This window comes from Haliotis asinina, chromosome 10 (assembly GCF_037392515.1).
Source record: "Haliotis asinina isolate JCU_RB_2024 chromosome 10, JCU_Hal_asi_v2, whole genome shotgun sequence".
Taxonomy (NCBI): Eukaryota; Metazoa; Mollusca; class Gastropoda; order Lepetellida; family Haliotidae; genus Haliotis; species Haliotis asinina.
The window spans coordinates 55,010,343-55,082,431 of record NC_090289.1 but is presented as its reverse complement, the minus strand read 5'-3'; the positions used below and the strand labels follow the sequence as shown (position 1 = coordinate 55,082,431).

Sequence of the window (72,089 nt, the reverse complement as noted above, 5' to 3'; positions counted from 1 at the left end):
TTCTTTAAAAGCAAAAACACATATTCATTCCATACTGGTAGATTGTGATTTATTATCACCCTTAATAAGTAAGTAGTCATTTCTGAGCTTTCAGTTAGATATTACTCATCTACATCTTGACATAATCTTTATATGAATAAATAATACTGGCGAAAATTCTTGAAACATCAATTCATAATAAAATCAGACAACATTAGGGGAATATCTTTGAAAGTATTTAAATGTCCACGAAAGAAAGATTTGAAAATACATATAATTTATCGTATTAATAAGATACGACTAACAGTTTCACGTTAAATACATCTGCGTGAAAAGGCCTTCGGTTTTCGTGCAAAATTACAATCGCCGACTTAGAGCACATGATACTGACATTAAACTGTTTAAACTTTCGTACTTAATATACTTTTTACCTTCAGTGTTTGTTTTACACGATATCAGACATCCTTAAAACGAGATCGGATTGACCCAGTAAAGAGACTTTGCTTTACCGCCGCGTGTGCGTTGACTGGGCTCCGTCTAGACGTGTTTGCAACGTCATACCTCCCTCCGCGGCGTTACACATACCACAGACCCGTTTATCGATGCAGCCACTTAATGGCGGCCACAGAATATAGGCTTGGTAAGTAACATAAACGACGTCCATATGACAAATGTGCACATTCAGGTTACTTTTACAAAGAACGTCTCCGGTCACACAGAAATTTAGGTCATGGAAGTTGCAAGTACAAGAACAAGGAGAAGAATGACGTTACATACTGGCGCTTAGTGGAATATCTGCCCTTCAGAGTAGAGATGATGTCATGCACACTTTCGGACCAAATCAGTGGTAGGAGGAGGTGTTGGACCAGGTCCTGAATTATACCCATCGGACGAACAATAATCTAGAAGGTTGGCATAATCGTCTGAACAACGTGATTCAAGGGTCTATGAGCAGTGTACACTGCATATAGTAACACAGTGGCCACAATAAAGGGTACAGAAGAGCTTGAGAGAAGGCTTCAGCTTTCAAGAGCTAGATTCAGAGACAAGAGATTTCAATGATGAACTGTGCTCATCAGACTGGTACCTTCCTCAAAGTGGCCACAATAAAGAATGTAACGTATTTTCTTTTCCTTGATGTTTTCCTCGAACGCTATAGTGCTAACGTCTACTAGTAATTACCCCCTTACGTGATATCCGAAACATACAAATTTATAAAATGTCTATTATGGATAGTCCGGGTGGACAGCCTGTCTAAAAGCCAGAAAAAGGAAAAACCTGCATCTCGAAGAGCGGCGGCTTTCTGCTCATCCAGTATGGTAATGCTGTCTCCTACTTAGTGGGTTAATATTTGTATAGTGTTTGTATTTGATTAAAATGACATTGCATGGTTATAAGTTATATATGCATAATATATTTATCAGTAACTTATATCCTGGCTGACCCTTGCATTGCCAGAATCATAAATAAATATGCACTTTGGTTGCCAGGTTACATCTTCAACAGACCCGTGAAGGTCCGGGGTAGAATAGGCCTTCAGCAACCCATGCTTGCCATAAAAGGCGACTATGCTTGCAAGTAAGAGGCGACTAACGGGATCGAGTGGTCAGGCACGCTGACTTGGTTGACACATGTCATCGGTTCCCAATTGCGCAGAACGATGCTCATGTTGTTGATCACTGGATTGTCTGGTCCAGACTCGATTATTTACAGACCGCCGCCATAAAGCTGGCAGACTGTGAGTGCGGCGTAAAACTAAACTCACGCACACACTCCTTTTCAAATGACGCTAAAAATCCAGCAATATTATGTACAATAGTTACCAATGATTATTTCAGTTAACATAAATTCTAACACATTGCTAGTTTACTCACTCACACACATGTTCAACATCATCTAATGATTTCAGCATGTTGTGACAGCGTTTTAGGTGTCTGGGTGTAAGTACAATAAATGACACAAATATTGTTTTTCGTTTTAAGAGCTGTAGAAAAATGTTATTGAACATTGTTTGAAATCTCTCTGGTATTACTGAGAGGAAATGAATTGTTAGTGAGGAGAATAATGAAGTACATGAAATCTGGAAGAATGGACACAAACATTGATGTTTTGTTGTACCATAAACAAGACAGAGCGACAGTGTCCAGATCGAGAGGTCAAAACCTCATGTCGGTCGGCATTGTGCTTTGACAATAGAGAACATCGAGGGCTTTGTAAAGTGAAGACCAAGTTGCCAGAAGTTTGGGATATCTTTCAGTCTTCTCTAGGTAACTACTACATGTCAGGATCAAACCGTACGACATCTATCCAGTATGTGCCAATGAAACCGGATAAATGTGGATTGAAATTGTTTGGGCTGGTGAACGCCTTCTACCTACTGAATTGCATTCCATATCTTGGTAAAGAAGGGAACTGAAGATATTATAATGCTGTTCTGCGTTCAGCAGCCACAATGTATAGAGTTATTGGTTAGTTGAACAATACGTTAAGGTTTAAGGCTTTGAAAACTGAAAAAAAAAACTGTAAGACGTTTGTTACATGTAACGGTTGCTAGTAGGGCTTACTCTTGCACTGCTGGCATCTCTTTGTTGGGGCTCTCCATTGTTATCTTGGAGTAGTGTAAGATGAAGCCCCTGACTAATAATAGCAAAGGACATTTAATTTGATGTGTTCATAATATGTCTGGGTAGCACACTCGTGCCACCGTGGGTTTGCCAGCACGATAACACGACGTGTACATACAGTTTCGGACAACTTCAAGATAAACAAGTGCAGTTCTTAGAGCAGCAACGTTTTCCGCAAAACTGAAATTGAAAAACATTATGATTGCTTTCGTTCTTTTTGTTTTTGTTTTTGTATTAAAATGTCGTAAGCAATGTAACTTGATTTACTGTTATGACATTGTTTTGTTAATGATTTAATGGTGAAATGTTGGTACTTTACGCCATTTTCAAGACTATTTCCCTTTGTTACGATAGTACTAATTTACTGCAGGAGGAAGTCGCAGCTAACCTGGCAAACTCATGGTGGATGTTGGCTATACAGCAATCTAAGCATTTTGTATTCTCCCAGCGGAAATGTACCCTGTGGTCCTGTACCTTTACAGTGCCACTATGATTCCCCTAAACCAAAGTTAGTAACCACAAGTTGTCCATATTATGCTCTGCAGACTTGAGTTCCACGATGCGGAAGAACATGCAGGAGTCCTGCTCGAGCAATGCAACTGCAAATGACCTTTCTATATGCATTTTAAGTATATTCACTTCTCAAAAAGGCTTGAGAGCTACATGAGAATCATTATTAGGTTCAAATATATTAGTTATTTTGGAATTTAAGAAAATTTTGGTTTTTTTCACTTACAATGGTATTGTTTTCACAAAATGACAAATTATCCTACAGAAACCCTGTAAGAAATAACTTACCCTTCTGCTCTTATGCTTGTTGGAGTCTCAAGTCGGTTTCTTCAACCAGTGTAATTACATGTATATGTATTGTTGTCCTTGACTCTGGTCTAAATCTGTCCAAAACCAAATATAAGGAAGAATGGACCGGGCCCACACACAGTAATAAACGCTGTGAAATATGTTGGTGGGTTGATGGTTAAATAGTGTCAAGGGCTTTCGAAAGATCAATTAAAAGACAATAGCCTTCTTTTTACATGAATATTTCTGAATTAAAGCCTGGAGGGGATATATATGATCAGTTGTAGAACAATTAGTTGTAAACCCTGCTTAATTGGGACTCACAGATAATTTCATTAAATCACAATTCTTAAGGTGTTTATTCAAGATAGAAGTAAACATTTCACAAATAGGGTCAACGAGGGTTATAACCCCATAAATACTGGAGTTATCTTTACAGCCAGATTTAGATAAAGGGTATATATACTTTAACTGCACAAAGGGTACAATATAATTGCTTCAAGCTTTAAGGAATTCTCTAGCTACACCATCAGGTACAGGCGACTTATTAGTAGAAATATTCATAACATGAAACAAAACTTCTTGATGAGTAATATGAGTAATTGCTAAATTAAGTAATACTGTAATGATAATGAATGTCTTCTTGAACAAATTACAGAGTTGTCTAATTTAACAGATCTTGATTCTTATCTCGGTGAGCTCTAACTGCAGAATATTTATCAAGTTTTAATTGATCCGGTTAATTTATCACTAGAACTCATGTCTGTTGTCATACACAGTCCTGGTATGGACTGCTGCCTCGTGGAATACACTGGTAAATACATTTACTGCTTCACTGATGTCTGCGTATGCACGTTCGTTCAGTTGATGAAGAGTATCCATGAATAACAGAGTGCAATTATTCAAACATTGATCGTTGCACTCCTTAGAAAACACATATTTAACCGAGTTAACGTCGTCCCTATTCCGTTGAGTATCACTCTGTTGTGCAGAAATGATAGCCAGAGTGTGGAGCGGAGTAGAGGGAATATGGGGTACAGAGGGACATGGCAGGAAAGGTCTTGAGTTCCGATCCCAAAGTCAGTGACAAGAGGAAATAGTGATGATCTAGCTACCTAAACGACACATTATATGCAACACATGTAAATTCACCAGCCTTATGATGATGCCTTCGTTACACCACGTGCATGCAGATCAGCCTTAATTGAACTATAACCCTCCGGACCAGGACTGCTGAATAAAATAGATCTATTATCCGACCATACTCTTGACAGGAATCTCATGGACAATGCTGTGCAATATCGTCATTTTCTGAACGCTTTCACAGAAGCATATTCTTCAAAAGTGTCTTGAAAAACATGAAGCTGTGTTTAATTTAAAGATGAAAATATACACATTAATCAGTAAGTACAGTCTAAGTAAACTTAGTCTCTGTACTTTTCGATACACTCCGCTACTGAGTCTAACAAAAGCTAGTAGGAGGTCGGTAGCGATCGTATGGATAACAGCATTCGGAATCGTTTGGGTACAAACCTTTCCGAGGTAAAAGTTCAAAATGTATGTGCGAATATCCACTTTCGCGATTTGGTAAGCTGTGTTCTGATTGGTCAGTCTCAAAGGTTACCTGACGCGACCTCCCATAAGGTTTTGTTAGACTCAGTGGTGGAGTGTAACGAAAAGTACTGAGGATAAGTTTACTTAGACTGCAAGTAAGTACAGAAAATGCATGGATAGTTCCTTTCAATGTCTTCAAGGGCGGAAGACATGTATTATATTAAATTTTTCATAAGTGTATTATTTTCCTACGCATCAGCATTGTTTATGCTGGTAAATATTTCCATCTATAGGAAGGGATATCTGACGGAGATATGAAACCAAAATCGGATAACTGACTTTCAGAAATAGCACATTAATTACCACTGATATACGCTGAAATTCAAACCAGATACAACACAGGAATGTGATGTGTCAATACGAAACGTCAAGTTTCTCTGCAGCCTGGCGCAATGACTGACGCAAAGTCATGCATAACGATACAACGGTAATGATAAGCGTTTCTGGCTTTTTCTCTTTCTTACAATGAAAACGATAAAACATGTAACAATACACAGACAGTCAAAATCACTCGGACAGCTGTCTTCTCACATTTATATACAAACTGTCCATGAATAAATGGAAGTGCCCTCGTCAGTCTATGTATAAACTTACTCTCATTACTATTCGTTACACTTTAATATTGTAGTGGAGTGTAGCGAATAGCACAGAGTAGGTTTACTTAGATTCGTGCCGTCGTAAGACCTATAGTCGCCGTTCTTAAGAAATCGGTTAACGGTAGTGATGTCATACGTCAACACTATTGTACATATTTGGCAATTTCTCCGAGGTGAAGGTATGTGGAATAAGAGTATATAAACAATCACTATATCCCGCCGATTACACCTTCAGTATCATAAAACCTATCACAGAAGGAATCACGCTGCAAGGACGTATTTTTATATCACTGAAAAGATTTCGAGGAGACACACCCAAAACGTCCATGTGCAAGTGTGCTCATGGGTTAATAAGCTCACAAATTGACTCTGGGAATGTATTTCTGCAGACATTTCGTGCAGAATTTTTGGTAATCAAGACCAGAATAAAATCAGAGACTATCTTTGGATAGCTCATTACGGACTTTCTTTAAAAGATGCTTTCTTTCTCCTGAAACCATCTTTATGTTGGAGGGGAAATGAAATGAGTGAAAACTTCCAAATGTTTCACAGAACAAATGAATGTAAGTTTGTTTTCAGTCATACTACGGAAGCGTATCAAGGCCACAGTGAAATATTTTTTAGTCTCATTATCTTGATATCTCCTACGTAGGAGTTAGTATCTCCTACGTAGGACTTACTATCACCTACGTAAGAGATACTAAGTCCTGCGTAGGTGACAATAGTTCCTATTACTATTATCACCTACGTAGGGCTTAGTATCTCATACGTAGGACTTGGTATCTCATACGTAGGGTTTATTATCACCTACGTAGGACTTAGTATCCCTTACGTAGGTGATAGTAATTGAGAAATGTTTGTTTATGCAGGACGTTAGATAGTAGAAATGCACGTCAATGCATATTTATGACACTAACGCAGTGTTAATACACAGTGTTATTGTGCGTGTGCGTGTGCGTGTGCGTGTGCGTGTGTGTGTTACGTTTGGGTGACGTGGACCTTGATCTAATTGCACTTATGGGTTTTTTCTCTCTCACTCTCTCTCAGACACAGATACACACACGCACACACACAGACAGAGGAGGGGGAAGAAGTTTCTGATATGGAATTCTCGTTCTGACACGTCCTCCGAAAGTTTTGCTTGTTAATCAATTGTTGAACGCATGGCAATAATCTTGTCAACGTTACGAAGTTGTTTTCGTATACATCAGTTCATGTGTAAACAGTACCTTTAAACAGTATGGATTATTTTGCAAAATCTACTTAGCACAGTTGCCTGAAGTATGCGGCTACATTTACACTAGTGAGTCTCAGCTTTTGATGTGTAGTATAGTTGAACACACGAGTCTAATGGTGAAGGAGACAGTAGACTCTCACAGTAAATGAAACCCATGATAGTAGACTCTAATGGTAAATATAAAACATAACTGTAGACTCTAAACGTACATGAAACACAAGGCTGTAATCTCTATAACAGTGACTGAACAGGAAATGGTTTCCGTATCTGGGGGAAACTAAGTTCACCATTTCAGATTAATGTATAATAACATATATCGATCATCTCCTACAGGAGATACTAAGCCCGGATAACCCAAGCTGCCTGTTAGGCGCTAGAAGGTTATAGTTACATGACTTATCCCACTGGCTACCCGTTTTCTACTGGGTGAACAGAGGCAGTTTGGAACAAACTCACCTGCCTAAGGTAATTTGAATTGACCGCTAATATTGAGTCAGGAGGATGGAGTCATGGGTCTTCGTTTTCCTGTCAATGGACTCGGGGTATACATTTGGTCGCTACAATCGTTTATTGTTCACAGATATAACTACACAAAACATTTGGGTTGTTCCTTGTGTACCAAATAGCGAGAGAATGGCAGGGTATTTTAAAGTGCCTAGTGCCTTGTCTGTTGGTTTAGTCCCCTATATGGTGATCTACCTTCAGTTGTTGGCGATCTATAGCCCGTGTTTTATAATGTATTGTCTTCTTTAATTACAATGCCAATAAAACGAATACATCAAAGAAAGGTTTTCTGTCAACATGTTTGGAAAAGTCCACCTTTGGTTGCCATTTTTTTCATGAGTGAGCCAAGTTTGTTCTTCCCGACAGGTTGGCGTTTAAACCACGTGTTCCCCGATTTGACACCAAGCTGTGTGTAGGTAGCAACATAGAAGGGGTGATCTGGCTTGCGGTAATCTGTGGGTCTCAAATCCCGATAGCGCTTGTACACAGCTACCGGACTCCAGTCATCCCCGGGTCGAGCCCACGCCTTCTGAGCCACATCACGACACTGGTCACTCAGCCGGGGGTTTCCACATCTTGTATTAACTCACTATTTTCTTAATCTTTCCTTAATATCCTTATATGCAACTTCAATTTCCCCGAAATCAGGTTTTACAGCAAACAGGCTGCAGAAATTCAAGGGCTGTAAAACCCGTATCTCTCTACCTATTAGGTCACCGTCACCTTTAACCTTGACCTTGATCGGGGCAAGCCTAATGGTGGCCATGTTTGATTACAAACAACGCAAACGATTGTTTTCTTTCTTTTCTTTTTTTTTTTTTTGAAAAGATTAAATTTATAACGCAATTTATTTGCGAAATAATAATCTCTAATAAAAAGTGTAATACTATTCATATTCCTGGAACTTTTTGTTTTCTTTTATTAAATTTCGGAGTGTGTAAGTACAGCACGTTCTAATTATCATTGAAACGGTAAAAGTTGTTAATCAACTTCGATCATAAAATGTAGTCCCGTCAACCAATCATATTTCTTAACTGCTTAGGTGACCAATCAGCGGGGAGAATCACCGAAGAGCACATGTGCGATTAGTACTAAAATAATCACCCGTATATCTCAACAAATTATATAAAAATTGTGCAGAACAAATCGTGCAGCGATTTATGAGAGACGGTACATCTTAATTAGGCCCAAAGTAACACGTAAATGAATTAGATATATATTTATACATACATATGTGATGTAGACTCACTGTCCCTGTCACTCATGTCTGTTTTGAGGAAAGCCAATGAATATATTTATCACACTGAACATTCTGTCCTTTGAAAGCAATGCGAATGGCAAGAAGACGAAAGTTGGTTTATTTCCGTGTCACATATTTTCCAGACATACAAATCATATACATTTTATCGACAAGCTGCGGAAAATATCCGGCCTATTATTATAGATAAACATAACGTGAAAATATATAGAAAGTGTAAAAAATAATTGGCATTATCACCAAGATGATACAAAATAACTGGACAGGACAATTACACCTTGTGGATGGGTAAACCATTTTATCAATGTAACATATGGTATATTTGGGATTAAAATTTCTTGGTAAAGTAGAAATTCTAGCACTTTTTGAGGTGAGTCCCATCCGGGATTCGAACCCACACCCTCAGAGTAAGGCCTCAGAGTCCTACCTAATCACCAGTACACAAAGTCAGCTGCGTAACCCGCTCAGCCACCGCAACTTCCACAAAAATGGGAAGTCGGACAACTGGTATTCTAGACTGTCGGCTTTGTGTACCCCTCTGATAAGTGTAATCATTTTATCAATGTTATTATTGTTTCGACCTTGATTGAATGCAATTACAAACGATGTTTTAGACGACGTTCATGCATAATGAACACCACTGCGGCTAGAGCGTCACAGTTAATATTATCTTTCATTATAGCAATGAAGAGGTCTGAGACAGGTAATGGTGACAGTGTATTATTGTAAAAATTCTTAACCATATCAGCACAGATATCTGTACATATGTCACATGTTATCAGTAAGTGAAGTAAATAAGTAAATAGCTATGCATTCGCGGACTTGCTTTTGAAATGTCTCGCTGGCATTCCAAGTACACTGTCACTATGTTCCCTCTTGTGCTCGCTGACCTTGAACGCAGATCAGGTGAGTACCCCAGTTTTTATACCGGGAGCAGAGCTCTTTTGACACCCGGGATAATGGGAAGGTTGAAGTTTGTATACACTCCGAAAGGTTCGACTAGGCAGGTTTTCTCCTTAGAGAAGTCCCATTTGTTGTCTCACCTGCGTGACCCGTGTAGGTCCCGGGGTAAAATACGCCTTCAGCAACCCATGCTTGCCATAAAAGGCGATTCTGCTTGTTGTAAGAGGCGACTATAGGGTCGGGTGGTCAGGCTCACTAACATGTTTGACACATGTCATCGGTTCCTAATAGACAGATCCAGTCCGGGCCGATAAGCCCCGCCCACTTCGTTTTTGGACGTTTAGGGGGACAACCTCTGACAATGGCGTCACCGCCAGCGAAACGTATGTACATTGAGAACGGTGTTGATGAATTGTGGTACTTTGCTATCCGTAGTTTATGAATGATATTTAAAGTGGAAAGTTTTGTGTATATTATTTAAAATATCTTCTTTGACAGACTAATGAGTGACATGCCCGATGAAAAATCGTCTCGGCCAGCGGCTGCATGTAGGAAGCGTATTTTCTTTCGAAATGATTAAGCTGTCTGATATTTGACGTCCGTCTAAGATACTAGCAGGGAAGTGAAACTGAAGTATGTTGGGGTTTTTTTATTCCTAGATTCCCATCGTAATTTTATTATAACCGTGAACACAACCACATGTTCAAGCTGCAGATCGTTTCGATATCTATAAATAGATTGTCAACGCTGCACGAGGAGCCTTCAGTTCGATCTTTTATCCGATGTTCAAATTTAGTTCAATCATTTATGTGAAATCATGAGTTTATACCTTTGACTAACAAAGCAGAAAACATATTTCCATGTATCTGAACATACCCAGAAGCAAACATTCAGCAGCTTATCTTCAGCAAATCTCAGTAACATTTCCCTCTTCAAATCTATACACCATCCTAAAATGACACGGAATATATGGAAATATATTTTTTAAATCATCCTCTTCAGTTTATTTTTCTGTGTGTACTTTGTTGTGAACTCCTGATTTATAAACTCTCACAATACTGGACTTCATGCACTGCCAGATTTTATGCTCAGGTATATAAAACCACTATAATACAAAGAAGATCCAAGATACACTCTGCACCTGTACACTGACCCATCTTCCAGAAACAATCTCTGGAAATCTCTGAACAGAGGATCCACAGTTACCAAATCAATTAACTAGGTTTCTTCATAGATAATTACTAATGGACATAAGGTGCAATGAATATCTCAAAAGTCCAAAGTTTTTGTCAATAAAATCACATCTGGACATTATTGCTTCTTAAACAATGATGATAGTAATCTTTGTTTTATTATATTAGAGACCATATCCCTAGAGGACATAACACGAAATCTGATCCATTTCCTTTTCTGGAGTACTTGCTAATGTCACCAAAACATATTAAAGTTGTTTCAAAATGTGGTAAAAGTCTTAACAAACTTTAGGAAAATGCCCAAAGCATTTACATCCTGCAAACCAGTGTGCTAATTTTCCAAATAACCATGTATCAAAATACCTTGAACAATTTGTCCATCTTAGTAAACAACACTTTGGCTCAGTCATGAAACACTGGTAACCTCCCCAAAAGATGGTGATTTCTAAGAAGCATTACATCAAATCCGGGTGAAATGCATGTTTCAATATTCATTCCAGTTACATGAACAAACAACTGTGAGCTTGTAAGTTAAGTTAGAAACTCGTGAAGCAGGATCCAAGAAAGTACGTTAGTGCTATGTTACTGCTCTGCCATGACATGTCGATAGTGTTGTCTAAGCATGCCTGGTTCTGCTTTCAAACCACATGAATCTAATATGTCAGTTAGGTATGGTTATTTATCATTGATTGTAGTATTATTTCTTTCATTAACCTTCTACGTTTACTAGAGGATGCAAGATTCTTAAAAGATCTCTTGCTATCATTTCCAGTGAAGGAACACAAATGACAGTTCTACCAATGTACTTCTCCTGCATGAAAAAATTATATTGTAACAAAAATTAAAAACAAATAATATTCTCTTAGTTAAGAAATACAATTGTATAGAATTTCCTCCAATATTCCAGAAAGTCACTGTTCTTCTTGCGTAGTTTTCGTCTCGACCCACATCTCTTTATAGAAATTCCAACATATTGTTGCAGACACTCATTTGAAATGCTTTTCATATGTTTGATATTGCGTGATGGGCATCTGCTTACAATGTCCCTTTGATTAAGATATATTACTCTTCAAATATTTTGCGCTATTAACATATAGTGTACTGCACAGTAGCCCTTCACATTGTGCTTTTGAAACATGACAACATCATAAAATTTGAGACAAATTTAAGAATATGTAAGATCGAACGCAACCATATCCATCACATTGTACTTTAATGTTACACGTTTTGCAATTTTGGTCGTCCCTAACCGAAATTAGATCGCGGTCAGATTTGTTTACATTGTGTCACGGCCTTCTCGCCTGTCTCGTTTCAGCTTTATGGTCTACCAAATCAATGGACAGTATTGACTAAACCGTTAAGCAAAAACAGTGTCGTAGTCACAAAAAACATCCGTGTTTATAATACTTGCGAAACCTCAAACTGTTAGTTGTTGTCCTCTAATTATTAATGGTTTTGCACATGTGCGAAAGTGTGGAAATTCATGCAAATTCTCAACTTTGAGCAGACGTAGGTTTCGAGAACGATGGTGGAGACAATTAACTGATGGTGAGGCCTATCGCATTGCTTGATCCACTTCAATGTTTTTGTCTTCACCAAAATGGTTCTGTTGAAGGTACTGATCAAATCGCAGCAATGTATACTAGATATAGCGAGTGTGAGTGTCATAATTCGAAGCACATCGCTTCGGAGGCTTCGTTTGATCCAGGAAATAAGCCTGACAAATCCACAGTGCGCGCCCGGGCTGCTGATTGACCGAAATCGCCGCATGCGCCAGCTTTGATTGACAGACTGGATCGGTCTATTGATAGATCGATGCTCATGTTGTTGATCACTGGATTGTCTGGTCCAGACTCGATTGTTTACAGACCGCCGCCATAGAGCTGGAATATTGCTGAGTGCGGTGTAAAACTAAACTCACTCACTCTTGCCTGCGTGAAGAGAGATTGCGTTTTCTGCTGATGAACCTTACCGGCCGCACTGCTACTGTGCCATTACTGTCCAAACTGTTTCTGCATTTATCTTAATCTGTAAATTGCAATAACAATATTATCAATTCTATGTCAAAACCACAAAGTGATCGATGCCGTATTGAACCTGAAATAAGGAAAAACGTTGAACTGAACTGCTATTCACAGGCATACACGAGACGATTTCTATCAGCAAGATTTGACAGATTGTATGTGCACTTTGTTCAACAGTTCGCCTGGGACAAGGACGTGTTTGTTCTACGGTCTGAGTTTAAACCAGAATTGTTCTTACGTAGCCTCGTTAAGTCCACACAATCTGACATGCAAAAAATTGAACTATAAACATCCTTGACATGAAAAGACTTAGCTGCACATCGTGTTGAAGCTATAGAACTTGGATTTCTGACACCTACTCATGTTCACGCTATTCTCAACTACGTTTAGACGTTTAAAAAGAGAAGCACTGCATCTAAATTACATTTTGAATATCACGTAAACTTTACACCCGCAGTAGTTTATGTTATTAGATCCTACCTTTACTAATGTGACACACATTTCAAGGTCAGAAAATACACATTTTGCTAAACTGGTGAACACAATTTAATTCATGAATATTTTACTAGTTTACATATTTAATTACAAGGAATGATAAAGTTCTGCAAAGCATGATTATCCTTCTTACACTTAATGTATATGTACATTTATTCTGTTATTGCTTCTCATTAGCCTTATGTCTGGACATCACTTTCAAATTTTGAGTCCATATTTCCAAACAAAACCCCAGCTTTTGCTAGGTATCCCTTATATATCATCTTCACTATGAGAAGAGATGCCCTTTGCTATTCACGCCCAGTCAGTCATGAACACAGATACAACTCAGATCACTATCCTGAAAATGATATGATTGAGTCAGTGGCCTTTCAAACACGAATTCACACATTTGAATTAAAATGAAGTGAACGCCACTTCATGGGTGTACTTCATGGGTATATGTAGTAATTCAGCATTTCATTCCAGACCCTCCTATCTATTTTTCTAAAATGAAGCATTATCCGATTAAAGATAACATGTATATCATGTGTGTAGCGTAGCTATCACGTACGAATTTGGCAGTACCTCCTTTTGTTGACGGAGGAAATATATTAGATTACACTTCGGAAGTTATGCCACCAGCACACAAACACACAATCATTGTAGTCACAGTCAACACTTTGTCGTCAAACACATAGGATGTCCTGGAGTGAAATGTTGAATTACTTTGTTTCCATGACAGATTCTTTTTAAGGGCACCAGTGCCTTTCTGAGACCTCTCTAAAGCAAGGGGTCCTCTCCAAAGGCGCTCGTGTCATTGCGAGGATTAAAGATGTATTTACATAAGAACATTTTGAGATGACCCCCGGATTGAAGCGCTCCACGAAGCTGTACGCCGGGGATCCATCGACTCGTACTCTTGACCTACTGACGACCTTTTCAGTTACACCCGTCTTGTATGAAGCATGGGGTCAGTCAGTGAGTTTAGTTATACGCCTCGCAATATTACAGGTATATGGCGGCGGTCTGCAAATAATATAGTCTAGACCAGATAATCCAATGATCAACTTGGGATGCGATGACATGTGTCAACCAAGTCAGCGAACTTGAAGGGATCGCCTATTATGACCCGCGTGGTACTGACACATCAAGCTCCGGTGTTATTGACACATCAAGCTCCGGTGTTACTGACACACTCAGCAATATTCCAGTTGTATAGCAAAGGTCTGTAAAAACGTGAGTCTGGATCAGACAATCCAGTGTTCAACAACATTAGCATCGACCTGCGCAAATGGGAAGCGATGATGTGTCAACCCAGTCAGTGAGTCGTGTTGTTGATCACTGGATTGTCTGGTCCAGACACGATTATTTACAGCCCGCCGCCATATAACTGGAATATTGCTGAATGCGGCGTAAAACTAAACTCACTTACCCACTCACTCACTCACGTATCTTACAACAAGCATCGTCGCCTTTATGGCAAGCAAGGTTTGCTGAAAACCTGTTCAACTCCCGATCTTCCTGAACGCAGAGCTTTACTTCCAGCCACATGTCTTCCAGACTTTGTTTCACTGCATTACGTAGCTAAAAGAAAAGGTGCCGGCATTTCGCGGAGTCGCCAGGTGCCATACATTACCTGTCGTGGTATTGAAAGCTCTCACCTACTGTTTCAGTAAAGGATTGTTTTACGGATAATATGTATTTACCGGGCGTTAAAGCCATCAGTAGCAATGCCATGGAATAAGTTACCACGGTATTAAGTGATATTTTATCATAGATAATTTCAGAATACAGAACACTGAAAAAGCATCTTTTTACCACCAAGGGCATAACTAGGGAAGCGTAGTAGGACCACGGTGAAAAATTCTTTTGGTGTCACTATCTCCTGCGTAGGGAATACTATCTTCTACGTAGGTCTTAATATTTCCTACGTAGGACTTAGTATCTCCAACGTAGGTCATACATACTCTCTGCTACGTAGTACCTAATATATCCTTTGAAAGGTTCGGTTTATGAAGTCTGGTTATTAACTTGGGAAATGTTTGGTTATGCTGGACGCTAGATAGTAGAAATGCATATTCTTGACACTAACACAGTGTTGCTATATAGTGTTATTTTGTGTGTTTGTTTGTTTGTGTGTGTGTGTGTTACGCTTGGGTGACGTGGACCTTGATCTAATTGCAGCTATGGGTATTCTCTCTCTCTCTCTCTCTCTCTCTCTCTCTCTCTCTTTCACACACACACACACACACATACACACACTGAGGAGAGGGAGCAATTTCTGATATAAAATTCTCGTTATGACACGCCCTCCGAAAGTTTTGCTTGTCTTCATATGAGGCTAGGTTGGATCAGATATAACGCTCGCTTGGGGTTTGTTTTTTGTGATTGTTTACAAGTTGACTTGAATCGAGTGGAAAGGTGTTGAGTGAGACGTGAAGCAACACAGGATTTAAAGAGGCAAACGATTGTGATTATAGTTCTTTGAATAGGTATAATGCCACCAGTAGTCTAAGACACGTCTGTGCACGCAGACTAATGTGCAGCGACCTCTGAAATATCCCACGCATAATAGAAACATGTAACAAAGTGGAACATGTAACAGTGAACTAAGTGCAACAACAGAGCAAACTGAACTCGAGCTGTAAAGTACAACAGTCGGTCAAACACATGAAAGTAATATGTAACAATTATACTGTGCACTTGGAACTCTTCCAATACAAACAAAACCAAAAACTATATTTCCGTTGTTAGTGGTTCACCAGTTTTGAACCCACACTCCATTGCTTTGGTTTAGCAGGCTGGTATCTGAAGGCGGTAGTTTTTGAGTTACTTCCCTTTACAAAGCACATGTTTTGAACACAAGAAAATTGTTTTCAATCTGACTCCATCCAAATTTATCACAATCATGTATGTAAATATTTTTCAAATCTCATCAGTTTTGTGCTATATTATATCATTTAAAGCCTGAATCATGTCAACTTTTACAATCTTTTTTCTAAAATCCATATTTTTCAGCACCTGAGTGCTAGCCATTTATGTTTCTTGCAGTAACTTACCCTCTAAGGGGGTTCTGTGGAATAACCAGGGCCATCAAAAGTCTAGACTCACTTAAAACACTCACTATATGTTATATATGTATACGTGGTTACAGCGAGGGTGAATTTCTCCACCAACTTTGACGAAACACCTGCAAATCTGTAAAGTTTAGATAAGAATTTGCCATTTTTCACTGAGTTTCATCATTTGTTGAACGCATGACAATCATTTTGTCAACGTTACGAATGTATTTCCTATACATCAGTACATGTTTCAACAGTGTCCTTACCTTTAAACAGTATGGCACATTTTGCAAAATCTACTTTAGAACAGTTGACTGAAGTATGCGGCTACATTTACACTAGTGAGTCTGAACTTTTGATGGGTAGTAAAGCCGACCACACGAGTCTAATGGTAAAGGAAACACATGATAGTAGTCTGTAATGGTAAATATGACACATAACTGTAGACTCTAAACGTAAATGAAACAAACACGTGGTGTTAGATTCCAACAGTGACTGAAACAGGGAAAAATGAAATAGTTTCCGTATCTGGGCGAATTACGTTGACCATTTCAGATTAATTTTTATTAACATATATCGATCATCTCCTACAGGAGACCAAGGGATAATAAGTCCTACATAGGAAATAGCCAATCCTACTTATCTTACCACTATACTAATAGTACCGTGTTTACTCGCACTGATTTGAACATGTGAGTAAATTTGCATACATTAAAAATGTACGCACTGGAGTAAATTTGCAAACCTGGGAGTATACTTGCTAAGCTTTCACGTGACAATTAAAGACACCCCAGATTTCTGCAGTTACCTTTATGATGTAAAGATGGACTGTCGTCATTTTAACGCGTCTTAGAGGAGGAAATATTTTACGCTTTCCCTGAGTGTTGGTCTTTGGTGTGGCTTACAAAAAGAAAGGACTTTTTGGCGGAAAGAGAGATATCCACTGACTGGTGGGACCGAGTTGTCATGACAACATTTTCCAATGACGATTGGAAAAACAATTTCAGAGTGTCCAAGACTACCTTTGACGTTGTCTGTTGCGAACTTAATGAAACCTACTGGAAATTGTGTTCATGAGCCAGTAAGCGTCGAGAAATAGGTTGCAACTGCAATATACTGGTGAGCGTCATGTGTCGAATACAGAACAGTTGCAAACCTATTCAGTGTCAGCAAATCAACTGTGTGAAAGTGTGTACACAATGTTTCTAACGGTATTACAGATAATTTAACCCACAAATACGTCCAAAAGGAAATGACTTGAAAGAGTTATGCTAGGATATCAAGACATCTGGGGCTTTCCCAACTACAGTGGTGCCATCGACGGTTGCCCTATTCGTATTGTTGCACCAGAGGAAACACACGGAGATTATTTGAACAGAAAAGGATTCTACTCGTAAACTTTACAAGCTGTATGTGATCACAGATATATAGTCTGGTTCATAATTATTGAGAATTTTTCTTCTTACTTTGAGCTATCCTAACACCTCAACTGATTCACTGATACTTAAAACTAAGTAATGGTATAAGGGAGGTAACTCATCTTGGCCTACTGAGTATAGTACAATTAGAGTTACCTCCCCTGAATTTGTAGCAGACGTCATTTTCCTCAGCACTGTCAACAATGTCTGCTGAAGATAAAAGAAGGTTGATTTTTGAGTTGTGTAATCAAGGAATTGATGATGTAAATACATTGGCAGAGAGAACAGGAACTCCTCTTTCTACTGTGTATAGGATTAGGAAGAATTGTAAAGAGGAAAAGGATTTTGGGCACCAGAAAGGAGCAGGGAGACCCAGAAAATTGGACTTCTCAGATCGCGTCCGGCTGGGAATTTTAGCGTCTAAAAAGCAAAGGGCAAGCATCTCCAACATCAGGTATGAAATGATAGAAAGGGGATCAACAGTTGTATCAAAATCTACAGTTAGAAGAAATTTGATTGATCTTGGATGGGAGAAAAAGACTGGAATTCCTTCTCCTCTCATGAAACAAGAACATAAAGACAGGCGTGTTGAGTGGTGTTTGGCACATGAAAACTTTGACTGGGAAAATGTGATTTTTACTGATGAAAACTCAATATGGGTATATCCCAATAATGTGAAAATATGGACAAAGTCTGCGTCAGCACCGTTGTATCGACGACCTAAATACAGCCCAAAGTTTCATGTATGGGGAGGGATATCCTTATTAGGAACGACCTCGCTGTGTGTGTTTGAGGGAAATCTGACAAGTCAACGCTACACTAACATATTAGATAATTTTCTCCTTCCAAGTGCACATGTGTTTTATGGAAATGACTGGAGTTTGCAGCAAGATAATGATCCTAAACACACCGCAAAACATGCCAAGCAGTGGTTTCAGGGGGAAAATGTGACTGCATTACCATTTCCTGCATATAGTCCTGACTTAAATCCCATTGAGAACATTTGGGGGATGATGAAGGAATGTGTGAATCAAAAGGGGTTGATAAAAATTGAAGACCTGAAGAGAGAAGTGGTCCGATACTGGGACAGCATAACTCATGAGACACTAACCTCTCTGATAGGAAGTATGCCTACCCGTCTTAGACTGTGCCGTGAAGCTCAAGGAGACTTGATAAAATATTAAATTGTTACCTGCACAACATGAAAAGGTCAGTTCACTTTCACAATACATTCAATTTTATCTGATTTGTTCTCGTTTAATAATATGAAATGCTTTAGCTATTCTCAATAATTTTGAACCATACTGTATCTTTCGAGACATTAACATTGGCTGGCCAGGCAGTGTGCATGACGCACGCGTGAAGTATATCACAAAGGTTTCCCAAATGGAATAAGGGAATTGTGGTACCAACTAAAGCAGCAGCAATACCGGTCATGTTAACGGCTGACCCTGCATATCCATTGAAAAGTTGGTCAATGAAGCCTTTTCCCAACCATGGTCAGCAAACATTCAACTATCGACTGTCACGTGCAAGGATGACCACTGAGAACCCATTCGGATGTCTTAAGGGACGATGTCTTGATGTGAAGGTGGACTTTGCATGCACCGTGGTTGCAGCTTGTGTTGTTTTGCAAAACATATGTGAAATACAGAATGAGGAGTATGACCAGGAACGAAATGAAGAGAGAGATGATGCTGATACGGATATATGATAGAAATGACGGTGATGGAGATGATGAAGCAACTATGATATGTGCAAGAACAATTCGAGAAGACATTGCCACTGCCCTGTTGTGCAACCTAATCTGAAGGTGAACACGTTCACGAACTAATCAGAGATTGATTTACTGGACGTTCTTTATAATCATGCTTCAGATACCATGACTTATAAATGATGACTTTCAGATGACTTACCCATTAATCTGTTCCAATTACTGCTTCCTATATTAAAATACTTTGATCATGATCGTGTTTTTAAATGTATGCGACATGACCAGAAAGAAAAATTTCAACAATAAAACAGTAAACAAAAATGTTATCAAAGCTTCAATTTTGCTTAAAATGTACAAAAGGTGTGAAGCAATTGTCTCCTTGCAAAATTTCAAACAAAATGTCGCCTTCGACAAAAAACAAACAAAACAAAACAAAAACATTTTACTCAATTACATCCCCGATCTCAAAATGAAATTTTCAAAGTTTCTCATTTCTTCCCTCCTGACTCGCTTTAAAAGCAGTATTCACTGAAGAAGACTTGTCTTTGTTCTTGGAACTGTAGTTAGCACCCTCTTGGCTGCATTGGCATCAACATAATCGGTCTCCTTATCTCCGGTTGTAGAGGCCGTATCTCCTAGATAGGACATGTTTCTACTGTCATTCTCATCATCATTGCAGTCTCCCGGATCGCCATCTTCACTGTACGAATAAGTAGCCGGTCTCTTTTTTTCCGAAACTCTCAATGACTTTGATAGGCGAAGATGATGTCCTCGACCCCAGAATTTCATCCATCATGTCGCAGTATTTGAATGTAACCCTTCCTGTTCCACTCTTTTTCCGTTTTCCTTTAGTGAGTCTGTCGGAAAGCCTAAGCGTATGCATTTTCACTGTGCACTGGTCCGATGTCTTCTCATAACCACCTATTATCATGTTTTCAGAAATATTCTTATAAATGCTACCATTGCTTATTGTAGGATCATCCACTTGACATTCAGTGTTATTTTCTTTTCATAAATTAAGCAAATACATTGTTTCCTCATCAGGCCACACTAAACCTTTTCGTCTGCCTGACATTTAGTGTGCAATGAAAGTACACTGTCTAGACTGTACCAGACGTCTTGGACTAAAAATGGATATTATGAAATGTTTTAGGTGTATACACAGACAAACGCCCATGAAATATTGGTCACCAGATAAAATTTACACGTGAGATTAAATTTGCTATGCGTTAATATTGCCAAATTTGCATGGTCAGTAAATATAAATATATGCAAAAATACTTCTGCAACTGCCCAAACCACGTATGACGTTACTGATAACCAATCAGTTCTCCCCTCATTGACGATAATGAAGGCTCCCATCAAGGGACGCAACTAGTGATGTGACGGCTCTGAAATTGAAAATCGATGCTGAAGTATCGTGTTCTTATTCGGCTGAGAATGTACGAAACATCAAGTGCAAATTTACACCATATGCAGAATTTACATGGGTGTGCAAATCGGTCCATGTAAACAGGGTATACTGTATACGGTATATAATGTATACACATTTGTTCATTGTAACTCCTACGTAGGAGATACTATGACCTACGTGGGAGATAGTATGTATGATGCTAAATCCTACGTGGGAGATACTAACTAGGAGTTAGAATAATGAGACAAAAATACTTTTCACCGTGGCCCTAATACGCTTCTGCAGATAACACTGGTGATTTTGTCAGAAATGCCGCTTCAGGAGAATCTGCCGTGTTTGTTGGGGATTGTTCTGGCTTTATTAAATATATAGTACATGAACACGTAAAATAGTTTGCTTTGATTGTGTAGTGATCATGACAATGTTAACATTGAAACCATTCTGATTTATCGAGTGAAATAAGTAGATTGTATAGTTTAGAGTTTGAATCTTGCCACTTTTGCCACTTTTGCACTCTACCTTTTTACCATATGTTGATGGTTTTTAGTATTTCATCTATACTGAGTCAAAAAAGAAACTTCACAAATTGTAATTGTTAAAAATAATCAATATTTTTCTCTGATCTTACACCTATGTATCCGAAACGGGATCCCAATCTTTCAAATAGCGTTTTGCACGTGCAGTCTATCACGTGATCTTCGCATCGAAGTTTTTTTCATTTGTACGTGTTTGCAGTGCCCTCAAGAATAAAAAAAAACTTTTAAAGAACAGTTCTAAAGGTACTTGAAATGCAACGATTGTGAAACATGCAACGCGAACGTGCCGTTGGCATGCTGCAAGCGGGACGATCAGTCATTGGCGTCCCAAGAGCAACGGGATGCAGCCGTCGTACTGTGCATGACTTGCGAGGTCGTCTACAACAAACTGGCACCGCTTCTGATCGACCAATTTCGGGTCGTGTGTGTCAAATCGTCCTACGTCACCTACGTGACAGATTTCTGCCGGCTACACGAACCAAGGATGAGTTGTTTTGAGGTCGACTGTAATTACATTATCCATTCTCGACGTCCATATCGTGTGCCAATACTGACGCCGTTTCATCAACGTCAACATCTGCTGTGGACCCAACGTCACCTCCGATGGACCCAGAGAGACTGGAATCAAGTCGTCTTTAGCGATGAATCCAGGTTTACCCTCATATTCGCGGACGGCGGGCATAGAGTCTGGAGACGACGACGTGAACGGTAGACTCAAAGTTGTGTACAGGAAGTCGACAGATTCGGAGGCGGAAATTGCATGGTGTGGGATGCTTTCTGTTGGAACAATCGTTCCCGATCTCAGGTTATCCATGAAACCTCACAGATGCTGCTTGTCGGGACCAGATGCTCACCCCTGAACTCGTTTCTTTCATGGCGGCTCATGGCCCAGGTCTACAGTTCCAGCATGATACCGCACTGTTGACACATTCAAAACGCTGGAATCAACGTCATCGACTGGCCATTGAGGTCCCCGACACTAATTTATTCTTGTGACTTGACATTCCGTATACCCATGTTTTGGAACGGCGGTTTAGCCTAATGGAACTGTTTGTGGCACTGGCAGTGTATCGAGTACATCACACAGATCTCAGCAATGAAATGATAACAGTTTCACCATCCTACCATCTCTTTTTCTTTTATAGTGTCCTGAGGAAAGAATGTGAAGTTTCTTTTTTGACTTTATTTTGGGTTTTTTTTTTCACTGCTGGGGCCCACTGAGTGAGTCTGTTTTCCTAGCTGTAATTTTATTGTGACGTTTGAAGAGCGGGACATGAAGTGTTGCTCTCATTTATGTTATGCAATTACACTATTGCTATGGAGCAGCATTGACATGTATGTTTATTACGATGACTTGAAGAAATTAGTTTAAACTATAGATTAAAGTACCCATACTATTAACATGTATTAAAACTATCTTTATATTTGGCTATCATGAATACACAGGATATTCAAGACTGATTTTGCGTCTTTTCTATGTTTTTAAAACTTTGCGTTATTTTGGCTACAGTCTAAAAGATTTAGCTTGGCTTCGTTGCGCGCGGGTCCGCGGTTGTGGTCTCTAAGTATTTTAGAAATTATGTCGTTGAGACAGTTAGGACTGTTGATCTGTAGAAATTGAATAACTCCTTGCTACAAGATCACCAGTTTGTTAACGAAATAAAGTATATTTATATCTGATGTCAGAAAACAATATGCTATTCTATCTATCCTCAGGAAGCCACTGACCAAGTCCCTCATCACAGTCTTCAACTTCAGACTGATGATCACCTCTTTAGGGAAACTCTTATCATGAAAATTAGGGGAAATCAATATCATATTCTTCATTTATGAAAAGCAGATGACTATAAAAGAGAATGTTAAAGTCGTGTCTCATACGCTGGTCTAGTGTATTGGAGTAAAACAGCCACCGCTTTCAATTGTCATACGTACAATCCATCCTTGCGTCACACTGGGTCATTAGGTGGCACCAGGTGTGAGCTGTACAGATGTTGATGAGGGTGGTTTGATGACGGACTGCACATGACATGCAACCAAATATCTCACAGGAAATCTCGAACTGATTGTTTTATAAGATGTCGAGCTGATCAATTAGAAATCTTTTTGAGGTTTCTCATCTTATCAGGATCAAGATTTTGGTTTTGTGTATAAAAAACTTCCATTGTCATGTACCTCTAAAAATATTGTTGTTTATATTGGGGATGCATTGCAGACCTTACATACCAGTATGTGCACATAAAATTCCTCTATGTGCATTAAATTAATTGTCATATATATTGAAATCTATATATACTAGCCACATAAAGAAACTGTGCATTGTCAAAATAATATCCCTGTTAATAAGTACGATAACAATGTCAAAGGTAGATATAAACTTTAATGGAGGGGTCGTGAGACCAGGGCCATGACATTGCAGACAAGGACTTGCCTTCGTATGTCCAAGAATCTGATCCCTGTAGCCCACACCAGTTATAGTGCCGTGAACAATCACCAAGGGAGTTCTTTGGAGTGTTGTTATTCCGAGTGTTGTTAATCATCACGGAATCAACACCAAAGTCATTCCTGTCCAAGACACAAGCTTGTGCATAACGTTCTCCCACGCGTTGACGTCCATCATTATGGGAAATGTTAAACCTGGACTCATCTGCACAGGCAACATTTCTCCACCAAAACAAGGGTCTGCGGACATTCGGTGTGTTTGTCGGTGACGTTGTGTCAGGATAGGTCGTATGGCGGGACGTCGTGGTCTGATCCGGTGATGACGTAAACGTTGTCGAACCGTGTTGGGGTGAATACGGCGAAGTCCTGGGATGGTTCAGGCAGCCATCACTACAGTCTAAAACATGTGGCGAAGATGGGTCATCCTTATCCATCTGTCCGGCCTTGACGTTGTTACAAGTGAACGTCTAGAACGTGGTCGATCGATGACGGCATTTGTGTTCTGGTACCGTCGTACCGGTGCAGAAATGGTGCTCCAGTGGCAGTGGAAATGTGCAGCCACTTGTTGAGATATTCCCCCACGGACCATCCCAGTGGCATCATGACGTTGTGCAGACGTTTGTCTTGGCATACTATGCGTTTCAATAGCCGTTTAGTTTTTTGAACGATCGCAAGGGCAGGGACTGAGCTTTCCAAAGTGAAAGTATTGTGTGGCATTCATTTGCCCTGTGACTCTTTCCCGGAATGCACGTTCAACAACGTATTGCATGTCTCAAGCACGAAACCACTGACGTCATGGAACATGGCACGTGCATGCATGTTTGATACATGTCACTAATCTCTGAGTATAAATGCTTATGTGTCAACACATGTTTGATGATTTTAGATTTTAAATTTTTGTCTGCAGTTTCTTTATGTGCCTAATGTTATACATGTATGTGTGATTGAACAACCCTGTTTACTACATTAGGAATGTGGCATTGTCCTTTTTCAAGACGTGTACATATTAGTCTGTGGGAGACACTGACATTTATGTGCATGTGCTCTGGAAAACCTTGTTTGGAACGGTATCCCCATCAATTTAGATGTTGTGTGCATGTTCATGCAGTATTTCAATTTTGAACATGTGGTTTAAACATATTTTGATTCTCAAAGAATCTCTTTTGGTAAGCAAGCAAAATATTGCTTTGATTAATACTTCGCCAGTACGATACAATGTTACAGAATACACAAAACCGGATACGACAAATTATAGCATTGTGATGAGGGGGTATACGGGGTTATAAGAGTCCCGTTTTATCCATCGAGCCAGATTCCGGCTGAAACGGCCCCACAATCCCACACGGCCTGGTAGGGGTGGATGGGGCGGAGGGGATAACGGAGAAGATGACCGAGCTAAGGAAGACAAAAGTACTCCATACTCTATCATGGTCTTCCTTACTGCTTGAAGATGGACCTTTTCACACTGTAGTCTATGATCACTTCGGTGAACGGAAACAAAGAACTTATTCACAGTGAGCTCCAGAAAATAGCCGAATTCGTCCACAATTTTATCAAGACACAACAATTGATTTTGTAACAGAAAGCTAATTACCTTATCAATAACATTCTCACAGGTGATCAATGTTTCTACAAATGACTAGTTAGCCACAGCAAACCGCAACTCTCTACACTATTTGTGTTTACTTAGATGACAGTTCTACTTGCATATTTGATGTAATGTTATGTATATATTTATATAGTGTAGCAATGGCTACACATGCCTTATTTATATTAAACTGTAAAGCTTGTTCACCAATCCCAATCAATGCTTAAGAAACAAAAAAATCACAATATGGGTGCCTTCTCACATAGTCAGATTCCACTGTCACAACTGATGTCTCACATAGCCATTCGATGGGAGGACACTAGGATACTATCTACCAGCAACAACAACTGTCGCCAAAGGAAACAACAAGACGCCATCGAGATCTGGAGACAGAAACCAGCAATCAGCCGTGACCAAGGAGTGTACCCCCTAGTGCCTGGGACTTATTGATAAATTATTCTTATCTATCTGTGTACATTCTAAGTAATTCATTAGTGTTTACACAACAGTGTGCCAATGTATAGCCAATCTACCCGCGTACATCCTTATTAACTTGTGTTTGTACATCATCAACCCTCATGTAATCATGTTCATCAACCCTCATGTAATCATGTTCATCAACCCTCATGTAATCATGTTCATCAACCCTCATGTAATCATGTTCATCAACCCTCATGTAATCATGTACATCATCAGTACTACTGAACTTTGGAACTGTTTGCTTGAAGAACTCATACTTAAAGATTCACCAAGTGAATTGAAGAATACGATTACATCATATTATGTTACTTTGAATTTTTTTTGGTTCGATATGAATAATGGAAACAGGCTCAGTCAAACAGTCCTCTGTAGGTAAGATTACAATGCAGTAATTTAACAGCTCTTATTAACATGCAGCGATGTTATAACACAAATGATGCTCAGTGTGGTATTCTAGAATTACACAGATCTACAAATCAAATCCGTGCATGTTTGTTTTGCGAGTAATGTATATCGTTAATGTATGTATGTATGTATGTATGTATGTATGTATGTATGTATGTATGTATGTATGTATGTATGTATGTATGTATGTATGTATGTATGTAATTGATATATCAATTACAAATATAACAAACGCACACACACATTAGCCTATATATTAAATCGTGTCACATTGATTGTAGATGTAGACAATAGCCCTTGAACAAAGGCTCACGCTTCGGCCGCTATTGCTGATTCGGCGGCTTTCATCTCTCACCTAGCCATAGTGCAATGCTGGTTCTACAAGACCTGTTTGGTGAGACTCCTGGTGGTTTGGTCTCAGCCTGCTCAACAATAATGTAATGTGCACATGGCCGTGACTGAAGGGACTAATTGGAAATTCAGTGGGACTCTTATCGGGAGGATTAGTTATACTCTATTTCGACACTTGTAGGTAGTACAGGGCCGCTCCCAAACAGGACCGTAGCAGTAAAAAGGCGGTAAAGAATATAAATCACTTCATGGTCTTTTATTCCACATGTATATGGCATTGACAAAATATTGTTTCATACATAAAGTCATCATATAGTTTCATTATCAATATACAATATATACAATATTTACATTGCAATGGGCACACATCAGTTCAATGAACATTTCACTGATTTCAAGCATCATACATTTATTACAATGTAGATCTCACTTGACATTCTTCAAACTAGATGGACAGGATGTGATACTGCATCAACATAGAGCATGGTGTCTCCATGGCCATTTCTGTTGCTATCTTTCAGTGTCTGTAGCCTATGTTCGAGTTCACGGTAAGCTTTCTTTTTTTGGCCTGGAATGAAGTCAGCGTGCATCTGGACAATTCTAATTTCAGTAAGAGATTGCACTCTTTGTAACACAGTCAGAAGTCTATATATATTTGGATGGGGATGGCCAATGAGCTTGTCTAATTTACTGTGTCATCCCTCGTCGTGGTTGATAGTTCTGGGGCCGCCGTTGTTGTAGTGGCTTCAGCATACACGTGGCAAGCCTTCTACCCACTGCTCAGTCACGTCAGCAAATCTGTGAATAGAGTCTACATGGGTTTGTCCAGAGTCTAAAGTCTCAAACCTGACATCATCAATAGATTCAGCGGTAGGGCTGCTTCTCTTCTTACAAGTCTTTGGATCAGATTAGTACGGAGTCTGAAGGCCACAAGATTGGACTTTACGCCACAAACACTGAGTGTAGTGAAAGTAGCAGCCCTTAACTATTATCTTACCTCACACATGAATGTCGCTTTCTGATTGGCTAAGCGCTATTCTATTATTTTCAGTGTACCCCGCTTACAGGCGATGTATTATTTTCAGTGTACACCGCTGGGAATTCCGAACTCTTCTGGTGCTTCATGGTAGAACTTTTTTATCTCGAATAACATTGAATCACGGAAATTACCGATTTTGCCTCATAATCCTCTTAGTCCTTAAATATACAACTTGCCTAGATAGCAAAAAAAGAGGTGTGTCCGCCAGGACTGTCGAAAATTGAAATTTTATCAATTTGATTACGTAAGGAGGTAGTCAAGCGTTAACACTATGAAGTTCGACGCTCCGGACATGGAGGAAAACAAAATACGTTATGTAGTACATTCTTCATTGTGGTCACTTTGAGCAAGGTTGTAAGTCTGATCAGCACAGCTCATTATGGGAATCTCTTGTGTCTGAAGCTGGTCGTTGAGACTCTGAAGACTTCCGTCAAATTCTTGTTTATTCATTATTTTGGCCACTTTGTTACAATATGCAGTGTACACTGCTCACAGACCCTTGATTCAAACGATGACGCAAACCTTCTCCATTATTGTTCGTGCGACGGCAATCATTCAGGAACTGGACCCATGGCTCCTTCTTTCACTGATGTCTTTGTGTATGTGTTCTCCCTCGTTAATAAGAGCTGAGTCTTCTGCTATTCACAGGTTAAAGTTCCGCAAGGCAGTTGACACGCCGGGTGTTACTAGAATAGTGTTGAACATTGTCACACTCCCCTGCTTTTTGATAGTCCGGTTGTGTATTCGATGAAACATTCGACAATACGGGTGTGATCCAAAAGTAGATTCGGATCGGGGGATATGGATAAAATTGGAAGAAAAACCCCGTGTACTCATCACAATGGTGCACCGAATTTATCATAACGAATGTTTAAATCTCTCATTATGTAAAGGTAGCATCAAAACAAAATGAAATTCAATCAGATATTTTATTAACATGGTAATGTGTGCTCCTCCATGGTTCACTGACTGCCGGGGATGCATGCTTTTCACACGTGGTGGGGTACAACTTAATGATTTATTCTCCCTCTCAAGGCCACGTGAAACAATCAGAAATGGACATTCTTAAATGATCTAGGATACAGCACGTGCTTGTGAACCTTGAGCTTGCAGTTACATTTCACCAACTGTGTACAAGTATTGATCTAGAATAATTTTTCAAATCGTTTAGTCTTAAATATGTATTCATGCAGGGGTTCCATATATGTTCTTGTTGACATTGTTGATTGTTGTTATCTTCTGGTGATGGTACTAATGTCTCAAAACATTTGAAGTAAATACACCGGGTTTGTACGTGTATGGTATTTATATGTGTAAGTGATGACTAAATTTGTGCACAATCGGTACCGTACGAAGGGACCACGTCAATCCATCTCGGGTCCTTGCAGGTAGCAAAAGTGTTGTAAGTCCCTATGGTGATCTACCTTCAGTTCCTGGCGGTCTGTGACCTGCTCTCATTTTGTATAACATGTTTGTATTTTATGTATTATCCGAGAAGTGCTATCATATAAATATTGAATGATTGGTTTAAATCTCACTGATATCCTTGTACTGTCACTTACTGACAGGCTGTACAATACACATCTACTCGTTATCGACGTTTAACTGGGTCACGTGAGGGTATGGCTGACTCGTTATCGACGGTATATAAACTGTTTTCGTCAATGATTTGCTTTAATTTTATTTTCTACGAACTTTGTTTATACAGATAAACCGAAACAATTTGCATTGTATTTTCATTAAACGTAGAAAGGATTTTCTCAAGTGTCAGAATAGTTAGATAGACATTGATATTTGCTGTTATGCAAACCCAAACAATTAAATTTTGAAATTAAGTTAGGTTGCCTGTGGGTCAAACTGTTTCGCCATTGTGGACTGACATTTATAACTGTGCTTTGAGTAAAAGTAAATATTCTGTACCATGGGCCAAAAGTTACATACATTGAATTTTGTGTCATGATACTCAGAAATGTACTTTCATTCATTTGCAAATTCCAAAACATGGAATAAAAATCTGCATTTTTTTTAAAGTAAATATTCTCGCTCATGTGTCAAAATATTTTGTCTATGGATGAGATATTTTAAAATGTATACCTACTGTACCAAGGCGTTACGACAGTCCATCGACTGGAGTGAAGCCCCTCCCCTCCCTGTGTTCCCCTAGTTATTTAATGCATCAAGATATACAGATTAAAATTGCGGTGGATTAGATATTCATTACAGTGTCCTACTCACGCTGACTGACGGATGAAACGAAATATCGTTGGCGAAGCGTCCTTAATCATTTAATATATTTATAAGATAAATTGTCGCGTTACAATTATACGATCTGCTCCAAGCAACCTGCCTGCTCGGAAGCGCTCAGTAGTAACAGTGTCAGCTGCACGGCTCAACATGTTTGGGTAATATCGGAATCCACGCAAACACTGGCATCACCCAGTTACAAACTCTCGGGCCCCGCTCATAACGAGGTGTCGACATATATTTAACATTTATTGTTTATCTTGTTCTAGTTTGTAGGGCCGCCATGAGAAAGACATTGCATTGATTTTGTTTTCACTGCTGCATTCCGTGACAGCATAATGTCATCATGACCTACAGTTTCTAAGAATCTGGGGAAATTTCTCCAACGACAGTTATCTACCTTTGCTGTGATATTTATGTTGATGATATATAAGCGTAGCTATTTAAGTCGGGTTTTCCCAGAGTGACGTAATTTCTGGGAGAGCAGATATCACCTCAGACAGTATCGGACAGACGGTATTTAGTAGACATTACACAACAACAACAACAACAACAACAACAACAACGTAGCAAAACCTTGCTTGGTTGCCACTACGCGTGGAGTGAGTGTTGTGCTTGGTCTCTGATCAGACGAGGCGTTGTTTCGGAATACATCCATCAAACTGACGATCTTCAACATCAGGTAGGTGGACGTTTCTAATACACTAGTAGTTTTGCATTGTGTTATGACGCTCACTGAACGGTCCTACATCAGTTATATATATGTTTACACCTGCACGAGGCAATGTCTGTTCACAGAGCGCTGGTGATGTTTAGATAAAGGAGCGAAACTGAACTCGTCATACGATGCGCAGAGTGACTGCATCATTTCAAGAAACATATTTCAGTTTCTCACTCATTGTTTTACGAGGTACCGGCATGTCATGGTATTCAGTACTAATGAAATCTCTCTCGCTGTCCCTGAACCGTATTATTTTCCCTCCTATCGATACCCTTCCGGCATCGCTAAAGTTCTTAACCGAGCAAGTCTAGATTTAACGTATCACCGGGTCTCCTTTTCAGTTTAAACGGAAAAAATTGTTTCTATCAAAAGTATACAGATTCAGAGACTGCCGGTTAGTCTCAGTACCTATGACAACACGACCAAGAGCGACCAAGAGAGCCAGTATCAAGCACTACTGATGTGCGCTTGCATTGTGCGTGGAATGGAGGTTAACCGCCCTATGTGCAGCCAAGGGAATATCCCGCTTATGCTTCTATGGTTTCCTCACTCAGTTCACACCCTCAGTTGGCATGTTGTAGAAAGTGATTATTTGGACCTGTAAACATGTGAACAATATAATCGACGTAGCTGCGTTAGGAGAAGTATAACTTTTTCCAGTGTCCGTGATGTATGAGGTTGAAGGTCGTCTGGTGGTTGAGTCTCCGGATGTTGTTTTACGCCGTAAGTAGTACTTTTGGCTTCCGTTCAGCTGTTCCCGAGTCGGACATGGAGTCAATGCTGTAAGTGACTTCGAGTTAACGCTGTGTTATCAGGAATCATTTATGTCACAGTGTGCTATATGCCCGAAGGGAAATTGGCTCACAAATTTACCACTTTTTCGGGAATCACGGGTATGCTGCATTCAGACCCGGTAGTGAGCGAGTGAGTTTATTTTTCCATCACTTTGAGCAACATTCCGGCAATACCATGGCGGGGTACACAATGACTTCACGTTGCACATTAATTGGGGATAGAGCCATGACACTACCAACCCGGTAACATTTAAAGGTACAGGAACTAGGTGATTGAACATATCTTAGGTTGAACAATGCAGCACCATCACCTTATGTGGGTGATGATGAACTGATAAGGAGTGTATCGGCAACGCAGGCATTTGCAGAAATAGAAAAAATTGGTCGGTAATGTCAGTACTTTGCAAAATGAGAAATCAGCGGGTAATGACAGGACGTAATGACAGGACAGAATGAGAAATCAGCTAGCTAATATCAGTACTTCAGAGAATGAGAACTCAGCCAGTAATGTCAGTACTTCAGAGAATGAGAAATCAGCCAGTAATGTCAGTACTTTACAAAATTAGAAATCAGCCAGTAATGTCAGTACTGCCTGTTTATTTTTGTTAAACCCCTTGTCAGAAAGTGGCCACAGAGCGGAGAAATTCTGGTTTTTCGTAAGTCCGAAATTATATTCTGACGTGTTGTTCTCATATGTTCAATCAACATACACTGGCCCAAAAAAGAAACGCATAGGTGAAAATCCAATGTTATGAGAGATGATTTATTAACTTAAATTGCACAAAAAGTAATGGAACTTGAGCAATGATAATTCACACGGGTATTAACAAATGTGTGTCAAGACATATACAATCATTCACAGTGGTATTAAGCGTCTCTATTTTCCATGGCATAGTGAGAAAGTCAGTATCTGGTGTGACCACCACGGGCATCAATCACTGCTCTGCATCGCCTGGGCATTGACTGTATAAGACGTCGTATCCGCCTTTGTGGGATTCTTCTCCACTCATCTCGCAACGCATTCACCAACTGTAGACGTGTCTGTGGCTGCGGCTGTCGACGTCGTAACCGTTTACCCAATTGGTCCCATAAATGTTCAATTGGGTTCAAATCCGGCGATTTTGAGGGCCATGGAAGAACTGTAATGTTGTTGTTGGCAAGGAAATCCGTGGTAATGCGTGCTGTGTGCGGTCTTGCATTGTCGTGCTGGAAAATTTCCCTTCTAGCGTCAATTGTAGGAACAACATGACGGTTCAGAATTTCATCCCGGTAGCGTACAGCATTGAGATTCCCTTGCACATGCACCAACTGTGTCCTGCCGTTCATAGATATGCTTCCCCACATCATTACACCTCCACCACCGTGTCTGTTGACCTCACGAACGCACTGTCGAGCATATCTCTGATTTCGACGTCTGTAAACATGCATCCTTCCATCATGTCTGTACAGCAGAAAACGTGACTCATCGCTGAACCAGATCCTCCTCCAATTCAAGAGGTTCCATGCCCGAACGTTCCTGCACCACTGAAGACGTGCACGACGGTGATGGGGATGCAGAACAAGTCCTGCATGAGGTCGCATAGGTCGAATTCCATGCTCTCTTAGGCGATTCCTGATGGTTTGTGGAGAGACTCTACGCAGCCCAGGAACGTGATCAGCGGTATACGTAGCAGTGACGGCCCGATTACGCAGATGAAGCACCCGGATGTAGCGGTCTTGTGCTGGAGTTGTCAGCCTTGGTCTCCCACTCCTTGGACGGTCTCTGGTCAAGTTGTGTTGCGTGTATCGTTGCCAGAGACGGGAAATCGTGCTCTGCCTCACATTCAGACGTCTGGCAACTGATGACTGACTTTCCCCAGCTTCCAGACGTCCAATGGCTCTATTTCTGTTTTCTTCATTTAACCTTGGCATTTTTCGCGTCGCATAGAAAGAAATTCGAAGAATGAATCGCAACAGGACCTGTCCCCTTTTATAGCCATCATAATCAAGATTGAGATCCTGCATTTGCACGTGCATAATGCTTTCAGATTTTCCCACGTGCAGATTATACAAAGCGTTTTCAAGGTGCTGTGGTGTGGCGAATAATCACCAGAGGTTGTGTTTGTTTGTCTGTTTTGGTTGTATTGACTATAAAAACACTTAATATTTACATTAATTGTCATTCCATTCCATATTTTCCGAAAAAATCTACTTTAAAAATGAGATTTCAGCTATGCGTTTCTTTTTTGGGTCAGTGTATACTCTGTAAATCATGACAGGAGAATTTCGCATTTAAGCGTGACACCATTGAAGTTATTATCTCTGCTATTGATGTTGCAGGTGGACTACTGGTATGGACCTCCTAACGCCACAGCGCGTGTCATACAGCAACTGGAGTATCTTGTCCTGGCTGATCCTGCACCTCTTGCTGGGGCTGTGGCAGCTGCAGCAGGAGAGGGCATTTTCCCGCGACTCGATAGAACTTGCCACCTTTGACATCGTTGTGTCAACCTGTGCCATCTACATCAGCGGTTTGAGCATATTGAGGTTGTGTTTTGCCGGCGTCTTTGCTTTCGTTAAAAGATATGGCTTGAAGAAAGTTGTGCTATATTTGTGCTTTATATCTGGTTTGAGTTTCGTCATCGTGTTCGGATTAGACTCTGGTTTCATGGCCATGACCCGTGTCCTGCAGCAGAAGTTTGTAGGCAGAATCCGTGACAGTGTTGTTGAGATACATGAAATAAGACCTCCTATCAATCAGCGACACAGTACCAACCATGCCCCTTTTAGTATTGAAGAGCACACCAAATATCCCGGGGAAGACGTTGTGTTTGAGTGTCATCATCGACAGTCGTATAGAGGGGAAGTCGCTCCCTGGCCAGATCAAGTAGTTTGGGAGAAAGATGGCAAACCCCTGCACTCTTCAGACCACATTAACATGATCTGGACCTTCGAGAATGTCACCGGCGGCAAAGATGATGATGGACATAATCACTACAAAATTTTCTCTAAACTGACAATAATATTTATAGACGAAACTGATTTTGGAAACTATTCATGCAAAGTGAAAGAGACGGCAATACTTACTGTCTTCCCGAAACCAAAACCACCTATGTGCCCTCTGGAAGAACCCCCTCCATGCATCTGTTTGTGTCTATGTGAACCACCGCCGCCCCCAAAACCCATTCTGAGAATAACTGGTCCAGAACCCCTAAAAGATCATGAGCATAAAACTGTCATGGTTTTCAGCCTTGTCCAGATGGAAGAACTTACTCGCACTGTCTACGCACCGCCTGGTGGCTTGGTTTCCTTCACTGCCACATACGACAACCTTGGAGACATAGACGATGTGTCATTTCACTACACTATTGGTGGGGATCCATTCGACATCGTTTGTGGAAACGTGTTAACAGGGTGTTCCATAACAGTGTTGCTGTACTGGCAGTTCTGGCATAATGGAGGTCACAATGACCTATTTTTCACAAGATCAGGAAGTCTGCGTATGCGTAACTCAGTTACGGGCACAGGATGGCAATGTGTCTGTAAGAACAGTTACCACTATCACGAGTTCTCGTTTTTTCGAACAATCTATAATGTTTCATCAGAACGTTATGAGATAAGGCAAGTGAAATACCCACACAGAATCCTCCTGTATCCAAGAACACCTGACCTCTTCTTCTACAACTTCACAAACACCCCTGACCCAATTGCCAAAGAGCCGTGTTGGATTAAACCAAAGAAACAGCTACTGCATCATTACTGCGAAAACGACGAAGCTGGCCTGGACTGGATAATGTGGATCTTAACTGCATTTGAGATACCAATAATGTCTTCAATATTTCTTGTGACCTTGGTTATTGCTACACATACAGCCAAGCTCACGACAACCCACCTTGTGATTCCAGTACGAAATATAATATTAGAAGGATCGTTTTATCCATGCAAGAGATGTGTGAAATCCTCTGAAACCCTCGGTTGTTTTCACGGGAAAGACAGTGAAGGCCCGAAATATGACGTGTTCATATCCCATCCGGATAATGCGGAGGTGGCTGGACGTCAGTTGACGACCATCTTGGAATCTGCAGGAAATACGGTCTTTATACCATGTCGGGACATACCGATCGGCCAGCTTATAATACCCACAATTGTAAATGCCATCAATAGAAGCAGACTCTTTCTTGTAATACTGACACAGGAATACATACAAAATGGCTTCAACAATCGATGTGAATTGCAGTACATTATCCGCGCAGCTTCGAGGACAGAACGCCTGAGCAGAAGATTGTTGATAATAATTTGTGATGATTCTTTTGTGCCAGAACCGTTCGAGGAGTGTCCCGTGATTGACTGGAAGAAAAATGACAGGCTAGACGAAAACAAACGGATGTTGAGAAATTGGTCAAAAGGAACACCATGTTTCTGTGACACTGACAGTTGTGTGGTGTCATGAATGTTGAGGTCGCTCTCTTTCACGATTTCATGTGGCGGTTCCACACATTTTCTCATCCACAGAAATACTTACTGGATTATATCTTGGACATCATGAAAATAAACAAATTTGCCTGAACTGAATAATTATTGTATCTTGTAGATTGAAGTCACTTAGATGAGGAACATTTGAACTTTGAAATCCACGTACTCTGTGCACTGCGATTGATTACAACAAGCCGTGCCAATGTACCAAAGTCAGTAGAACTGGATATTCATTTTCCCGATTAAGTTTAAAGCTTGGGAGTAATGTATATACCTTAGTGTTGAAGTGTTGCCCGACACAGTGCTGGCCGACTCTCGCTTGAAAACTGTGTAAGAAGGTATACGGAAACGTCGCATCATAGGAATAAAGAAGTTGTTATCCATAAAGTATTATACATCTACATGTGTTCAAGTGAGGATATCACTTGACCAGGAACTACTTCATGGCACACATACATATGGACAGCGAACCTGGGCATCGGATGGCCAACCTTATGCGAGGAAAACTCGTACACATCAGCTGATCGAAGAGTCTGAGTGAGACTGTTGGTGATTCGTCCTAGCTGTGTTGTGTTGAGTCCACGTCTCGCTTCGTACGAGATTACCTCCGTACAAAACACATGAGTTAAGTGCTGGCACCGTTTAAAATTGCTAGTTTATGTACAGCTGACTTTATTTCACTTGGCTGGCGGCGGTCATTACCTGTCTTTATGCTTCTTGTAAATAGCCAGTTTTATACTCAGTCGCGCTCTTCCCTTTCTCTCGAACCCTCCACGTTTGTGCTCCCCATGTATTCGCGCGCCCGTAGTTATTGACCATTACCCATAGAGCAAAATTATCGTTTGATAGATGTATTTGATAGTTGATAGACCTTATTCAAACAACGACAATAAATATACCGATAGCAACTGATAAAGACACGTGTTTGTTTCTTTTATTTTCAAGTACTAAACTGACTTGTCAGATTGCCGGAAGAAATAAATCGTCTTTAGTTTACACTGGGGAAATGTTTCATATATTCTATGTGTATATTTCAAGCAGTGCTTACAAGCAACATTACCTCAATGACTCTATTTAAAATTCGGATGGTCAAATGCGACGTTATAGGGTTCATGGGAAAGAAATCTATACGATCCAAAGTGCAGCTGTGCTGCTTTATATAGTCACATACTTCTTCAGTCATTGTGTGTATGTTCGGAGAGCCGCTCTGACCTTCACCGTTTGATTGCGTCACTTTTTATCTGCAACTTGTTATGTTCCTCCACAGTGACGACGTCCTGTCACAGTTACACAAGTATGTATATGTGTGGATATTACTTAATGAACTGACATAGTTTCTATTGCTGCTCATGGTGACGAAACACGAAAGTCTGGTGAAAAATGTACAGCAACAGCAGCCATGTTGGGGAACGTGTTCGGAGAGGAACATGTTGACAAACACGTGGACGAACGCACAATATAATGATACCTAGTTAGAATATAACGATTTGTCTCTCAATATTCTTTTGATGGAAACAAACAGTTCCTTTCAGTATCCCAGTGAGATTGGAGATTCAGAGCCTAAGGAAATCTAGACTTACGTTATTAAAGGTCACATATACTCTAATAGGGTACAAACGCAAACTCACTTGCTGACATCGTTATAAATGAAACCCCGTCATTAAAAATGCTCATTTCGATCTTTAATTACCTTAAATCAACCTTTTTGTCAATAGTGCAAAATTCTCAGCCGCTAACGAAATTTCAAGCAATCAGAGCGGCGCGTCTCCGTGACGTAATAGTGGGTACAGAAATGAGGGTCTGTGCAGTATTCATCTACATTTCAGGGGTTGAACTACTTCGTTTACAGGTTTGTACAAACCTGAAATCGCGAAAGCTGTTTAGATAAATGAAAGCTATATGTTCTCACAATCTATTATCATTTAGTTTTGTCTTCTGCTTTGCCTAGTCTTCGAGTTACAAACCTTGTTTTCATAGACGACTCTGTCAAAATCACTTGGTGTCGCTTGGTCGTAATCCGTGTTAGGTGGTATAAACCTACACGTTATTTGTCATCATTCACTTGATGCTCAGTTAATGAATTTATAACAGGTATGATTAGTGGTAACGCCACTTAGATTACCCGACAAAGGCCCCCATTTGACATTTCTTTTGTCTGGATCGATCAAAGGATTAACCGATAACACGCTGATTGATTAATTTGTTTTATGGGGATTTAAATCGGGGATTTGTCAAAAGGTAGTGTTTATGTATGTACATTTACTAATCTATACTGAAAACACTCTGTCGTGTCTATGTAAAACAACGCCCTTCTTTCAAAGGATTAACCGCCAATACATTGATTGATTGCTCATTATTGGGTAACTGATGCATACGTTCCTCGAAGAAGGTAATAGCCTGACATTGCTCCTATAACTTTACTTTTAATATTTGCATTTTTGTTTTTAATAAGTTGTCGAAGCTTTCAACAGAACCATTGTTTTCGTCGTTAAGTGTAATGATGCAGACGACATACACTAGGGCGTGGGTGCGAATTATGATTCATATAGAAAAACTATGAAATGTCTACATATTACATTCCTGTTATACATTCGCAGATCGCTTCTTTTTATTAAGTTTCAAAATGCATACAAGTATGATTATAAAGTAATTAGGATTATGAGACCAAGTATAAAAACGTATATTGACAAGTGTCTAAATACTGGTGAGTGAACGTTACAAACCAAGTAAATTTAGCAAGTGCAGAAATTTATCGCGCAGTATTTTCACTTCGACCCCGACCTCGCTTAGGTTATGTTACAGGTTGTGTCATGCAAACTCCTTTTGGTAATGATTCAAATACATATTTATGTAGTTTTGATTTTCTAACTTGATGAGAACAAACCATACATAATCTCATTAATTAAAATGGATTTGACTTCACGATTTTCAAAACTGGCGGCGCCCGGTCTTGGGATGAATGTTATTTAAGTTTGTTTTCACCGGCTTACAAAAGGACAATTACTTTCTACTGGTAGTAAAATATGTATTTTATTGATGGACATTAGGATTTTACATGACATTGCTTATAACATAAAAATTTCGCTCTTGGAAGTGAGGTGGAGGTCAATATAACATTGCTTGCAACATAAATGTCACTTCGATCCCCACCTTGCTTCCTTGGAAGAAGTCCTTATGTTACAAGTTGTGTCATACAAAAGCCTTTTGGCCATGATTCAAATGCGTATATAACTACGAATAAAAAGTAGTTTTGATTTTCTAACATGATGAGAACAAATCATAATCTCAGTAATTCTAACGGACTTTAGCCCGTGACTTCACGACTTTCAAAAATGGCGGCGCCCTGTCTGAGGATGAATGCTATTTAAGTTTGTTTTCACCGACTTACAAAATCAAAATTACTTTCTACTGGTAGTAAAATATGTATTTTGTTGATGGACATTAGGATTTTACATGACATTGCTTAAAACATAACAATTTCACTCTTGGAATCGGTCAATATAAGGGGTCAATATAATATTACTTACGATAATATTGTCACTTCGACCACAACCTCGTTTTGTGGAAGAAAGCGTTATATCCATGCAAAATCCTTTTGGTCAGCAATGTGTAGTAAGCAGTCTCGATTTTATATACTCGATGAAACTTGAACTCCTATCCCGAACCATCCGATTTAGTATATACCACAGGCCTCCACAAAGCTCAAATCGCACACACTAACAACCAATTTAAGCACAAACTACGGAGTCTGGTGGATATCTGTGCATAGTGACACCATCACCCGACCCCAAGGAACAATTGACGGCAACACAACAATTCGGCATGTCTTTGGTGACGTCGAGAAATCAGCAAAATGACGAGCTTCCTACACATTTTCTATACATTTAACTGGAAAACGTTCCTTCTATGACGTCACTGTAGGGCTCTGGCGACAGAGTTACGTAACCTGTTTGCGGTTTCGTTGGTTTTCGTCAGACCAGCAGACGGCTTTTTGGCAACTTTTAAGCGCTTGGTATTAATTAACCACAATTTTTTAAAAAGAAAATAGTGTTTCGTTTATGACTAACCAAACGTCTTTCATATGCAGTGATAAAACGAGTACCAAAATATTGAGTTTAGTGGTCTTTTAAGGGCTTCATTATTGCGATGAGGGTTAAGCAGAAGGGAAAATAATGCGGTTCGGGGACTGAGAGACAGACTATGACCTAGCGGTCATTGATCCCAGTACTTACACGCAGACATAGCTGTAGGTGAGACGGCGACCTTGACCGACGCCACGATTGACTGCATGCACTAGTCGTTCGCTTTGCGAGATTTCAGCCAGTCCTCCTGACTGACCTTGTCAATCGGATTCATTGAAATAGATATTGGTGATTAAGTGTCCTGTCCGGAGAGGGTTTACGATGAGAGGGATGTACCGAATGTTTACTGAGTACATAAAATAGACACAGGAGATGCTTTACGCCAACACCGTGGTTCCTGATAAGGGTCACTGTTCCTACTGAGTATGTTGTTGTTGGCGACATCATCAAAAGAAAATAACCTCTCTGCTGAATATAGCTATTTCATAATGCATTACAGCAAGATAATAAATCACTGAGTTGAAAACTGAACTGAGAGTAGGAATGGGGATCATCACATAGCGGGATATGATCCTCTGAGTTGTAAATATGAATCTTGTGTGAACAGCCAATTCATGACAGACGTGAATATTGCTAATCCATCCACGACGTGCAATCTGTGATGAAACAGTTGGGAGAAATCTGTTAATTGTCGAGATATCATGCCATACATACTGATGAGAGATCAAGGAATGAATACTGCCGAGAAATAAGGATAGGAATTCGCCTGGAACATAAGGAAACTAGTATTGCCGCGAGACTAGCACAATTAGTACAGACCTTGAAGCAAATTCATTAGAAGAATTACAAGTTTGGATGTGACATTCTACTCTGATAAAACTTTAAAAACCATTCTGAGAGCAAATGGGAGAGATGGCAGCAACCAGAATGAATCCAATTCCAGAGGATGTATATACAAAATTTCTTGTGATTGTGGAAGCCTTTCAACATTAGACTAAAAGAACACAAAATGAAAACAAACGGATGTTCAGAAACTGGTCAAAACGTCAGTTAGTTGTAATCATTCACTACTAATTCTAGCATGTTGTCATAGCATTCCTGTTACCTACTGGTATCATGTTGTCATAGCAGTGTGACGTCATAAGCATTGTGAGGTCATGGCAGAGTTAGCAGTTAGCCTTACTGTTCAGTTCAGCTCAACCTGATGAGGAGGCTAGGATAAGCCCCGAAACGTCGTGAAAATAAACCCAAGAAGTTGATATCCATAACATTTGTCCTCTATCATCAGGGTTACGCTGACTTTGTGTTCAGGCGACTTGGTGCCTGATTCTGACGGTGTTGGTTCGAATCCCGGATGGGACTCAACCCACTAAAAGTACTAGAAACTGATCTTTACAAAGTGTAATCCCAAATATAGCGTGTAACATTTGACCACTTTCTGAATCATATTGTGTATTCATCTAAAAGTTATTGCCGAGGTATTATGAAAAGAATAATCAAGAAATGAACACTGAAGACGGGAAAACGCAAAGGGTAACACGCTTATGCATGACGTTTCAATATTTAGGAATCATAGCAGTCACTGGCAGATTTCGTGTTTGTTTCCCCTGTACCCGATACGACAAGCTTCACACAGTACTGGCTGACCCTGTTTGGCTGGTGGCGTTTCACTTCAATGACTGCAAGGCAGTGAATGGCTCAGCCACTGGTCTGGTGTGGAAACCTATCATCGGCGATGCTCAGTCCACACTGACTGGCCATTCAAAAATAAGTCTGGCTTCGGGCTTTTGTGATGTGTTCCAGAGCATATAGCAGTTATCTCCCTTCGTACACCCACCAAACCACCGCGCATGTGATGGAATGTGTTTTGCTTACACGGGTGTGTTAATATTTTAGTCACGTGTCTCACAATGTGGAGAGTGTTTGATAACAGACAGGTCCTGCTTGTATAACCTACAGCTTTATAAGTCGGAAACTGCCGCAGCGCATCAGTCGTAGTCTAGGAGAGTTCCTGAAATACAAGGTGAGATTATTTCTGATGTTGTTTTCAATGTTGTTTTTACTTTTGCCAGTTTATGGGGAAATAATGTTGAATCGTGTCTATATTTGTCTGTCATTCTGCCTGTCTGTGCGCATGTCTGTCAGTCCGTAACTGTAATATCTCTCCTAACTGATCACAATCCCAGTCAATCAGGATAGACACTAATGTTAAAAAAATACAATTCTGGTATTCATAACATGTTGTGGTACTTGTCCTCATGAGTACAGTTGGCTTCACAGGAAACCAAAGTAATGCGTGATACTTTTGTTGCAGAATACATCGAGGCTGAAACGTCCCAGACTCAAGATGGCGTCGCACTCCCCACTACTTATCGCCCTTGCCACAGGCAACTTGGCGTTCTTCATCATCAATCAGATAATGGGTGCTTTGAACATGGAAGGATTCAGAAAATGGCTCGGCATTGATACCAGTAAGTGCCGTATGATTGCAAGGAAATGCATAATGTATTATATATGAGTCGACACTGTTTTTGCTGTGAGTCAGCGACCTTTATTTCATCCAAGAAGGAAGTTTACTTTCGGTCAGTCCAGCTCCGATTATTACTTACAAGGCCGTATGACCCATGTTCCATACGCGTGTATTTCGTCTCTATATTACATTGCTTACGTATGTGTCATGGTATCCTATATCGTTGAATCGCCGTTCTGAATTTTAAATCAAATACACACATTTTGACAGATGAATATGTTCAAGTCTGCTAAAATTGAAATATTGAAATAATATTGTGGAATCTTTGTACACTTTTACAATGAGTATATTATTTTCAAAGATACCAAACGTGACTTTTAAAATTATACACTCCATTCTTTAGATGAATAATTATATTTTTCCCACGTGCATGATGCTAACTATCCTGCTACTTTCAGATATTTTCGGCACATCTGTGGGCGAGGCCTCCAATCAACGGTACATCGAGATCACGCCCTCCTCAGCCACCTTCAGCATCTGGGGCGCCATCTACATATGGCAGGCTGTCTGGGCCATCTACGCCCTCGTCAACATTTGTCGTCGTACCTCCGATGGCTACGTCTACAACAGTCCCACCCTTCTCACTGCGACCTTCTTCGGAGTCTCCATCCTCAACTGGATGTGCGTCATCACCTGGACCTTCGTGTGGGGATGGGGACACGTGTGGGTGGCCTTCGTGTTCCTCGCCATCGTCTTCATCACTATCTACATCTGCATAGGACTCTCCTACAGGGCACTGGCACAGCACAACGACGCTCTAGTGAAACAAGGGCGTACAGTGGACATCTGGCTGATGCGCATGCTGGTGCAGAATGGCCTTGCTTTCTATGGTGCATGGTGCACTATTGCTACACTCCTCAACCTTGCAATGGCTCTTACGTACACCTCCCATCCACAGTTTGACCAGAGTACTTCCTCCACTATCTCTCTCAGTATCCTGTCGATTGAACTGACAGTCTTCGCTCTCTCTGACTGGACAATTATGGACAAATACTCCCGCTATACGTTTAGTCCCTATATCGTTGTCATCGTCGCTCTTTCCGGAAGTATGGTTAAGAACTGGAACCCGTTGAAGACAAACTCTATTTTCACAGCGGCTTTACTGGGAGTGTCGATCTTATGTTTTCTCACCAAGATGGTTCTTATGTTTTGGCGGCATTGTCGGGAGTCAGACAGAAACAAAATTGTGCTTCCGACCATCACCGAGAAGCAGAACATTCGAATGTAAAAGAGATGTCTGTTCCAGCTGAATGTACTATTTTCTATGATGACAATATGCAATATGCACTTTTGTGTGTGTAACGTTCTTTATGTGGAGTGTCACGTGCTGATGACACGGTCCCAAGCAATGAGATTACCAAATTTCTTACATAAAGGGTGGCTATACATTATTTTTGCATGTAAATAAAAATTTTACATTTTTTTAAAATTAGTTTTGTGACGCATTATTGAGTAGCATACCTTTTTACTGTAAAAACGTGGAAAGAACATGGTGAACACACGTACAGGATGATCCGTCACACCAAACGATGGAGCAACGGGAGCACGTGAGGCAACCAGTCGTCACTGACTGAACCTGTATGGTGTTATATGTTAGTGAATTCTACATCGGAAGGACAAAATAGACAATAGTTTGTTTAATCTCACTTGGTTACTGTAAGAACACGTGTAACAGATTAAAATACCATTCTGTAGAAAGTTATGAGAGACTATACACATAGTATGGAATACTTTCAAATATATCTATCAACCCTGTAAACTACATAGAATGTTCTTCCATGTTTATGAGTTAATGTTTTTAAACAGGCACATATTACATACATACACACACACACACACACACACACACACACACACACACACACACACACATGGTACAGTACAAGGAGTACCACAGTTTAAAACTAAAATATAAAATTATGTTTAATTCTTTATAAACAATCCATTTCCTACCTTTCAAAATATCGGTGCAGGTTTTGGCAGCAATAGAACATACAACAGGGTTTTCAGTAACATAAAATGCACAATTTCAATGTGCTGGTGTACAGCGAAGTTCCATTTTACATTCCATAAAAATCTTCTTCTCTCTCAAAAGGATCCTGTACAGCAAAAATACGAAGGGTATGATATTGAACATTTTTAAACAGTATGCCTTGTTACTGTGTTTACAAGTCGCATGAATATGTCATGCGAAATCTGCATGATATTAAAACTGACGAGCGACGGAAAATATACCTCACAGTCGATTCTTGTAGCTGACGTATTACAGTGGGAGCTTTGAAGAAATCGTTTCTTAGTATCAGCACATTTATTGAAAACCTCAATTACACGTACACTGAGTGAGTGAGTGAGTGAGTTTTTATGCCTCGTCAATATTCTAGCAATATCACGGCGGGGGACACCAGAAATGGACTCTACAAGTACGACAAGAAAATGTTTGTTGTGTGTGTCCATATTTACACATGCGACCCTTTATGACACACATACAGTCTTGTAGCATATTGCGTCATGCATCTAAAGCTCTAAAGCTGTTCTCCATTTTGGTGTGTCAAAATTGAATTTCACAATGTCGATATATATGTTACAGACAGATTGTGAAATCAGTCATTTCGTGCAATGACTAAAGTTTTAGCTATTTCGTGAAAGGACAAAGAGCGTCAGCCATTTCACGTCTTTCTGCGTATCAACAATCAATATTCTTCAGGCATTTCATGAAATTTCATTTCATCTGTATGTGGTGGACAGCGGTTGTGAGGTGTCAAACAAACAGGCGCAAATACTTCAAAGAACTGAAGTGTAACAGTCGCTACCACAATAGTTAACTGTTGGTGGCAATAAGTGATGTTGAAAATGTGATGCACTTTTGTAGATTAAGGTATTATGTGAAATTTCATTAAGTGACAGTTGTCACACAAAATGACGCGAAATGGTTGAGCCCCTTGGTCATTTCACGACTTGACTGATTTCACAATCTGACTGTAACACAGACAGTTTGAGAAACTCTCCATACGAAAACAAAGAGGCGATTTTACTGATTTGGGCGATGTTCCGCTTCAGGAACCTCTGCGGAGGTGGAAGATGTATTGCCTTCTCATTGGATCGCCGTTACTTAAGACTTATATAGCAATAACGTCCCTTTGTATATCGCCATGCCTTCCTTCTTTGATTGGTGGGGAGTGGTTTGAAGACACGTGTTGTTATATGTGTGCGTCACGTGTTTCACCGCGTGGAGAATGTTTGGTTACAAAACTGTTGTCGCGCTATTTACCAGCATGTTTACGAGCAGGTAACAGTGGTTACGCTTCAGTTGTATCGAGACGTTTACAACGATCAGTCCACACTCGTGAGGTAAGTTTAGCGTCATGCTTGACCAGTGTGCAATGGTGAAAAATGATAGTGAGCAAAATTTTCATACCGCCTGTTTGTACACAGCTTCAAATACGTTGGTGTTGAATCGTTTCACGTCTATTATAGTCCCTTTGGTTCAAATGCGGATCGGTGAATTGCAATATAACTCGAAAACTACTAGACATAAAATACTTCTTGAAACGTTGATCACAATCAAAAAATGATAACAACTCTCTAATGTGTGTCAATTCGTGTCCTATAAATATAAAAGTTGTTTAACAATCTATCAATAAAATCTTGACTCAGTTCACTATTTCTTAATGAACAAATAACTTTGTCGGCACATGTGCACGTGCCTCTCCAACACCTGACTGTTCATTTTTCTGCACTCCCCATCCTCCTAACAAACTGAACTAATAGTTTATTAAACAACTTTTTTTTATTTTTAGCCCAAAAAATCAACAAAAGCCTCACAGAGGTGGTATGTTGTTTTGATTGTGATCAGCGTTTCGTTGAATATTTTATGTCTATTAGTTTTCGAGTTAGACTGCAATTCATACATCCACTATTGAGTCAAACAGACTATGGTGTTTAATGTTGAAAAGGTTGTCATAATTACGACTGTGTCAGGTCAGAAAGTAACCAGTTCCCTAAAGTGTTATGTTGGATAAGTGTATCTGGCTTCTTCGTTTATTGCCGGCTGTGTCTGTGTCCTTTCTGTACAGTCAGGTATATATATATATATATATATATATATATATATATATATATATATATATATATATATATATATATATATATACATGTGTGTGTGTGTGTGTGTGTGTGTGTGTGTGTGTGTGTGTGTGTGTGTGTGTGTGTGTGTGTGTGTGTGTGTGTGTGTGTGTGATATCTGTACAGTGAGGTACAATTGTATATGGTTCCCACATGGCACGGCTCAATCATTACACTGGCACCAGGCTTGCTGAGGGTTCATATCCACAGTCCCCATGCTGTTGTAATTTTACGTCGAACAACACGTGTAATCTTATTGCTTCAAATGACCAAAGCCATCATAATAACACTGTTATATGTGGAGATAAAGTGTTATTTTTGTTCAACAGTTAGAGTTGTCCGGCTTACTGCTGATCAGCTGGCACATGAATATGGCGCATCACTCCCCTCTACTGATGGCTCTCGCCATTGGCAACTTGGTGTTTTTCATCATCAATCAGCTGTTCGGTGCGCTGAATACGACCCAAGTGAGAGAAGTGCTGGGCATTGACATAAGTAAGTATCTCATGGTTCTGAGTGAGCAAGTGAGGTTTATTTCGCGCCGCACTCGGCGATATTCCAGCTAAATAGCTGTGGTCTGCACCTGTGCACTGCACGAGACAATCCAAATATTAACAGCCAGTTCAGCGAGTCTGACTACCCGTTCCACTTAGTCGCATCTTACGACAAGCATGGGTTACGAACAGCTGACACGTGTATTCTGAACACATTATTCTATATCAGACAATATTCTACCCCTGACTTCCTTATGTTAAAACCTCCTTTACTATAAACAGACCCAGGACATGACGAACGTGTTTCCATATTATGTCCAAGGTTGAAAGTATATGCACATTGTTGGAAGAAAAGGACACATAAAATAGCTCAATGAATTTAATTTTCAGATATTTTCGGCCAATCAATGGAAGATGCCTCGAATCAACGGTACCTCGAGATCACGCCCTCCTCAGCCACCTTCAGCATCTGGGGCGCCATCTACATATGGCAGGCTGTCTGGGCCATCTACGCCCTCGTCAACATTTGTCGTCGTACCTCCGATGGCTACGTCTACAACAGTCCCACCCTTCTCACTGCGACCTTCTTCGGAGTCTCCATCCTCAACTGGATGTGCGTCATCACCTGGACCTTCGTGTGGGGATGGGGACACGTGTGGGTGGCCTTCGTGTTCCTCGCCATCATCTTCATCACTATCTACATCTGCATAGGACTCTCCTACAGGGCACTGGCACAGCACAACGACGCTCTAGTGAAACAAGGGCGTACAGTGGACATCTGGCTGATGCGCATGCTGGTGCAGAATGGCCTTGCTTTCTATGGTGCATGGTGCACTATTGCTACACTCCTCAACCTTGCAATGGCTCTTACGTACACCTCCCATCCACAGTTTGACCAGAGTACTTCCTCCACTATCTCTCTCAGTATCCTGTCGATTGAACTGACAGTCTTCGCTCTCTCTGACTGGACAATTATGGACAAATACTCCCGCTATACGTTTAGTCCCTATATCGTTGTCATCGTCGCTCTTTCCGGAAGTATGATTAAGAACTGGAACCCGTTGAAGACAAACTCTATTTTCACAGCGGCTTTACTGGGAGTGTCGATCTTATGTTTTCTCACCAAGATGGTTTTTATGTTTTGGCGGCATTGTCGGGACTCTGGTACAAACAGAGCTGAACTTCCGGTCACGGCAGAAAAGCAGAGCATTAGACTGTGACAGAGTGATGTTTATTCCGGTCGTTCGAACAGTGTTCAATAGAGTAATGTGTTAACTAAATTTGTAGCTATGTGTACGTAACGTTCCTTATGCACAGGGGGTTGTGGTAGCCTGATGGTTAAAGTGTTCGCTCCCCACACCGAAGACCTGGGTTCAATTCCAAACATGTTCACATTGTGCGATGTCCATTGGAGATGAGAAACACATAAACAATACGGATGGTCATCTACGTCAGTCATATGGCAATACGTTCAAACAACCACATTGCGGTGTACATACCATATCCCGAAGTGTTCTCATTTGTTCCTGTGGAAATCACCAGTGTCACGTGGCAACCTGAAGAAGTTATAACAGAACTTGACGATGCTTCGATGTCATGTCGTGCTTTCGTTTTGGTCCATGTATACGTTTTAATAGACGTGAAAGACACGAGTTCAATTCCCCACATGGTCAGAATGTGCCACGCCCATTCCCAGTGTTTCCCGCCGTGACATTTGTGGAATATTGCTAAAAGCGGCGAAAAACTGAACTCATACACCCTGGACGCTTGACGCGAACATAATCCGAACAACTGGGATGCTGGCTCCATCCTTAGTTATAGGTAACAAAAGCGACTGGTATCATCAGAGATTATTTTTTTATTGTGCCTCCTTTGGATATGTTTGTAACTTGTGTAATAAAGGTATTAATACAGCAGTACGTTATGACATTTTTTAATATTTAAAGTTGGTTTTCCAAATAAGACGTGTTTGCACGTGATGCAGGTAATCACAAAACACACACACACGCACGCACGAGCGAACGCTCATAGACAAAGTGTATATGTGTACCGATCTTAAACGTCACCATATCTCATGTTCTAAGAGACACGAAAGAGAAGCGTAGTTCATCTCACAGTCCCTGAGGGCTGCACCACTGAAGCTAGTCTAGACACACACTCAACTTTCTCACCCCTCTCACCTCTCACCTCACTTGGGTCTCCTTTGCAATGTATCAGACATTATTAGTTTTAATTAAATCCGGGGACTAAACCTTAGAGTACCGTAGCGAATCAGTCTTCAGATTCACTTATTTCGTGAATTTCATAACTAATTATGCCTCTTTAAAGGACTCTCAGACTGTATAGGGAGTTGGGTAACGTTCACGAGAGCAGGGAGACTATATACAGATTGTAGGTTATCCCTGACAAGAGTAAGGAGTGTGTGAGTCGACGATGCTCATCCAGTCATAACAAAACGCAGGTGCCATAAAGTCACTCTTGCCCTCAGGTCACAACGAACGGGATGTTATCTTTTTGCCTGCAGGTATTGATTAGGGATTAAAATCACTGGACCGTACTCAGAATAGAACAATGAGGAATACGGCCACAGGTACTATCTAGATTACCTGGCCAAGGCTGTATACAGACCGGCGTCAAGAGGCTGACATATTTCAAGGTACGGTTTTAATGACCATCACTTACAATACAGTCAGTTTCCACTTGAATTTTGTATTTATCTAATGTCCTGTTGCAAAATACCCCTTTTCGATGCACATTTAGAATCGTCTCAAACTTGATATTGTTAAACACATTTAAGGTAAAAATGAAAACACTTTCGGGGAAATTTTCACAGTATCTCCGTTCAAACTATGGGAGTAAATTTAACAGGTACCATTCTCGTTTACAGTTGTTTACCATAGCCGACCAATGAACCAATCAACTATTTCTCTCTATTCGTTGGTTTCACGTTAATTTCAGGCTCGCTGTGAGCATGCGCAAAACGTGTAAAAATATCTACTGGTCAATTCCGCTTTGGACGTACGCATACCGATAGTGTAAATACACTCAAAACAAAGTGATTAAATAATAATTATTTACGAGTGACAACTGTTCATAGCTGACTAAATATGTCAATTTACATATGCTTTTCAGGTATTGATGTGCTGTTTTGGTTGCAGCTGCATCAGAAATGTGTGGTGTGATAGTTGTGATAAGGGGATGTGCGGGAAGAACGGTTGTGGCGAGATGTGTTTATACAAGAACTTATTGACATAAATCAAGCTATTTATTTCTCTACTCCCGGTCTTTTGTACATACAGGTATAAAAATAAGTTGTAATAGACATAAAACTATGTATTTGGTTTGATTTTTCGTTTTCTTTAGCGTGTGTTTACATTATCGGTATGCGTACGTCCAAAGCGGAATTGACCAGTAGATTATTTTACACGCTCTGCGCATGCGCACAGCGAGTCAGTAATTAATGTGAAACCAACGAATTCAGTCGCGTCGCGTTATAAGTGATACTGTAGTGTGTGTTGGTTGTGTATTCCGGTGGTACGCTCATTGCTAAGACTAACGCATAGTCTCTGTATAGATATATATACTTTTAATAGCAACAAAAACAAACATATAAACTTAATAGGAGCACCAGGAAGACCAAAGATTCAGAACCCGAGGGAATATAGCCTTGCTTCATTTGAGCATTGTAAATAGGACTTTATTGGTACTAAGGAAAGTAGTGTGGCTGTGGGATTGTGATACTGACTATTTCCATGTTCCACTTTGCACTGATCTCATCGTTAGTTCCCCTTGTATAATTCTCACATCATTCAGGCCATGTGTTCACACGTGTGTGGGAACGTGATCAACTTATGTAGCAGACCCATATATGCGTAACTGGTTAGAAAGGGTTGTACAAAAAGCATGCTCACACTTGCTCGGTTGGGTAAAGGTGTTAAACGTTTATTTCCAAGTTCAACCAACCGTGGAGGCCAAACAGGACAGCTCATTTCCGTGAGGAGGGAGGCGAAAGAGATTAAGTCGGGATCATGAAGTGCAAAACAGTGACACGGAAAAATGAGTTAAGGTTATTATGAAGCATATTGATAATATCCTGAAATAATCGATTATATCTTGAATTAAACTGGAGACATCTTGAAATTAAAAGCATCTGTAAGACTTATTATGTATTTTGAAATTAATACTATCTTAAATTGTTGGCAAAGACATTTGAAGGTATCTCAAATTGAACTGGAGATATCACAAACTATGTTATCAATAATATCTGAATAATATTTTAAAATATCACTAAATCTGCTTTGAATGTCATAAAATAATTAAAAATATTTTCAATTATTTACATATATCTTTAAATCATTCTTGATCTTTAAAAAGATACAGATATCTATAGAATAATTAATGATATTCTTTAATTCTTAATACATCGTAAAAACTCTTGCCATGTGCCCGCCGTGCTCCCTGTTCACAGTTCCGAACGTCAGACAAGAGCCCCATCATGCTCCTTACGAAAGTACCATGGTGACGTGCGACAGTAAACTGATTCGCAAGCAGTCGGAATGCCTCAGTACACCCTTACGCTTGAGTGAATTCACAACCACTGTAGTTACCTCCCTTCAGTACATTGTCTCATCGTGGGTTTTACTGATCACATTCTTTTCAGGCTGGCCTGTATATTCTCACGTGTTTCCCCACGTTATTGGCTTTGGACCACAACACCCGGGAACTTAGTTGTATAAGAAGGGAGGGAAGAGGACACGTTTGCCAGCTAAACAACAACCTCCCGTAAGTAAACAGAAATATCTGCATATTTTACAATTTAAACCAAAGGAACTAGTAATGTGTTAGAATTTTTGTTAAGTGAACAAATCCTTGATAACTATTGTACATAATATTGCTGGATTTTTATCGCCATTTGAAAAGGACCTCAGAAAGGCTTGACAGGTTGGTGATGTAGAATCAAAAGCTAACACTAGTCTTGTGACAGTTTTGTTCATGTGTAGATCAATAGTAGATATACAGTAGATGGTTTCAGTAATATCGATCAGTTGTCTTTGAACAGTAGCTGTGAATGTCCTCATGTAATGCTCTGTAATGTCCGTTTGTTGCCTGGTAACTGCTTTGGTAGATCTTACACCGAGGCCAGCGCTGTGTGACCCTCCATTTGATTCAATGTTATTATTTTTATATAGTATTATGGGATATATATATATATATTTATATAGCGACTATCCACATATCCACGCAACTAGTACATGCACAAAGCGTTGGTATCCATGGTTATCATCTAGTAGTCACACATCAGGTGTATCTGCCAGTGTTTGAATGCTCCTGTCTACCGTCTAGTAGTCATGCATCAGGTGTATCTGCCAGTGTTTGAATGCTCCTGTCTACCGTCTAGTAGTCACACATCAGGTGTATCTGCCAGTGTTTGAATGCTCCTGTCTACCGTCTAGTAGTCACACATCAGGTGTATCTGCCAGTGTTTGAATGCTCCTGTCTACCGTCTAGTAGTCACACATCAGGTGTATCTGCCAGTGTTTGAATGCTCCTGTCTACCGTCTAGTAGTCACACATCAGGTGTATCTGCCAGTGTTTGAATGCTCCTGTCTACCGTCTAGTAGTCATGCATCAGGTGTATCTGCCAGTGTTTGAATGCTCCTGTCTACCGTCTAGTAGTCATGCATCAGGTGTATCTGCCAGTGTTTGAATGCTCCTGTCTACCGTCTAGTAGTCACACATCAGGTGTATCTGCCAGTGTTTGAATGCTCCTGTCTACCGTCTAGTAGTCACACATCAGGTGTATCTGCCAGTGTTTGAATGCTCCTGTCTACCGTCTAGTAGTCATGCATCAGGTGTATTTGCCAGTGTTTGAATGCTCCTGTCTACCGTCTAGTAGTCATACATCAGGTGTATCTGCCAGTGTTTGAATGCTACTGTCTACCGTCTAGTATTGATGCATCTGGTGCATGTGCCAGTGTTCGAATGCTCCTGTCTACTGTCTAGCAGTGACACATCAGGTGAATCTGCTAGTGTTTGAATGCCCCTTTCTATTGTCTAGTGGTCACACTTCAGGTGTATCTCCCGTTGTTTGAATGCTCCTGTCGGTCGTCTAGTCAGAAATCAGGTGGATCTCCCATTGTTTATATGTTTGTTTCTACAGTGTAGTTGGCACACATCATGTGGTCACGCCATTGTTTGAAGTTTGTGTCTAAAGACTAGTTGTCATATAATATATGGACAGCAGATTGCTTGAATCTCCACGGATTCACCGGTCCAATCAATTTCATACTTCAAAAGTCTGACAAAATGGAAACAAAAGTACTTTTCAGTGTAATGTCGAGATGTATTGATGATAAGAACAGACATGTGTACATTGATCAATGTTCATATTATGAACCTTTGTACTACCCAAATAAGGAGACAACTCCAGTATTGGGGTCCGTGCGAGGCAACCTTCTTGAGATGTATATATATGTTTCTGTTGCAGCAGCCTCTACACCGACCATTATGGCCGGACACTCGCCTTTACTCATTGCCTTGATGGTAGGCAACCTGATGGTGTTCGTGGCAAACCAGTTCCTCAGTCTATTTAGTAACACCAGGGAGTTCCTGGGGATCGAGACAAGTGCGTTGGACTCGTGTCTGTCTGTCTGTCTGTCTGTCATAACACGTGCAACTTCCACTTCAAACATACAACTCTATTGTTTGTCATGACTCCACTGGTACAAACTTTGTATCGTCCAAGAGATACTAACTGTTTGTATAAAGCATGTGTGTTTGATATTCTTGTCGTGAGAGTTCGAGGACATACCATTTTTTCCTACTCGTTAATATCACTATATCAATATATTTGTTCCATTGAACAGTATGTACTTGTAATATCGCTTATATAAACGTGTCAGCTTCATGTGAGGGGAAGTCGAAAGTTACTAGAACATCCTACACTTGTATCAAAATCCATAGCGTCCGTATACCGCTATACATGACAGCCCATGGATGGGTGTCTTTGAATCCCACCAACCAGAAGAACCTGACACAGCACATGTGTGTCGCTCTACACTACCAATTAAGTGTTACACTTTGCACAGACCAATAGACAGTAGTAATAGTTGGATCTTATTGTCCAGACGATTTCATAAAGATCTAGGAGCACATTGTCGACGCTACGAAAGCTATTTATTATATGCAATGTTGAAACGGAGTGAGTCGTCAACATTCACTCAGAAAACTGATTTGTCTGCTCTCACTGTATATTTCAGAACTCTACCCCAATACGATTGGAAATATCTCGGACAAATTGATGCTGGAGATAACACCTTCTGGTGCCACCTTCAGCATCTGGGGTGCAATCTACGTGTGGCAGGCCATTTGGATTATTTACGCCCTCGTCAACACCTGCCGTCGCGCCCCCGATGGGTACGTCTACAACAGTCCCGCCCTCCTCACAGTGACCTTCTTCAGTGTCTCTATCCTCAACTGGTTTATTGTCATTTCCTGGACCTTTCTATGGTGCTGGGAACTAGTGTGGGCAGCCTTTGTGTTTCTGGCACTCACCGCTATTACTATATACACACTCATTGGTCTGTCGTGCAAAGCTCTTGCTGAACACTCCGAGACACTCATCAAACAAGAGCGGAAAAAGGAGATATGGCTCATCCGGACTCTTGTCCAAAACGGACTAGCATTTTACGGAGCATGGTGCACCATTGCTACTCTCCTCAACGTTGCCACGGCCCTGACCTACGGCGACCATCCCAAGTTTGATCAGAGTACTTCATGCACCATTGCATTGGGTATCCTGACCACTGAACTTGTTGTCTTTTTTATCTCAGACTTGACAATACTGGATAGACACACGAGGTATATTTTTAGCGAGTATATCGTCGTAGTTATCGCCCTTTCCGGAAGCATCACTAAGAACTGGAATCCTGAGAAGAGAAATTCCATCTTCACAGCTATACTACTGGGTATGGCTGCATTGTGTTTAGTGGTGAAAGTGGTCGTGATGTTGTGGCGTCACTTCCGTGGCGCAGAAAGACAGAAAGTGTTCGTTCCAACGACAGAATCCATGCAAAACGGAGCAGCGTAACATCACCACGTATGGTGACACGTCTATATGTATCACGCCACTCCAAAACGGGTATTAGTAATTGTAACGATTAAGTGCATTACAGTGAATGTAGTGTGTTTTGACAGTTATGATCACACGTGGATGCCACTCCTGAGTGGTCATACAGTTTGGTTTGTTGATACAACACAATTTCATCTTTGTTCACCATTCAGAGGACCGATATTTTCGTTTACCTCCTACTCAAAAATATATTTCATTGTACAGCCTGTCTACTCAACCAGCCTGTATTTTAGCTTGTTCTGAAATATCCATTGTGTGTAACTATGTAACGTTTCCTTTGACAGAAATAAAGTACATATTTTCGTATATGTTACAAGTATTTGGTGTTAAAACCAAACTTCCTTGCAAACACTCCACAGGCGTTCTGATGAGGTACGACCGCTGAAGATCTGGGCTAGAATTGGTCTTTAGTAATCCATTCTTGCCACATAGGATTCGACTAACGGGATCGTGGTGTCAGGCTCGCTGATTTGGATGAGACATGTCATCGTCTCTCATTTGCGTAGACTAATGCTAATGTTGTCGATCACTGATCATGAATTGTCTGGTCCAGACTCGATTATTCAGAGCCGCCTCCACATGGCTGGAACATTGCTGAGTGCGGCGTAAACCTAACTCACTCTGACAGTGTGCAATAACCATCAGAAAATCCAAACTTAGCTTCAACGGGTTGTTACAGAATCACGTATCATGTCTTGCCTCAGTCCTGGAAACGGTTGGAAAGCTTTAGCACAAAATATATATTGTCTTATTTGGACCCGTGTTCGGGAGCACAGTGTTCGAAAATCTAGGCCCAAGCAATTATTCAATAGAAAGTGTCAGACCAGCATGAAGCTATACCTAAGAGAAATGGAATGAATTCAGAACCAGAAAATATATGTGGATGCAGAATGAAGAAATGTCCTGTTTTGGAAACACAGTTTTTCAAAATCATAATGCAAGTTGAAGAGTCGGCAAATAGTGTTCTCGCTTGTCAGTAGAGACCTGGGTAGCTTCGTTCAGTGTTTACGGATATGTTATTTCTATATGGGTTCAAATACATGTATATTCATTTCATTCATACATGGCGTTCGTATATATTGCAGAAATTTTATCGTGGGTTTTGTTCAAGCTGTGGTATTTTCTCAGCAACCCATGTTTGCCATAAAAGGCGACTATGCTTGTCGTAAGAGGCGACTAACGGGATCGGATGGTTAGGCTCGCTGACTTGGTTGACACATGTCACCGGTTCTCTTTTGCGCAGATCGATGCTCATGTTGTTGATCACTGGATTGGCTGGTCCAGACTCGATTATTGACAGACCGCCGCCATATAACTGGAATATTGCTGAGTGCTGATTGCTGAAAACTAAACCCACTCACTGTCTGTGGTATTTGCACAGTCACCTTTGACAACGTGTCCTGTATTTGCAAATGATGTTTTAACATGGTGTCTCGGGGAAAGAATCCAGTTTTCGTTCAATCCGTTTTGTCACCATTACACACAAATATCACATGCCAGAAATGTTTGGTGTGTTTCAACATCACAATATGACATTACAGGGCATCTTTCATATGTTGTGTTGTTTTGTTGGTTGCCTTCACTATATAATCACCGGTGCGTTTATCCTTAAAATGAAAGAGTCATTGACTATACAAGTTTGTAATGTTCTACGGTTCATCAAACGCCGATATACAATGTCAAGATACGCAACATGCACATACTTGAGTTAGTCTTCTATGCATAGTAGATATATATTAACAGGTATCGAGTATTTGAAAAAGCCCATCTGGATGTGGTTTTGACGCCAGATGAAAGTTTTTCTGGGGTCCACTGCTGACGCAGCCTTAGCTGAAAGGTCAGAATTACACATCCTTTTACCTATATACATGTGAACAGGTGGTTTGGGTGGTATAGATCAGCAGTGCAAGCCAACTACCAAATGCATTTAAACCATTATTCTCCTGGAAGTGTATTGAGAGCCTTCATAATAATGTAAGGCAGCACTGCGATATTCGTGTGAAATTCCCACTAAGCCCGTTCACAAACGTGGCCTAATGAGCCCCTAGGTTGTTTAGCACCTGAAAGGTGAGACCATCAAACAGGTCCAGTTGACGCCTTCAAGTCTTCCACCACTCCCAGCTCTCACAAGGAAGTGCCATGTTTTGTTGTCTAATATCCAGGGGTAAGCGGGTATAATCCACTTGCTGGCTGATGGTGAGACACGTGTCTAAGTTATTGTTTATACAATACTGACTGTTACAGGAAAGTGTACAGCCAACAGGCATGTTAAACGGTGGCTAACATGGGATACAATAAGAGACTCCTATTCGTTCTAGTATGTATAATACAATGAGTAACAGCTTTGTGTTTACAATGACTGTTTATTGTCCAGAAACGTTCTAAAAAGGCTTGTTTTATATGTATTTTAAGTTATATATATATATATATATGTCCTTTTGCTCTGATGTTTACATAATCTAAAGCCATAATTTCTGCCCCAGTCCTTGTTTCGCAAAGTTTGTAGATAATGTGTTCGTGAATGATGCTAAAATCATTAAAGCAGCGAGGCAAGATATTCACAAGAGTGAGTGAGTGAGTGTAGTAATTAGCAGATTGTTGCTACATCGGGATTGTAATGTATTCATGACTCTGCCACAAGTGGTCGGAATACAAGCCGTTTAAATTGTACCTGACTTTCACACCGAGACACAAAACAGTACATATACAGAAACAATTCAGATGTTTATCTAACAGGTTCCTTTTAAGAGTATTACGAATACAGATTAACAGCGACAGACCTTTAATAGCTTATTATTGAAACAGACAATTGTTTGCTACACAATGAAACAAAAGACAAGGAAGAAAAGGCATCTAATACAACAGCAGCGACGCGAACCCAAGTAACAATACGCATTACAATACAGTTAAAACTGGCATGTCTTAACAAAACAGCGTTAATGAGTTGTCGCTGTGATGCCACATATAAGAGTCGCCCATTTCTGCTCGGGTTAAGGATATCACACAACCAGGCCCTCAGGTAACTAGTTACACACTCTGGTTAGACAGGTTTGAGCATTTTCAAAGTCGGAATGGTTGCTCTTTTTTATAAGTTTAGAGTTTTGTACTCGTATACCACGTATGGTGACATGGAGCATACAGCTATACGTTTGTTAAGATTTACACTGAATCGTTCGTTACTAGAACATGATAGTTCACAACTCACCTCATCTATATGTGGACATTTATAAACATAGTTAGGAGGAAGATATCTGTCTTAGATTTTGTAGTGAAAGGTTGAAGTGAAAATTGGAATTCATCCTCATCACAAGTATTCAATAAAGTGCAAACGCTTTATGTGATTGTGAATGTTTTGACATCTACCTTGTGTTTCGCATAAAGTGCGTGTAACATAAAACTCAACGTTAGATTCAATCAAAGTATACCAGGAAACGACTCAGAACCCCAAACACACTTCACACCCGCTTCACACAATATAATAGCTGTTAATATTGCAAATGTTTTACCATAACACAGAACTATTTTAAAACATTCGAAACCTTTTTACCACACACAATACGTTTATGGACTGCTCTATCAAGCTCTATCAAAGGGTCTAACATGTGTCATACATGGGATTACACTTTATTTGTAGTAAAATACAAATTCTATTATGTTTTTTAGTCCCATCCGGGATTCGAACTCGCGCCCTCAGAGTCAGGCACCTAATCGCCAGCATACAGAGGCAGCCGCACTCGCAGCTCAGCCATCGCGACATTAAAAGAGTCAAAGAGAATCAGAATCTCAGAATTTAGAAATCTAATTACAAAAAGCTAAACTATAATTTATTTTGACTTTAATTATGGCACACGCTTTTGTCAAATCGTTCACTGCCTGCTCGGGCTCTGTTGTAGCGATGTAAACGCCGTTAAGTATGTACGGCATTTGTTAGACAGTTTATATTGCTCGTGTGGATATCAGAGTGTTAACGCCCTACACCATTTTTCACTTGCGGTACTCAGATAACAAGAAATAAAATACTTTTATATTACCTTTTATAACCTGGAGACCATTACGAACGGATACAAAGAGCTTATTCACTGTGAAAAACAGAAAATAGCTGAACCCGTCCACGATTTTCCATCAAGCCACAACGCTTTAAATTGTCAGATAAAAAAAATAAGTAACAGCCTCCTCTTAATTGTCCTATCTCTTATTTGTCTAGTATTTCTACATTTGTTAGACATATAAACCGTAACGCTGTATGTATGCTTACCGAAATGATAGCTGTATTGTGCATTTGATGTAATTTGCATAAATAGAGTATTTACAGGAGTCAACATCGATAAGGATACATGCTTCATATAAGATTGAGTTATAATGTACGGGAGCGGTGTTTTGAAATAAGCTGTAAAGCTTGGTCACAATCCCATTTAATTTTCATGAATAAAAATATGTCTAGACCCAAACATTCGATAATCCAATATCAGATGAACATAACGATATCGCAATGTTGACTTTTTTCATCTGCACTACCACCTTTTCAGTAACAAGTTATTTACATCTAAGGAAATGATTTAATATGTTCTTGTTACGTTTCAGGGTATCCAGTAACCATGGTTACCATGACGCGAGGACATTCGCCTTTCCTCGTCCTAAGCATGTTGGTCAACTGGGCAATGTTCATTGTCAACTTGTTGACTATCTACCTTGGACGGATGCCACAACTAGTTGGCGGTTCCTACAGTAAGTAAACACCCCATTCTGTCCAGGTTGACAGCCCCTAAAACACGTTGTGGAAGTCCACCTGTGTGCGTGGTAAACGTACCCGATGTCAGGGCGTCAATGGATTAACACTGAACTAGGTTAACGCCAAATAATATATGTTGTTGGTTTACCATATTTCACTATACTAAATGGAACGCCTGTGTAAATCCCGTCTGCATATCCTAAACGAACACACATTTGAATCTCGCCTGTCTAGGTTTTATCGCCTGTACGAAAGGAGCCCACATGTGAATCCCATCTGTCGGAGCGTTAATGCATGCACTGTCTAAGCACACAGTCCTATGAATGTCACCCTTCTGAGTGTTAATACATGCTATCCGAACACATGTGTGACTCCCTGTGGGAATTTTAATGCATGCACTAAATGAATGCGCATGTGAATCCCTGCTGTCTGAGTGTTATTGCATACGGGACAACGGGATAGCCTAGTGGTTAAAGCGTTCGGTCGTCACGTCCAAGACCCGGGTTCGATTCACCACATGGGTTCAATTTGAGAAGCCCATTTCTGGTGTCCCCCGCCGCGATATTGCTCAAACATCGCTAAAAGCGGCGTAAAACTAAACTCATTCACTATGCATATACATTACTCTCTGAGTGTTAATGCATACACTATCAGAACATGTGTGAATGCATACTCTCTGAGTGTTAATGCTAAACACTTTCGAAACATATGTTAGAGAGATATGTTTTAGAGTGCAGGATTATGCCCACTGTTCATTTACACATGACACCACTAGTAATGTTCATTTACAGGAATTCTCATCAACGAGGTCCAAGACATATCTGACAAGTATGCTATAGAGATCACTCCAGCCAGCCCGACGTTCAGCATCTGGGGGATCATCTTCGTGTGGCAAGCTCTGTGGATGCTCTACGGCAGCATCAACATCTGCAGGTACGTCATCCCATCTGCTGATCATGGGTTCGAATCTATATCCAGCCTAGTTATATTTTAGGAGTGTTAAAGAAAGACCCATAGACTCGAAAATGTGATTAGCGTCTGAGATCTGAATCGTTTTTATCCCATCTTATTGGTTGCTACCGCAAAGCCAAACTCAAAGGACATCCTAGGACGATGTTTGAGAATTTTGATCGGAGAACGAAATGGCGACCATGGCGTCAGTCACAAAGCATGTGCATGAAGCGAGTCCCACTTTTAACATTACGTTTCAGAAGATAATATAAAAGAATCAGGTCGGAAAAGTTGCAATTTTGATGTAGAAAAAAAATTATAGTTCAAGATGAACAACATATTTCATCCTTCCTCAAAGGCTTTGGGAAACTTTTTTTCCATTGATGCGAGAGATGCTATGATATGTCGGAACCGTGTTAAACTTTCAGAATTTGCAGGATGAGACAACACATTCCGACTGTCACTTTCCGAGCAAGTGGGAATCTTGTAAAGAGATCAGTTGTTAAAATCAAGAATAGCTGTGGAAGCTGATAAAATTCGGTGTTTCATTGGAATCCAGTCAGCACATAGAGAAAGCCCATGTCAAGTCGAAAGTCTCTCTCATATTGCGCACATTGATCAGTCGTCTACATACCATCAAAATAAACTCACTACTGTCGTGGCAAAACGCTGGTGGCTAGTAGTTTGGCCATGTATTGAAACAGTGATAACAGCCCCGCTGTGCTGCACACTGCGATACATCACCTGGGCGTTATTTCTTTTGCTATAGCGTCCTATCTTCAACATCCCTGGGGCGATGGGATAACTCGTCACACTGAATGCCCGGTTCGACTCTCCACGTGAATACAATGTTCCGATGTCCCCAGTCGTGATAGCTAAAACGAAGTAAAAGCCAACTCCTTCATTCAAATTCGTTGACAGAAATCACTTTGAAGAGTGCACATGTGTGCAAATTGACGGCTCTGTGTTGGTAGTTATCGGTCAGGGAGAGTTAAGGTTGGCTAAGCTATTCCGAGCATTGCCCCTTTTAACAATAGGATCGTATGATACATTTCTAATTAACATTTTCTAGTTAGACCAAGCGGCGATGTGCATGATAACTCGTTGGCAATACGTACCAGTGTCTGAGACTGCGTTTATTTTACTTCTGGACGTGATAAGGGACCTATTTGTAAGGTTGTCCCATGATTGTTTGTTAACCACTCTCACTCACCCAAACATAGATGAAAACATACGAGTCTGTTCAAAACACTTTATCGACAAAAATAACAATCATATATTGTGAGATGTTTTCACCTTTTGCTCATTTTTTCGAATTAAACCCAATCTTTATCTTTATCAGGAAAGCCCCCAATGGCCCGGTGTACGTCAGTCCGACCTTGCTGAGACCGTTGTTGTTCTTGACGTCCGCTCTCAACTGGGCCGTGGTCCTTGGATGGAGCTTCCTGTTTGACCGTGAGTACTTGTGGTTGTCCATGGTCTTCCTGTTGCTCACATACCTGTCCACGTACATCTGCCTGGGTCTGTCCTACCGTGACATGGCCTCTCACGAATCCACCCTCGTCGACCAAGGCCGGACGGTAGATGTGTGGCTGGTGCGTGTGTTGGTACAGAACGGACTGGCCACCTACGCAGCTTGGTGCACCATTGCTACCTTGTTAAACCTTGCAGCAGCTCTTGCCTATGAAAGGGACTTTACAATCACACCAAGAACGAGCTCAACTATTTCCCTTGGCATACTTGCTGGTGAACTCGTGTTGTTTTCTATCTCTGACTGGACATTCCTGGATAAATATACCCGTTACACCGTCACACCATACCTTGTGTTGATAGTGGCGCTCTCTGGGAGCATTGCCCAGAACTGGCAACCAGGGGCAGTTAACTCTACATTCACCGTAGTGTTGCTCGTCATGTCGGTCATCGTATTTGTGGTGAAACTTGTCCTCGTGTATTTCCGGCACACTCGAGAGACTGACAGCACGAAGGAAAATGTGACCATGCTTGAAATTAATCATACATTTCGCTTCTGAACTTCAACAGACAGTGGCATAAAGATGTCAGCATATGTTCATATAACTGTATTTGCTATGCCTTTGTCAATAAAGCGCTTGATATCATTCTGCATTAGGTGTTTCTTTTAAGGTCATGCTACACTGACGGTGATGGTGATGGGGGTGGACGTCATGGTGACTGATAGGGTTAAGTGTCTGACTTCGAGGGTGTGGGTTCGAATTCCGCGTAGGAACCAAGGTTGTAGGGTGAGTACCGGCCATTGTCAACAATTACACTTGGTGTAGAGAGGATATCTGTGGTTTTCTACAGTTGAACATGACATGCTGACATGTTACATAAAGGGTATTTAACCCTTATAAACGCCTCGTCTCTTCAGAGGCGTACCATTCCTTGTTCTCTTCTTGATCCGTGAAGATCCAGGTTAGAATTAATCTTGGGCAACCTATTTATGTCGTCGTACGAACTGACTATCCGGCTCGCTGACGTGTCATCGTATCCCAGTTGCTCATGTTGTTGATCACTGGATCATCTAGTCCAGACTCGATTATTTACGTAGCTGGAATATTGCTGAGAGCGGCGTAAACAACAAACAAATAAAAAGAAAAAGACTTCCTGTCTTCCCACTATCCACTCAGTTTGTTAAATTTATACTTAGGCATTGGATATCGACAGGGCGGGAGATGCTGTTCCCTTTTGAGACAATTTAGTGTCGTCAGGATTTCAGTCTTTCACGCAAGTAGTTATATATATTTGATGTAATCTCTGAACAAACATCATTTCACTACATTGAATGGCGGTTGCCAGGCGTGCTATATCATGTCCACGACAACGTGAAATAACGGTTTTTCAAGCTAGTGCTGTGTCACTAAACTGTTTGAATGCTTGAAAAATCACTCACTTCAATCGCAGAAACAGTTTCTAAAGAACTATTTTGCCATTGCTGTGACACTTTTGCACGTATCCTAAACTTGGTCTTAAATGTGACATATAGTTTCGATTGATTTTCAAACACAGAATTGCCCTGAGAGGTAAAATGTGTTGTTCCTCATGTCATTTGGTGAATTAGTTGAAGTTAAATACACGACTACACTTGGTTCTCAAACATTTACTTGCTTATTGTTGGGGCCGCGAGGAAACCTAGCAGTTAGAATGTTCGCTCGTCACCACAAAGACACGGGTTCCATTCACTACAAGAGCACAATGTGGGAAGTCCGAGTCTTTTGTCCCTTGCCGTAATATTGCTAAAAACGGGGTGAAACTAAACTCATTTACTCCTCATCGCTTCATGGTATCCGTACCAAGATTCCGGTTAGAAAACGTCAGCAGCAGTCCTGGCTTGTCCGTGGATGGACAGACTCTACGAGGAAGTTGATTGCGGGTTGTATGCTGATGAATGTTGCGATATAGAAGACGAAACATAACATAATAACTCTGATTTCGTGTACAAATTCATAAAGCAATATACCAGGAATTTCAGAAAATGAACAAATGGAATCGTCTTTACACATTGCTCTCGTGGCAAGTTGCACTGAAACGCTGTACTCGTGGGAAACCAAACCGTGTGAAGAGTGAACGTTCAAAGGAACATACCCCTACCCTACCCCACCCCTTGTTCCGAGTAAACCATGCCTAGCGTTTGTAAAATACTCACTTCAGAAGCCCTGCCAGAAATACAATATGTATCATGCGCATTGGTATAAAAGCGAGTGTTTAACATATGTATGTCAGTTATCACAGACGTTGTTTCTTGAAGATAACAGTAGGCGATCACCTGGATATCACAATAGGTCATTATTGTCCTGGTGGACAATCAGTCTGTGCTGAAAGAGGTAGGGATACGGTCTATCACCGTGACTAATGCTTTCGTTGGTTTGTGAGAACACAGTCTGTCAGGCAAGCAGAACATGCGTCGTGACACAACACGGCTCACTGACCACGTGACTACGCGAACACGTTTGCTCGCCCGCTTGATAAATATACCCCTATCTAGGTCAATGTGTTCGGTTATACAAGATCGGTTTTATAACTGCTTACTTGGACTACACGTGTTTATGTTACAGTCAGATTACGAAATCAGTCATTTCGTGAAATAACTATGAAAAACATTTCGTGAAATTACTAAGAGGGTCAGCATATTGATTGTTATGTTGCGTAATCCGCGTCCCATAAATGAGTGATCTTCATTTAACTTGCACATATATGGATAATAATTTGACGATATTGGCCTCTGAATTGTTTTGTTACCGTTGTTCATTTGTTTTAACATTTTGTAGCACCATGTAATTATTTCTGATATCATGTTTAAAATCCATGCTTTACTTATTCTGGTGTAATCACAAGAACCAACACCTCCTGTAAACATCATTTACAACTGTTGAGGAGAGGGGTAGGGCAGTATCATTACTGGTCATACACAATGAATGACACACAATTAAAAGCGAAAACGTCCCAATTCAAATTTTTGCTAAGGGCAGAACCAATTGTTCAATTACGATCATACCATGGGAACTTGTTTATGAATCAATATATTTTAGTGATGAAGACGACAGGGCGAGCGTAACGCGTTAAGCCGGTGTCACGTGTCACAAATACACGTTGAAGCTAGGTTGATTTGGAATATGTGAACGCATGTTACAGAATAAAAGTTACATTCATGGAATCTGGTTCAGTAGCTTACTGATTCGTTTATTTGGGAATATCTTCTACATGTCTACCTTGTAACCCTGTGGTAAACTCTTTCGCACATGAGTCATAGGTAGCATACTAACTGTTTGACAAAGGAAATATTTAGGAGCTCAAGCCAGTCTTTCCTTCACAAGAAATGGAAAAACGCAGGTTTCTTTAGTTAAAAATAAAGCACCACTTCCATATGTTGACACAATATCTAGAAATATGCAGATATTTAACGGGTTTATTGTCTCAGTCATAAAGAGACGCATGTATTTGGATTTATTGTACATTGTTTACTGCTGAGAAAGTATTCTCATCAACATGATCTTGAAACTGTTTACTTCATACACTCACCCAGTGGGAACTCGTACCCTTATCTGACGCCGGTGACTGGACCATTGGGCGTAACCCACACTTTTGTGTTTGGACGATCTGCACATGAACCGCGAACAACGAAAGTGGAGTGTTGGTCTTTACTACCAAGACCATCCTTTATCACTCGGGATAATCATGGTACTTTCGTATGATGTAGTTTGTGTGCTGGCGAACAGCTGCCTGGCTCTGAGGATGAGGGTTCGATTCCCACATTTTGAAGCTGGAAGGACACGAATACGTGACACATTTTATTGAATAACAACTTTATCGTTTGTCACGGCGGCTAATAATAAATCTCGTAAAAAAATCACTCCATGAACAATGTGCGTATCTTTATTTAGTGAAACCGTTCATGGTCGAAGATTACGAAAGAAAAACAAATGTTTGATATTGTGTATCTGACAGAAAGTATACATCGTCCACCGTCATTTACTGATTCCAGTTCTGCTGCTACATTAACACTGTTTAAGTCGGCGTCAAGGAATCATCTCGCCCCAACGCAGCCCACAGGCGCTGCATTGTGCTCCGATTGGCTGCGACTAACACAGGGTGCTTATTTAACAGGGCGGATCAACCAGTCACGTTGTACCACGGGTGAGTTAGGTATGCACTGGTCGCAAGTCAGTTCATTGAAAGGGTTGCATAAGCGCTGACTTCAAAGGTGCTGGACGCCTGAGGTGGACCCCGCAGTAAAAGCACAACTCCGTACAACGCAAGAGTGCGCAGAAGGTAAGAGGTCTGTTTCGGTGCTACTTTACGGTGGACATCAATGTGATGGTATAATTTTTTCAGCTGAATGGTATAAGTTCATATATATATATATTAAAAAATTATACCATCACATTGTATATATATATATATATATATATATATGTGTGTGTGTGTGTGTGTGTGTGTGTGTGTGTGTGTGTGTGTGTGTGTGTGTGTGTGTTAAAATGTATTTTCAAATCTGTTCACAAGAACTGTTAACAACACATGTGAAAGTGTTTTGCTGTCAGTGAAACCCTGGAATTGAAATCTCTACAAATCGGCGGATACCCGATTCTGTGTGAGAAGTATGGAATAAACACAGCAGCAGATATGTCAGAAAGACATTCAATGTGTGATAAGAAAAACAATAACATTATCAATCCAGATTGTCACATAAAACCAAAAAGAATCCGAGACTTTTCTATAACATTATAAATGTTCCAATTTTAAATGCTGGTGTTGAAATGAATCGAACTGTGAGCAGTGTAGTGTAGTCAGAGTGAAAAAGTACACGGCAGAGTCGTAACTTCAAACATAAATTGAACTCGTATTACGTCTACAGAATTCGGGGAGGTGGGATATTCTAGACTTAGTGGTTAACGTGTTCGTTCGAACCGGCTAAGATCCGAGTTCGATTCACCACATGGGTACAACATGAGAAGTCCATTTCTTGTGCCGACCACCAAAAGAAGCCTAAAAGTAAAGTCACTCACTCACTCACTCTCTACATAATTAATGGTATCAAACTATAATCGGACGCATTGTGGAATCTGTTATTATACAGCTGAAAAATCATGATTACTGTTTAAAAAGAAAACCAAAACATAAAAAATAGGAAACATTTATTTTAAGAGAAAAATGTCATTTGTGGTGTAGCATTCCAAGAGAAAACAACCAATTCAGGTCCGCAAACATAGCGCAAAATGAGTACAGTTGATACAGCGTGAAGCCAAAGAAACAAGTTCACTAAACGTTGTGTCCACTGGAGTAAGCTGCGGCCAGTTCGGACACTCAGCACAACAAACCAGGCTCATTGAATAGAATCTGGAATAAACATAGCAACAGGACAGGACGTCGGCCTCTTTTCTTACCTGAACCGTGTCATGTCACCCAAAGATCGACGTCCTATGCAAACAACTTGCAGCCTGTTCTGCTCTCGGACGAGGAGTAACTGAGTGAATCTAATTTTATGCCGCTTTTAACACTATTCCAGCAATATCACTTCGGCCTGACGAGGAGACTGAGTTGTACACACAGACTGTTGTTAAGGGACGTGGCCTGTAATGCATGGAGATTCTACGCCTATCTTTTGTTAACTTAATCATATCTTAACTTTCTCGCATTCCGCTGTATTCTCCACCGGAAGAATAAAGCGTTTGAATGTCTTTGTCATTGTAAACCACTGTTGTAATGGCATGGCAACGTCTTGTTATAATTTTTGTGGACGCTACTTAGTGACGTCACGCTCTGGATTTGTCAAAACGCCAGTGTGGTAATCAAAGCTCTTGTTACAACTAGATGTAAGGGGATTTTACGAACTTAACTAACCGAAGATTACGATGATAATCGCTAAGCCAGTTAATTACCTGTATGTGTTTGGTTTCAGGTTTGTTTGCGATTACTCATGATGAAGTCGCCCCCGCCAATGTTGTTGCAGGCCCTCAATATTGGGGCTCTCCTCGCCTTCATACTCACCGCCATCTTCAACGGACTGGCAGCAGACACCAGCTTAGGTAAGCTTGTGGCCAGCATGTGGGTAGGCCATACCGGGTTAGTGACAGATCGAAGACGGGTGTAGCCAGTTTAGACTGTACTGTTGAATATTCTCTCTGGCTTTTATGGTTACAATTTTGAATTTTAAGTACATGTATGTACAATATACGCATTTATAAATTTGTTAAGATTGATTTTATCTTTTGACTAAATGTGACATCCACGCACACACCTACAGCGTTGACCTGAGGGTATGCTCGCCTTTTGGTAACTTGTGTGTCCGCTTCAGTCACTATTGAATAATGAATGTATTTATGGTAATGTACAATGTTCAACATGTCGCTAAAAGCAGTCATTATGACATGTTCATCTTGCAGTCCTTGTATTATATGATGTAGCATTACGCAGACTTGACATAAGTTCCAACTGTGTTAATATATATCGCGTATTATTACGAAAACGATATGTTGAGCTTCGCTTAACTTTTCGTTTCACTCCTTCTCTACCTCCCTAGTTGGTCTGTCTTGCTGTTGCCCTATTGAAGCCTTGCATCATGTTTTCTTGTATATTCTGGAATTTTCTTAACTCCCCTGACGGCCGCCCACAAACGTACAATAACGATCATCTGACGTGGCTGCGTCCAGTGCAAATTCTCAGGAGAATATAATATTGATATTGCGTTTGAGCATTAAGACGTTTGTAGTTATCAGCTTAAAACCCCCCGTGCCATGTTGCTTCACACAATAAATTACATTGATATCAACTATCACACATTGATATCAACTAAAAATTGGGATTTGGTTCATGCTAGCTTTTTAAAAGGTCATTTTTAGTCATTTTACGCGAGTATTAGTTTAAATTGTACTGTGTAGTTCTGTAACATATATTGTACTGTGTAGTTCTGTAACATATATTGTACTGTGTAGTTCTGTAACATCTCGTCAGATAATACAAATACACGAGTATTGGTGTAAATTGTTCTCAGTCTACTTCTGTAACAAAACCTCCAAGATTGCAAAATTTACATTTACTAAAACCAGTGACCCATTAAACTGTGAATGGTAATATATTTCACATTGTGTTTGTTGCAGGTATCTTCCTGAACTCCACAGGGGACATCTCGGACGCTTTCTACGTGGAGATCACCCCGGCAGGCTGGACCTTCAGCATCTGGGGTCTGATCTATACGTGGCAGGGTGCCTGGATCATCTACTCACTGGTCCGTATTTGCAGGAGGACTGCAGAAGGACCCCTTTACCTCAACCCCATTCTTCTTACCCCGGCCTTCTTCGGCGTGTACATTCTGAACCTATTTCTCAACATCAGCTGGCTCTTGCTGTTTGACCGCCAACTCATCGAACTGTCCTTCAGCTTCCTGTTCGCCATTGCGTTCACCCTGTACATCTGCTTGTATATCTCCTACAAAACACTGAATGATAACATGGAGGTTCTAGCTAAACTGAATCTCAAGATTGAAGACACGTTGATGCGTGTATTTGTCCACAACGGGCTGGGTATATATGCGGCGTGGACCACCACAGCTACCTTCCTCAACATGGGTTTTGTCATTGCCTACAGAGCAAACCCTCCCATCGACCAGAGCACTGCCTCCTCAATCTCTCTCGGCTTCATCACCGCCGCTTTGCTTCTCTTCGTCATTACCGACCTCTTCTTATTCGACAAGTACAGCCGGTACACCATCACTCCGTACTGCGTCGTCATATGGGCTCTGTCTGGCAGTCTAGACAAGAACTATGACGCTGCTCGTGGAAATTCCATCTTCACCATTGTACTCATAGTGCTAGGCGTGTTAGCCCTTATTGCTAAGATCGTCTTAGTCATCATCCGAAGCAAGTCAAGGCCTGTGTTTAATTCATCCACAAATATTACGGCGCCCGAGAAGCAAGACAACGTGGGCATGGCCTGATTTGATCGACACGCTTCATTGACTAAAGTAACCCGTGAAGATCTGGGTTAGTATCATTCTTAAAAACATGCTTGCCGTAAGAGGCGGTTAACAGGATCAGGCAGTGGGGCTCGCTGACTTACCTATTGCGTCTCATCGTGTCCCATGTACATCGATTCACGCTCATGATGACAATCACTGGATCCTCTTGTCCATACTACAGTACTTGCCGACCCTGGTCATACAGCTGGGGTGAGTGAATTCAGTCTTACGCCACAATCAGCAATATTCCAGCTATATGGCGTCAGTCTGTAAATAATCGAATCTGGACCAGACAATCCAGTGATAACAGCACAATCATCCATCTGCGCAAATGGGAATGGCTGACGTGTCATCCAAGTCAGCGAGCCTAACCACTCAATCCCGTTCGTCGCCTCTTCCGACGAGCATAGTCGCCTTTTATGACAGCATGGGTTGCTGAAGACGTTTTCTACCCCGGACCTTCACAGGTATATAGCTGGAATATTGTTGATATACCTTGATTTGTTTATATCCAGGTCCTCTGCCGATAATCCAGGAGACATTATTGTTTAACTTATTTTCTTGCCTATTTTTGTATGTTTTATTATGTTTTTTGTTATGATTATGGGGAAGAGTTAACATATATGAGTCATGATATGTTTGAACCTTTAGCATTCAAAATAAACTCTTCGACTAAATTTTATTTTCGTTTTCAGTGTTTTTTTATCAGTAGGTTTGTGTATCTGGTTAAGAGTTTTTGTGTTTAAACAGAAACTGTATGTGCCTATATTATGGCATTATTATGTATTATAGCATTATCGGAAGCGTCATGGAGACATTTATCTCCGGTGAAGATCATCACTGGGGCTTATATCGCTTAGAAACTGCGTTAAAAAGACATGTAGATGTATAGACCCTACCATAGTACCATGTAAAAGGAAAGGGATGAATCGACGAAACCATCCCTCCCTCCATCAAATGATCGAAAGTTAGATCATTTCCCTACAAAATGAGCCAGAAATAGTCATAATCGGACCATTATTTCAAAAGTTATACGCCACGACTCGTCGAAAACAGCAACCTCCGCATTTCACGCCGAAATCATGGATGACTCAAGATAGCAAAAGCTCACCCTTTAAATTCGCCTCTATGTCTTTCTAATACAGTTATTAAGTGATACAAGCCTCTGTGGTAAAACATTGGCCGAGATATCGCTGGTTTCGAAGAACTAAGGGAGGCAACTCGTTCACAGCAATTGCGTCGCCTTCGCCAACCGGGCAATGGCTGCTCAACGTCAATGTTCACCTCCAACCCAGGACTGGCCACGGGTAGTAGTATATAGCACCACTCATACTTAAATATCATTCATGTTGCACCTTACACAAACCACAGCAGCGACAAGAAGTCTAGTTATTTACTGAGGACAAAAGAAGTTTCAGAGTACATGCTTTTGTTTTGCAATTTTCCCCATTGTTTATATCATTGTTTTGTTATTGTCTGACTTTGCATTCAGCGATGTTATGACAGTGGTCTATAAACAATCGGGTCGGAATAAGGCAATCCAGTGGTTGATATCATGACCATCGATCAGTGACACTAGAATACAAAGACATGCATCAACGCCATCGAACATGACTACCCGTACCTGTCAGTTGTTCCAAGTATGGACCTTGACGGGTACACTGCCATACACATCCATTAGTTCAGTGGTTGGCATATAGAAATATACTGTAGTCAC

At 40.5% G+C, this 72,089-nt stretch overlaps 6 protein-coding genes across 8 annotated transcripts; all 6 read left to right on the top strand.

Annotated features, from left to right (window-relative positions):
- The first annotated feature begins 30,357 nt into the window (after positions 1 to 30,357).
- On the top strand, positions 30,358 to 36,780 carry LOC137299003 (uncharacterized). The gene is made up of 2 exons (XM_067831466.1): positions 30,358 to 30,579; positions 33,732 to 36,780. Exon 2 carries the CDS (start codon positions 33,745 to 33,747, stop codon positions 35,839 to 35,841), a length of 2,097 nt encoding a protein of 698 aa, XP_067687567.1. The 5' UTR covers positions 30,358 to 30,579; positions 33,732 to 33,744; the 3' UTR covers positions 35,842 to 36,780.
- A 5,055-nt stretch (positions 36,781 to 41,835) lies between these two features.
- LOC137298391 (uncharacterized) lies at positions 41,836 to 43,905 on the top strand. Its single transcript, XM_067830648.1, has 3 exons — positions 41,836 to 41,969; positions 42,261 to 42,417; positions 42,875 to 43,905. The coding sequence occupies exons 2-3, from the start codon at positions 42,294 to 42,296 to the stop codon at positions 43,702 to 43,704; spliced, it is 954 nt and encodes a 317-aa protein (XP_067686749.1). The 5' UTR covers positions 41,836 to 41,969; positions 42,261 to 42,293; the 3' UTR covers positions 43,705 to 43,905.
- Positions 43,906 to 45,783: 1,878 nt separating this feature from the next.
- Positions 45,784 to 48,953, top strand: LOC137298452 (uncharacterized). Its single transcript, XM_067830721.1, has 3 exons — positions 45,784 to 45,824; positions 46,928 to 47,093; positions 47,483 to 48,953. The coding sequence occupies exons 2-3, from the start codon at positions 46,964 to 46,966 to the stop codon at positions 48,310 to 48,312; spliced, it is 960 nt and encodes a 319-aa protein (XP_067686822.1). The 5' UTR covers positions 45,784 to 45,824; positions 46,928 to 46,963; the 3' UTR covers positions 48,313 to 48,953.
- Positions 48,954 to 49,677: 724 nt separating this feature from the next.
- LOC137298312 (uncharacterized) lies at positions 49,678 to 55,539 on the top strand. 3 transcript variants are annotated; one of them, XM_067830512.1, is made up of 4 exons: positions 49,678 to 49,748; positions 51,753 to 51,874; positions 53,580 to 53,717; positions 54,352 to 55,539. In XM_067830512.1, exons 3-4 carry the CDS (start codon positions 53,600 to 53,602, stop codon positions 55,179 to 55,181), a joined length of 948 nt encoding a protein of 315 aa, XP_067686613.1. In that variant the 5' UTR covers positions 49,678 to 49,748; positions 51,753 to 51,874; positions 53,580 to 53,599; the 3' UTR covers positions 55,182 to 55,539. The 3 variants fall into 3 exon arrangements, with proteins under 3 accessions (XP_067686613.1, XP_067686612.1, XP_067686614.1); XM_067830511.1 differs by lacking the exon at positions 49,678 to 49,748 and having other exon boundaries at positions 51,623 to 51,874; XM_067830513.1 differs by lacking the exon at positions 49,678 to 49,748 and having other exon boundaries at positions 51,803 to 51,874; positions 53,583 to 53,717; positions 54,352 to 55,493.
- A 4,279-nt stretch (positions 55,540 to 59,818) lies between these two features.
- Positions 59,819 to 62,933, top strand: LOC137299132 (uncharacterized). The gene is made up of 3 exons (XM_067831663.1): positions 59,819 to 59,948; positions 60,744 to 60,885; positions 62,246 to 62,933. The coding sequence occupies exons 1-3, from the start codon at positions 59,819 to 59,821 to the stop codon at positions 62,931 to 62,933; spliced, it is 960 nt and encodes a 319-aa protein (XP_067687764.1).
- Positions 62,934 to 66,533: 3,600 nt separating this feature from the next.
- LOC137298933 (uncharacterized) lies at positions 66,534 to 71,054 on the top strand. The gene is made up of 3 exons (XM_067831317.1): positions 66,534 to 66,690; positions 68,318 to 68,444; positions 69,516 to 71,054. Exons 2-3 carry the CDS (start codon positions 68,336 to 68,338, stop codon positions 70,349 to 70,351), a joined length of 945 nt encoding a protein of 314 aa, XP_067687418.1. The 5' UTR covers positions 66,534 to 66,690; positions 68,318 to 68,335; the 3' UTR covers positions 70,352 to 71,054.
- The last annotated feature ends 1,035 nt before the right edge of the window (positions 71,055 to 72,089 follow it).

What these genes read in the sequence shown, in the direction of transcription:
- LOC137299003 (XM_067831466.1), top strand. Translation starts at nt 33,745, where the DNA reads ATGGACCTCCTAACGCCACAGCGCGTGTCATACAGCAACTGGAGTATC.
- LOC137298391 (XM_067830648.1), top strand. Translation starts at nt 42,294, where the DNA reads ATGGCGTCGCACTCCCCACTACTTATCGCCCTTGCCACAGGCAACTTG. An exon ending in ATGGCTCGGCATTGATACCA is followed by an intron (nt 42,418 to 42,874) that starts GTAAGTGCCGTA and finishes TGCTACTTTCAG; the next exon opens with ATATTTTCGGCACATCTGTG.
- LOC137298452 (XM_067830721.1), top strand. Translation starts at nt 46,964, where the DNA reads ATGAATATGGCGCATCACTCCCCTCTACTGATGGCTCTCGCCATTGGC. An exon ending in AGTGCTGGGCATTGACATAA is followed by an intron (nt 47,094 to 47,482) that starts GTAAGTATCTCA and finishes TTTAATTTTCAG; the next exon opens with ATATTTTCGGCCAATCAATG.
- LOC137298312 (XM_067830512.1), top strand. Translation starts at nt 53,600, where the DNA reads ATGGCCGGACACTCGCCTTTACTCATTGCCTTGATGGTAGGCAACCTG. An exon ending in GTTCCTGGGGATCGAGACAA is followed by an intron (nt 53,718 to 54,351) that starts GTGCGTTGGACT and finishes TGTATATTTCAG; the next exon opens with AACTCTACCCCAATACGATT.
- LOC137299132 (XM_067831663.1), top strand. Translation starts at nt 59,819, where the DNA reads ATGGTTACCATGACGCGAGGACATTCGCCTTTCCTCGTCCTAAGCATG. An exon ending in ACTAGTTGGCGGTTCCTACA is followed by an intron (nt 59,949 to 60,743) that starts GTAAGTAAACAC and finishes GTTCATTTACAG; the next exon opens with GAATTCTCATCAACGAGGTC. An exon ending in GGCAGCATCAACATCTGCAG is followed by an intron (nt 60,886 to 62,245) that starts GTACGTCATCCC and finishes TATCTTTATCAG; the next exon opens with GAAAGCCCCCAATGGCCCGG.
- LOC137298933 (XM_067831317.1), top strand. Translation starts at nt 68,336, where the DNA reads ATGATGAAGTCGCCCCCGCCAATGTTGTTGCAGGCCCTCAATATTGGG. An exon ending in GGCAGCAGACACCAGCTTAG is followed by an intron (nt 68,445 to 69,515) that starts GTAAGCTTGTGG and finishes TGTTTGTTGCAG; the next exon opens with GTATCTTCCTGAACTCCACA.